We start from the raw sequence: 72,089 nt of genomic DNA, 5'->3' as shown, positions 1-72,089 counted from the left end.
TATGCAAATTATGACATTTTGGGAAGTCTCCCTAAGTGTGATGCGGGAATCCAGACGTGGACCCGTTGCTCAGTGTGCCTTGAGGGATATGGCTGCACCTCACTGACGAGGCCCACAATAGGCCGAAACGTACGTCTGGGGTTTTGCTGTTTCTCTCGTTCAGAGAAGAATTGCCAGGTATTTCGGGGCTGGACTGTACTGTGAAGTCAGGATCAGACTGATATGCTTCAGGAAAGTTTTTCTCTGTGAAAGGCACATGTTGAGCAAAAAGAGGCTGCTTCTTGGGTGGTAACTAGCCATAGAACAAGCTATTATGCTATTGTTCGTTTCCAGGTTGAGCACCTCTCTTTTTATTAATGCAAATTATGACATTTTGGGAAGTCTCCCTAAGTGTGATGCGGGAATCCAGACGTGGACCCGTTGCTCAATGTGCCCAGAGGGATATGGCTGCACCTCACTGACGAGGCCCACAATAGGCCGAAACATACGTCTGGGGTTTTGCTGTTTCTCTCGTTCAGAGAAGAATTGCCAGGTATTTCGGGGCTGGACTGTACTGTGAAGTCAGGATCAGACTGATATGCTTCAGGAAAGTGTTTCTCTGTGAAAGGCACATGTTGAGCAAAAAGAGGCTGCTTCTTGGGTGGTAACTAGCCATAGAACAAGCTATTATGCTATTTTTCGTTTCCAGGTTGAGCACTTCTCTCTTTTTATTTATGCAAATTATGACATTTTGGGAAGTCTCCCTAAGTGTGATGCGGGAATCCAGACGTGGACCCGTTGCTCAGTGTGCCTAGAGGGATATGGCTGCACCTCACTGACGAGGCCCACAATAGGCCGAAATGTACGTCTGGGGTTTTGCTGTTTATCTCGTTCAGAGAAGAATTGCCAGGTATTTCGGGGCTGGACTGTACTGTGAAGTCAGGATCAGACTGATATGCTTCAGGAAAGTTTTTCTCTGTGAAAGGCACATGTTGAGCAAAAAGAGGCTGCTTCTTGGGTGGTAACTAGCCATAGAACAAGCTATTATGCTATTGTTCGTTTCCAGGTTGAGCGCTTCTCTCTTTTTATTTATGCAAATTATGACATTTTGGGAAGTCTCCCTAAGTGTGATGCGGGAATCCAGACGTGGACCCGTTGCTCAGTGTGCCTAGAGGGATATGGCTGCACCTCACTGACGAGGCCCACAATAGGCCGAAACGTACGTCTGGGGTTTTGCTGTTTCTCTCGTTCAGAGAAGAATTGCCAGGTATTTCGGGGCTGGACTGTACTGTGAAGTCAGGATCAGACTGATATGCTTCAGGAAAGTGTTTCTCTGTGAAAGGCACATGTTGAGCAAAAAGAGGCTGCTTCTTGGGTGGTAACTAGCCATAGAACAAGCTATTATGCTATTGTTCGTTTCCAGGTTGAGCACTTCTCTATTTTTATTTATGCAAATTATGACATTTTGGGAAGTCTCCCTAAGTGTGATGCGGGAATCCAGACGTGGACCCGTTGCTCAGTGTGCCTAGAGGGATATGGCTGCACCTCACTGACGAGGCCCACAATAGGCCGAAACGTACGTCTGGGGTTTTGCTGTTTCTCTCGTTCAGAGAAGAATTGCCAGGTATTACGGGGCTGGACTGTACTTTGAAGTCAGGATCAGACTGATATGCTTCAGGAAAGTTTTTCTCTGTGAAAGGCACATGTTGAGCAAAAAGAGGCTGCTTCTTGGGTGGTAACTAGCCATAGAACAAGCTATTATGCTATTGTTCGTTTCCAGGTTGAGCGCTTCTCTCTTTTTATTAATGCAAATTATGACATTTTGGGAAGTCTCCCTAAGTGTGATGCGGGAATCCAGACATGGACCCGTTGCTCAGTGTGCCTAGAGGGATATGGCTGCACCTCACTGACGAGGCCCACAATAGGCCGAAACGTACGTCTGGGGTTTTGCTGTTTCTCTCGTTCAGAGAAGAATTGCCAGGTATTTCGGGGCTGGACTGTACTGTGAAGTCAGGATCAGACTGATATGCTTCAGGAAAGTTTTTCTCTGTGAAAGGCACATGTTGAGCAAAAAGAGGCTGCTTCTTGGGTGGTAACTAGCCATAGAACAAGCTATTATGCTATTGTTCATTTCCAGGTTGGGCGCTTCTCTCTTTTTATTAATGAAAATTATGACATTTTGGGAAGTCTCCCTAAGTGTGATGCGGGAATCCAGACGTGGACCCGTTGCTCAGTGTGCCTAGAGGGATATGGCTGCACCTCACTGACGAGGCCCACAATAGGCCGAAACGTACGTCTGGGGTTTTGCTGTTTCTCTCGTTCAGAGAAGAATTGCCAGGTATTTCGGGGCTGGACTGTACTGTGAAGTCAGGATCAGACTGATATGCTTCAGGAAAGTGTTTCTCTGTGAAAGGCACATGTTGAGCAAAAAGAGGCTACTTCTTGGGTGGTAACTAGCCATAGAACAAGCTATTATGCTATTGTTCGTTTCCAGGTTGAGCACTTCTCTCTTTTTATTTATGCAAATTATGACATTTTGGGAAGTCTCCCTAAGTGTGATGCGGGAATCCAGACGTGGACCCGTTGCTCAGTGTGCCTAGAGGGATATGGCTGCACCTCACTGACGAGGCCCACAATAGGCCGAAACGTACGTCTGGGGTTTTGCTGTTTCTCTCGTTCAGAGAAGAATTGCCAGGTATTACGGGGCTGGACTGTACTGTGAAGTCAGGATCAGACTGATATGCTTCAGGAAAGTTTTTCTCTGTGAAAGGCACATGTTGAGCAAAAGAGGTTGCTTCTTGGGTGGTAACTAGCCATAGAACAAGCTATTATGCTATTGTTCGTTTCCAGGTTGAGCGCTTCTCTCTTTTTATTAATGCAAATTATGACATTTTGGGAAGTCTCCCTAAGTGTGATGCGGGAATCCAGACGTGGACCCGTTGCTCAGTGTGCCTAGAGGGATATGGCTGCACCTCACTGACGAGGCCCACAATAGGCCGAAACGTACGTCTGGGGTTTTGCTGTTTCTCTCGTTCAGAGAAGAATTGCCAGGTATTTCGGGGCTGGACTGTACTGTGAAGTCAGGATCAGACTGATATGCTTCAGGAAAGTTTTTCTCTGTGAAAGGCACATGTTGAGCAAAAAGAGGATGCTTCTTGGGTGGTAACTAGCCATAGAACAAGCTATTATGCTATTGTTCATTTCCAGGTTGGGCGCTTCTCTCTTTTTATTAATGAAAATTATGACATTTTGGGAAGTCTCCCTAAGTGTGATGCGGGAATCCAGACGTGGACCCGTTGCTCAGTGTGCCTAGAGGGATATGGCTGCACCTCACTGACGAGGCCCACAATAAGCCGAAACGTACGTCTGGGGTTTTGCTGTTTCTCTCGTTCAGAGAAGAATTGCCAGGTATTTCGGGGCTGGACTGTACTGTGAAGTCAGGATGAGACTGATATGCTTCAGGAAAGTTTTTCTCTGTGAAAGGCACATGTTGAGCAAAAAGAGGCTGCTTCTTGGGTGGTAACTAGCCATAGAACAAGCTATTATGCTGTTGTTCGTTTCCAGGTTGAGCACTTCTCTCTTTTTATTTATGCAAATTATGACATTTTGGGAAGTCTCCCTAAGTGTGATGCGGGAATCCAGACGTGGACCCGTTGCTCAGTGTGCCTAGAGGGATATGGCTGCACCTCACTGACGAGGCCCACAATAGGCCGAAACGTACGTCTGGGGTTTTGCTGTTTCTCTCGTTCAGAGAAGAATTGCCAGGTATTTCGGGGCTGGACTGTACTGTGAAGTCAGGATGAGACTAATATGCTTCAGGAAAGTTTTTCTCTGTGAAAGGCACATGTTGAGCAAAAAGAGGCTGCTTCTTGAGTGGTAACTAGCCATAGAACAAGCTATTATGCTATTGTTCGTTTCCAGGTTGAGCGCTTCTCTCTTTTTATTTATGCAAATTATGACATTTTGGGAAGTCTCCCTAAGTGTGATGCGGGAATCCAGATGTGGACCCGTTGCTCAGTGTGCCTAGAGGGATATGGCTGCACCTCACTGACGAGGCCCACAATAGGCCGAAACGTACGTCTGGGGTTTTGCTGTTTCTCTCGTTCAGAGAAGAATTACCAGGTATTTCGGGTGTGGACTGTACTGTGAAGTCAGGATCAGACTGATATGCTTCAGGAAAGTTTTTCTCTGTGAAAGGCACATGTTGAGCAAAGAGAAGCTGCTTCTTGGGTGGTAACTAGCCATAGAACAAGCTATTATGCTATTGTTCGTATCCAGGTTGAGCGCTTCTCTCTTTTTATTTATGCAAATTATGACATTTTGGGAAGTCTCCCTAAGTGTGATGCGGGAATCCAGACGTGGACCCGTTGCTCAGTGTGCCTTGAGGGATATGGCTGCACCTCACTGACGAGGCCCACAATAGGCCAAAACGTACGTCTGGGGTTTTGCTGTTTCTCTCGTTCAGAGAAGAATTGCCAGGTATTTCAGGGCTGGACTGTACTGTGAAGTCAGGATCAGACTGATATGCTTCAGGAAAGTTTTTCTCTGTGAAAGGCACATGTTGAGCAAAAAGAGGCTGCTTCTTGGGTGGTAACTAGCCATAGAACAAGCTATTATGCTATTGTTCGTTTCCAGGTTGAGCGCTTCTCTCTTTTTATTAAAGCAAATTATGACATTTTGGGAAGTCTCCCTAAGTGTGATGCGGGAATCCAGACGTGGACCCGTTGCTCAGTGTGCCTTGAGGGATATGGCTGCACCTCACTGACGAGGCCCACAATAGGCCAAAACGTACGTCTGGGGTTTTGCTGTTTCTCTCGTTCAGAGAAGAATTGCCAGGTATTTCAGGGCTGGACTGTACTGTGAAGTCAGGATCAGACTGATATGCTTCAGGAAAGTTTTTCTCTGTGAAATGCACATGTTGAGCAAAAAGAGGCTGCTTCTTGGGTGGTAACTAGCCATAGAACAAGCTATTATGCTATTGTTCGTTTCCAGGTTGAGCGCTTCTCTCTTTTTATTAAAGCAAATTATGACATTTTGGGAAGTCTCCCTAAGTGTGATGCGGGAATCCAGACGTGGACCCGTTGCTCAGTGTGCCTAGAGGGATATGGCTGCACCACACTGACGAGGCCCACAATAGGCCGAAACGTACGTCTGGGGTTTTGCTGTTTCTCTCGTTCAGAGAAGAATTGCCAGGTATTTCGGGGCTGGACTGTACTGTGAAGTCAGGATCAGACTGATATGCTTCAGGAAAGTTTTTCTCTGTGAAAGGCACATGTTGAGCAAAAAGAGGCTGCTTCTTGGGTGGTAACTAGCCATAGAACAAGCTATTATGCTATTGTTCGTTTCCAGGTTGAGCGCTTCTCTCTTTTTATTTATGCAAATTATGACATTTTGGGAAGTCTCCCTAAGTGTGATGCGGGAATCCAGACGTGGACCCGTTGCTCAGTGTGCCTAGAGGGATATGGCTGCACCTCACTGACGAGGCCCACAATAGGCTGAAATGTACGTCTGGGGTTTTGCTGTCTCTCTTGTTCAGAGAATAATTGCCAGGTATTTCGGGGCTGGACTGTACTGTGAAGTCAGGATCAGACTGATATGCTTCAGGAAAGTTTTTCTCTGTGAAAGGCACATGTTGAGCAAAAAGAGGCTGCTTCTTGGGTGATAACTAGCCATAGAACAAGCTATTATGCTATTGTTCGTTTCCAGGTTGAGCGCTTCTCTCTTTTTATTTATGCAAATTATGACATTTTGGGAAGTCTCCCTAAGTGTGATGCGGGAATCCAGACGTGGACCCGTTGCTCAGTGTGCCTAGAGGGATATGGCTGCACCTCACTGACGAGGCCCACAATAGGCCGAAATGATCAGCTGAGGTTGCTTCTCGGGCCTTTGGCTTGGATCAAGTGCAGTTTTCTGTGCTTGGTCTTTGTCTTGGTTTGCTGCCTGGAGACCTGCTCCTTCGGCCTGGGGTCCTTTCCCTTTGGGGTTTGGGCTTCTGCTGCTATTGGGGGGGTGGCTACTCCTTAGGCGTAGAGCAACTGGGTAGTAGGGCCATCCCCTTGGCATTGTGGCATCGTCCCTGGACTTCAGCCACATGCTGCTTTTGGGGGGGCGCTCTGAAATCCAGCCTAAAGAGGCAATAGGGCAAATATGGCTACCAATGTGCCAAATGTTGCTGAGAAGGTGGCTGAGAAGGTGGAGGAAGCCCAATCTCATCTTCAGGAAGTGGATCTTGATACATCTAATGTGATAGCTGCTTCAGATGTTCTTGAAGCCCTGTTGCCCAATTCTGTGGATGATACTGTTGCTGTTCCTGGGACAGAGAATTTTTCCTTCACTGAGTCATCTTGTGATGCTGCTCCTGATACTGTTCTTGGTGAAGGGGAGAACATTGATTGGTCTGCTATTGTGTCCTCTAGTTCTGAGGAGGATATGGACACTGAAGGGAAAAAATCTGCCTCCAAGAGAAAAATAGATGTGGATTCTGATGGATGGGAGAGTCCTGATTTGAATCTTCCAGTGGTTAAGGGTGCAGATCCAGATACTACAAGTGATGCTGACTCTTTAATTTCAGAGTTTTCTTCTGTCTCTACTAAAGACGTTCCTTCTGACTCAAGCCAGTGTATAGGTGACTTTTCTGATGCCTCTTCTGTTGGTTATCTAGATAAAAGAGATGTGAACCAACTTGCTGAAGTTACTGGTTATGAGGCTGGCAAGGGGGAGCCTAGGAGGTCAGAACGTTACAGAGGCAGATTTAAAGGATCTCCTTTGAGTCCTAAGAAAAAGAAAGGAAAGAAGAAGTCCTGATGTTATTTCTTTATTTGTTTTTCTTTAATTTATTTTTGTGATGTTTCTGACCATTTCTTCCCTTAATGTCAGATGTATGACAACTATAGCAAGGAGAGCTGCAATTTTTAAATTATTATCTGTATGTTCTGCTAATATTTTTTGTTTGCAGGAATGTGGTCTCTCTGAACATCCTAAATGTGCTGACTGGGAATATGGTCCTAAAGTATGGTCTTGTTCTTCTGATAGGAATGGGGGGGTGGGAGTTTTGTTTAAGGGGTTTAGTTTTTCTATCCTTAATGTAGTTCATATTGTCCCAGGTCGGGTACTTTTGGTTAGTTTTAGTTTTTGTGGGACTGTTTTTCATTTGTTTAATGTATATGCTTCTCCAAATAGGGTAGAATGTTTGCTTAATTTTGAAACTTTAAAGTTTTTTCTGCCAGGTCGAGAGCCAACTTTTTTGGTTGGGGATTTTAATTGTATTTTTAAGAATGGGGACAGAGAGGGTGGGAGTGATTGTAGGGTGGATAGCTCAGCGAAGTTCTTACTTGATTTGCTTAAATCTTTCGGTTTGAAGGATGCCTTTGGGTCTGTTTCTTTTTCAGGGGAGGGTTTTACTTTCTTTAGTGATAGTGGTGGGATAAAATCTCGAATTGATTTTTGTTTTTTATCTAAATTTTTATGTGTTGATGATTTTTCTTTAAAGCGGATGCCCTTTACGGATCATGCCCTTTTGATGTGTAAGGTGAATTGTGATTTGAAGATCAAGTATGGTAAGGGTGTTTGGAAACTGAATGTGGATTTGTTAGAAGATGAGAAGTTTAAGCGTCAGTTTGTTTGGATGTATGAAAGGTGGCGTGAAAGAAAATGTGATTTTAGTAATGTGCTTATGTGGTGGGAATGGTTGAAGGTGGAAATAAAGAGGTTTTTTTATTAAGAAAGGCTGTGAGAAAGCTAGAATGGAAAGGGAGTTGTATGATAAATGGTATCTGAGGTTGTTGTATTTGTATGAATTGAGAAATTGTGGTATTGATGTGCATGAGGAAATTGCTGAAGCAAGAAAGATAATTAAAAAGTGTATGCATGAAAAAGGAAAGAAAATTGTTTTTATGGTAAGATTGGAGACAATGGAAAAGGATGAGTCTTGTAGTAAATATTTTTTTAAGAAAGCTTTTGAAGGAAAGACTGGTTTTGTTAGTGTTTTTGATAAGGTTGAGTGTGAAGTTAATGGTACGGATGGTGTTTTGCGTGAAGTTCATGAGTTTTACAGTGAGCTGTATAAAGAAAAAACAAGAGATGTTTTATTGGAAAATGAGTTGTTGGAAAACATTGAGGTTAAGTTGGAAAAATATGATAATGATTTGTTAGAAAGGGATCTAAGTTTGGATGAGATTGCAGAGGTTGTTAGGAGTTTTAAGAATGGGAAGGTACATGGTTGTGATGGTTTGCCTGTTGAATTTTATACTTGTTTTTGGAATTTGATTGGGGTGGATATGTTGGATGTTTGTAAGTTTGTTTTTAGAATGAATGTTTTGCCTGTTTCAATGAGGAAAGGTTTGATTGTTTTGTTATTTAAAAAGGGTGATAAGAGAGATTTGAGGAATTGGAGGCCGATTACGTTGTTGAATGTTGACTATAAGGTTATTGCAAAGGTGTTGGCAAATAGAATGCGTGGAGTGATTGGTAAGGTTGTGGGTGAAGAGCAAGTGTGTGCTGTTCCTGGGCGTCAGATTTCTGAAAGTTTGTTGTTACTACGTGATGTACTGTGGTATGTGAGGGAGAGGATGAGGTCTGTTGCTGTTGCTATTGTGGATTTTGAAAAAGCGTATGATAGGGTAGTGCATGATTTTATGTTTCATGTTTTAGAATGTTTAGGTTTTTCTGGTAAGATTATTGGATGGTTTAAATGTTTGTATAGTGATATTGTGAGTCAAGTCCAGGTTAATGGTTTTTTGACTGAGGAATTTTGTGTTAAATCTGGAGTGCGTCAAGGATGTCCTTTGTCTCCTGTGTTATTTGTATGTGTCATTGAGCCATTATTAACTAGTTTGAGGAAGGATAAATTAGTTAGAGGTGTGAGTGTTCCTGGTAGTAATGGAAGGTGTTTAAAAGTGATTGGGTATATGGATGATGTGAGTGTGGTATGTGAGACTCAGGCTGGTTTGAGGAGGGTGAAAACTTTAGTTGAATGTTTTTGTATGGCAAGTGGTTTCAGAGTTAATTGGAATAAGTGTAAAGTTAAAGTTTTTGGTAATGATAGGGAGATTGATTCCTGTGGATGGCCTGTGACTGAAGGTGCAATTGAGGTGTTGGGTGTTAAATTTGATGTGGATTTGAAAGGCTTGGAAAGTTGGGAGAATGTTTTTGATAAAGTGAGTAGAAAACTTCAGTTTTGGTCTTTAAGGACTTTATCTTTGGAAGGAAAAATGTTAGTTATTAAATCGGTTTTGATCCCTATTATGTTATATTTGGCGTTAGTTTTTCCGCCACCTGAGAGGATTTTTCGGAGAATTTTGAGAGTGTTGTTTTCTTTTTTCTGGAGTTCTGGTATGGAGCGTTTGAAAAGAGATGTTGTTGTTAAGAGTAAGAATGTTGGTGGTAAGGGTTTTCCAAATGTGGAGAGATTTTTGGCTGTGAAATATGTTAGTAGGTGTGTGGTTCTGAGTGGTAAGGATAGTATGGCTGGTTGTATGGTAAAGTATGCTTGTGGAAATGTTTAAAGACGATATGGTTTATTTGAGATTGATAGAAAGAAACCGGTATGTTTTGCTGTTCCGTGGTTTTATGTAAGGGTGGAATGTTGGATTAAAAAATATGGTTTGGAGAATGTTAGTAGGGAGATGTGGTGTGCAAACAGAATGGTGTTGAAAATGTTGGAGAAGAAGGAAGGTCTTGAGTTGATTGAGGGTTTGAATGAAAATGAATGTGTGTTGGTATGGAAAAATGTGTGTAATAAGTATTTGATGAATAGGCAGAAAGATATTAGTTGGATGAGTGTGCATAAGTGTTTGCCAACAAGGGATTTTCAGAGAATGCGTCATTTAGTGGCTTCAGAAGTGTGTCCTAGAGATGGTTGTTTTCAAAGCGAGAGTGTTATTCATTTGTTTTGGAATTGTGAGTATGCTAGGGATGTTTGGAGAAGTTTGAAAAGGATGATTAAGGGTTTGACTGGAGTGCAGTTTTTTACTTTTAATATGATGATGTATGGTTTGTGTGGAAGTGGTTTGGAAAAGGAGAAAGCAAGATTGATATGGTTGTTGGCATGTTGTGTGAAGGAGGTGTTGTGGGATGTGCGTAATATTTTGATTTTTAAGAAAGAGGTAGTTACTGTAGGTAATTGTGTGGGTATGATCCGTGGGAAGTTGTTTTTGTATTTTTCTTTTGATAGGAGGCGATATGGGGAATTAGATTCTGAAGGCATCTGGAAGACAAAGAAGTGGAAGAATTGGATTATTTAGGGTTTTTTTTTTTTTTTTTTTTCCTCCAGTTTGTTTTTGTCTGTATTTGAAATATGTTTAATTTTATTTTGTGTGATTATTTAAGTTTAATGTTTGCATTTTGTTTTGTTTTTTCTGATGACAAAAATTTGGGTCAATATTTCAGTTTTGTAACAAGAGATATTTTGTTTGCATTTGTTATTATGATTTTATTTTGTATATATGCATATATGATTATTTTTCTAATAAAAGAATTACGAAACGTACGTCTGGGGTTTTGCTGTTTCTCTCGTTCAGAGAAGAATTGCCAGGTATTTCGGGGCTGGACTGTACTGTGAAGTCAGGATCAGACTGATATGCTTCAGGAAAGTTTTTCTCTGTGAAAGGCACATGTTGAGCAAAAAGAGGCTGCTTCTTGGGTGGTAACTAGCCATAGAACAAGCTATTATGCTATTGTTCGTTTCCAGGTTGAGCGCTTCTCTCTTTTTATTTATGCAAATTATGACATTTTGGGAAGTCTCCCTAAGTGTGATGCGGGAATCCAGACGTGGACCCATTGCTCAGTGTGCCTAGAGGGATATGGCTGCACCTCACTGACGAGGCCCACAATAGGCCGAAACGTACGTCTGGGGTTTTGCTGTTTCTCTCGTTCAGAGAAGAATTGCCAGGTATTTCAGGGCTGGACTGTACTGTGAAGTCAGGATCAGACTGATATGCTTCAGGAAAGTTTTTCTCTGTGAAAGGCACATGTTGAGCAAAAAGAGGCTGCTTCTTGGGTGGTAACTAGCCATAGAACAAGCTATTATGCTATTGTTCGTTTCCAGGTTGAGCGCTTCTCTCTTTTTATTTATGCAAATTATGACATTTTGGGAAGTCTCCCTAAGTGTGATGCGGGAATCCAGACGTGGACCCGTTGCTCAGTGTGCCTAGAGGGATATGGCTGCACCTCACTGACGAGGCCCACAATAGGCCGAAACGTACGTCTGGGGTTTTGCTGTTTCTCTCGTTCAGAGAAGAATTGCCAGGTATTTCGAGGCTGGACTGTACTGTGAAGTCAGGATCAGACTGATATGCTTCAGGAAAGTTTTTCTCTGTGAAAGGCACATGTTGAGCAAAAAGAGGCTGCTTCTTGGGTGGTAACTAGCCATAGAACAAGCTATTATGCTATTGTTCGTTTCCAAGTTGAGCGCTTCTCTCTTTTTATTTATGCAAATTATGACATTTTGGGAAGTCTCCCTACGTGTGATGCAGGAATCCAGACGTGGACCCGTTGCTCAGTGTGCCTAGAGGGATATGGCTGCACCTCACTGACGAGGCCCACAATAGGCCGAAACGTACGTCTGGGGTTTTGCTGTTTCTCTCGTTCAGAGAAGAATTGCCAGGTATTTTGGGGCTGGACTGCACTGTGAAGTCAGGATCAGACTGATATGCTTCAGGAAAGTTTTTCTCTGTGAAAGGCACATGTTGAGCAAAAAGAGGCTGCTTCTTGGGTGGTAACTAGCCATAGAACAAGCTATTATGCTATTGTTCGTTTCCAGGTTGAGCGCTTCTCTCTTTTTATTTATGCAAATTATGACATTTTGGGAAGTCTCCCTAAGTGTGATGCGGGAATCCAGACGTGGACCCATTGCTCAGTGTGCCTAGAGGGATATGGCTGCACCTCACTGACGAGGCCCACAATAGGCCGAAATGTACGTCTGGGGTTTTGCTGTTTCTCTCGTTCAGAGAAGAATTGCCAGGTATTTCGGGGCTGGACTGTACTGTGAAGTCAGGATCAGACTGATATGCTTCAGGAAAGTTTTTCTCTGTGAAAGGCACATGTTGAGCAAAAAGAGGCTGCTTCTTGGGTGGTAACTAGCCATAGAACAAGCTATTATGCTATTGTTCGTATCCAGGTTGAGCGCTTCTCTCTTTTTATTTATGCAAATTATGACATTTTGGGAAGTCTCCCTAAGTGTGATGCGGGAATCCAGACGTGGACCCGTTGCTCAGTGTGCCTAGAGGGATATGGCTGCACCTCACTGACGAGGCCCACAATAGGCTGAAACGTACGTCTGGGGTTTTGCTGTTTCTCTCGTTCAGAGAAGAATTGCCAGGTATTTCGGGGCTGGACTGTACTGTGAAGTCAGGATCAGACTGATATGCTTCAGGAAAGTTTTTCTCTGTGAAAGGCACATGTTGAGCAAAAAGAGGCTGCTTCTTGGGTGGTAACTAGCCATAGAACAAGCTATTATGCTATTGTTCGTTTCCAGGTTGAGCGCTTCTCTCTTTTTATTTAAGGAATACAGGAATGTCTGGGGTACACATACAGTTATACATCAGTAGGTAATATGGGCAGATAACCAGTAGGGAAGGTAAGGAATAGAGGAATGTCTGGGGTACACATACAGTTATACTTCAGTAGGTAATATGGGCAGATAACCAGTAGGGGAGGTAAGGAATACAGGAATGTCTGGGGTACACATACAGTATACATCAGTAGGTAATATGGGCAGATAACCAGTAGGGGAGGTAAGGAATACAGGAATGTTTGGGGTACACATGTAATTATACATCAGTAGGTAATATGGGCAGATAACCAGTAGGGGAGGTAAGGAATACAGGAATGTTTGGGGTACACATGTAATTATAAAACAGTAGGTAATATGGGCAGATAACCAGTAGGGAGGTAAGGAATACAGGAATGTCTGGGGTACACATACAGTATACATCAGTAGGTAATATGCGCAGATAACCAGTAGTTGAGGTAAGGAATACAGGAATGTCTGGGGTACACATACAGTATCCATCAGTAGGTAATATGGGCAGATAACCAGTAGGGGAGGTAAGGAATACAGGAATGTCTGGGGTACACATACAGTTATACATCAGTAGGTAATATGGGCAGATAACCAGTAGGGGAGGTAAGGAATAGAGGAATGTCTGGGGTACACATACAGTTATACATCAGTAGGTAATATAGGCAGATAACCAGTAGGGGAGGTAAGGAATACAGGAATGTCTGGGGTACACATACAGTTATACTTCAGTAGGTAATATGGGCAGATAACCAGTAGGGGAGGTAAGGAATACAGGAATGTCTGGGGTACACATACAGTTATACTTCAGTAGGTAATATGGGCAGATAACCAGTAGGGGAGGTAAGGAATACAGGAATGACTCGGGTACACATACAGTTATACATCAGTAGGTAAAATGGGCAGATAACCAGTAGGGGAAGTAAGGAATACAGGAATGTCTGGGGTACACATACAGTTATACTTCAGTAGGTAACATGGGCAGATAACCAGTAGGGGAGGTAAGGAATAGAGGAATGTCTGGGGTACACATACAGTTATACATCAGTAGGTAATATGGGCAGATAACCAGTAGGGGAGGTAAGGAACAGAGGAATGTCTGGGGTACTATGTTGATTATTTGTACCAGTTAAACTAAACTTACTGCAGATAGTATCTCAATGATATTCTTCTTATCATAGGCCTTGTACCCAGCAGCATTTGCTAAAATCATATAGTACAATATAGATCAGGTTCTGCAGCATCAATGCATGCTGTTTTCATATTATAGGGCCATTATATTGTTAGAGCATGTCATTTTACCTGCAAACGGGTTAAACACAAACTTAAGATGCTGCTAGTTGCACAGCTGGGTTGTGATTGGATCAGCGGAAGTTTGTAAAGCCACTGTATTGTCTATTTGAAAGAAAACTTTTCACTACAAGAGAATGTCAGCAGGATTTTCTCTCCAAGGTTATGTTTATGTTGTGCCAAGTATTTGTGTCCCAAAATAGGACAGGTTTTTGATATAATTTTAAGGGACTTTTTCTAAATAATTCTAAAGATAACCTACAGGCTTAGAATAACAAACAATGTCCATTAATCCATTATGGCAAACTCTCTTGTCATTTCTCATCCTCTCACAGCAAGATATGGCAACAAGTTCAGGCCAGCCGTTGCTCACTGACAGTTATACGCATCGCATATATTTATTTAGGCTTTGTTACAGGGACAACATGTCTGCAGTGCAAGTCACTCACACATCCATACACACTGTACATACCTCAACACCCAGGGTATCCCGGGGCCAGGCCAGTGATCTTAATCTGGATAAGAAGCCTCCCTGACTGGCAGTACCTGCAGGGGCTTCAGCTTGCTTCACAACTTGCCTTGTTTGGGTCAGGCTGCCTCCCGAGTCGGTCCCACACTCGCCCACTGCCTGTCACTTCTCCTCCTGTGACACCGCGCCGCTCCGCCTCCTCATGTCCTGAACTTGCGCCCAAATAATTTAAATAAAAATGGCTGGAAAAAATAATAAAATTTTTTTAAAAAAAGTGTCAGCACAAAACAAATATATATATATATTAAAAAAAATGTTTTGTTTGAACCCGCACTGTGGGGTTCCCCTAACCGTTTGGTTCTAGGTGGCTGCCTCGCTATCACGAGAACACCGCCAAGCAATGCATAACCTCAGCACTGCTGATGCTGATTGGCTATTGTTTTTTTGTGTGTTTATTTTCAAATTGCAGCTGGACAGCAGCTGAAGTATAACTGATCACAAAGCACTTACTCTGGTGAGCTGAAATTGTGAAACATAATATATTTTTACCTAGAGATGTTTGTGGGATATTTTCATATCAGCTTTTTACAGTTATGCTGCATCACTTTCAAGTTATTTAACATATGAGTATTATGTCCCTTTAAGGCCTTTATTAATGTATCACTAATGTTTTTTTGTCGTTTGTTTTTTTCCCTTTGCATATATCACTAATGATTTTTAAGGATGTGTGCCATTTTTTTATTGTTCTTACTAGATGGTAAATTATTATTATGGGAGCAGCGGTCTAAAGGCCGCTGCTCCACAACTTGTCCGACTGCTCTGAGGCCGTGGACAGAAATCAACCCGATCAAATATGATCAGGTCGATTGACACCCCCTGCTAGCCACCGTTTGACTGCGATTCTGCAGGGGGCGGTATTGGACCAGCAGTTCACAAGAACTGCAGGTGCAATGATAAATTCCGACAGCATATGCTGTCGGCATTTATCGATGTGTGGTGGACATGATACGCTACTTTGTATCAAATCCACTCACACATTGATAAATATGCCCCTATGAGTGAAATCTTTATGGGGATTTTATGCTTATTGTTGATACAGAACCCTGGTCTTTGAAGAGATGGTGAACAGTTAATGTGTAGTTTTCGTATGATATGTGCTTATATATATATTTGAGATTGAGTGTAAAACTTTATTTTAATGTATTTATGTTGTGTTTGGTGCAACTTTTAATTTAACCACTGCATTTGTCTCTTTTTGGAGCCTGATTTATTTTTTGTGAAAGTTCAACACAATAAGATTTGTGCAAATCCAGACCTTAGTGTGTTGCACTTTAACAAGAATAAATCCGGCTCCGAAAAGAGGCGAATGCCTTGAGCAGTCACCTTCATCTGCATTCTGAGACAACCGAAGGCTCCAAATGTACACGCCTACCCAATATAGGGCTAGATTACAAGTGGATGGGATGCAATCGTTAGCACAGGGTGCGTTATTCTTATATAAGTAGCATAAAATTATGTAGAATAAAAACAAGGGACATGAAACCCACATTTTTTCCTTTGTGATTCAGACAGGACATACAATTTTAAACAATCGTCTTATTTACTTCTATTATGAAATTTGCTTCATTCTCTTGGTATTCTTTATTGAAGGAGCAGCAATGTAATACTGGGAGCTAGTTGAACACATCTGGTGAGCCAATGACAAGGGGCATTTATTTGAAAATTGCACACTGTATCTGACTCGAGAAAGCTTTATTTCAACTTCCATGTCCATTCAAAAAGCCAAGACAAAATGAGCTGCACAAAACTGTCCAACTGTGTTTTCAAATGGTCAAGCCAGTAGAATTTGGTAAATCTAAAATAAGGTTATATTTCAATCCATCAGAAGAAACAATATTTTTTAATTGAGGCAAACGAACAACAGTGTTCCAAAAAGACATGTTCCATACACATTTTGTTGGATTTTTGGTCCTTTCTAATAGAACAGCCTTGACTGAAGACAAAAACTCACTGCTGGAACTGAGCTTGGATCTAAACCGCATAGGCCTATCTTTATTGTCAAAGAGTAGACCCAGGGCTTTTCAACTGATTCCTTTTGTTCCAGTTTGAGATTACATGGTAAAGGCACTGATCCGTGCAGCTTGGTACTTGCCCACTCATGGACTGAAGGAGAATTTGAAAGCCCACTTAGTGAGTACTCCGATATTCACTCTATAGATGTGCTTTCTACGCTAGTGAGTAAGCTGGCAATTACACTATTTGTTACACGTACCTTGTAAAGTGTGGGCAAATAAAAAAAAATCTCAGCCTGACAATACCAAAGGCATATTTTCCTTTACTGACATCAATGCGGAACTATCTACTGTATATCCATAAGGGAAAAGGGCCTTGCTGGTCGCTACCAGAATAAAGTACCCCACAAATTCAACTTAGAACTTTAAATAACTTAGCCACAATATAAATAATTACACAGACACAAGAGTGGAGGAGAAAAACAAGAACTGGTCAATTAATTAAACATCAAATTTAAAGATGACCAACCGGCTGCAACTTGGATGGGGACAAGCGAATTCTTAAGTGTTCTCAACAAGACAAAAGGTCAATGGCCAAGGGGCAGCAGCGAAGAACATTTCGCTCAAGACAGAGGCTATGAGGTTGTCAGGAGTTGAAAAGGCCCAAAACAAAGGAGAGGCACTTCTGTAACTACCTGAGGCATTCACCCAACCTTTGCCTTCCGGCCCTTATTCCTTCCGCCGTCAGGGTGAGAATAAAACTTCAACCCATAGGGGGCCTCACTTTTACCAGCCTTTAACTGCCAGTTCACAATACGAGGAAAGTTAAAATTAAGCACTACGGTCTTATGAAGAATGGCTCAAATAACCCTAACTTCTCCATGGGGAATAATTGAGGAACCTATAGGAAGCCATAATACTCGCACCACGATCTTGAACATAGGGAGGGAGGGAAAAGACTGTCCAATGTGAGGAAGAGGCCCAAAGCCTGGTGCAGAGCCTTTTTTAGTAGGATGACACTCCCCCAAGACGGCAACATTTCATACACGTCCCTCTAATCATGGATGCCACCATTTTGTTACCTAGGTTACACAGCAGGTATCTGATGTAGAGTTGCTGCACATGTGGCGACACATCAACACTAGAATGCAGTAAAAGTTAGATTTCAACATGGCTGCTCCCATGACTAGAGGGAGACAGTGAAAAACCTCATTACTATGCTTATAAAATGTATTTAGTCTCCATACATTTGTATGCAGCACCCATGTGTAAAGAAGTTAGCCATCACTGATTTAGATAATAAGACTGAACAATAATCTGGAAGATGTGCAATAATATAATGCAAAGTTCAGGGAATTCATAAAAAATAAGAATATTATTTTGGCAATCTCATGTGATGAATAGTGAGTTTTAAGCAATATTAACTTTACATAATGCAGAAATATCCATCTGCATAGGACACACACTTAAAGGGACATTCTAGAGCACAAATTGCATGCTCTAACAAATAAGCGGCTAGATTACGAGTTGTGTGTTAGTCTTAAAAAGCAGCGTTAAGAGGTCCTAACGCTGCTTTTTAACGCCTGCTGGTATTACGAGTCTTGCAGGTACAGGTGTACCGCTCACTTTTTTGGCCAGACTTGGAAATACCGCAAATCCACTTACGTAAATTGCGTATCCTCCTTTTTCAATGGGACTTGCATAGCGCCGGTATTACGAGTCTGCCAAAAAGTGAGCGGTAGACCCTCTCCTGTCAAGACTGGTACCGCATTTTAAAGTCAGTAGTTAAAGGGACACTGTACCCAAATTTTTTTCTTTTGTGGTTCAGATAGAGCATGAAATTTTAAGCAACTTTCTAATTTCCTCCTATTATCACATTTTCTTCATTCTCTTGGTATCTTTATTTGAAATGCAAGAATGTAAGTTTAGATGCCGGCCCATTTTTGGTGAACAACCTGGGTTGTTCTTGCTGATTGGTGGATAAATTCATCTACCAATAAAAAAGTGCTGTCCAGAGTCCTCAACCAAAAAAACAGCCTAGATGCCTTCTTTTCAAATAAAGATATCAAGTGAAAACAAAGAAAAATTGATAATAGGAGTAAATAAGAAAGTTGCTTAAAATTGCATGCTCTATCTGAATCATGAAAGAAAAAATGTGGGTTCAGTGTCCCTTTAAGAGTTTTACACTACAAAGCCGTAGCATAAAACTCTTAACTAAAGTGCTAAAAAGTACATTAACACCCATAAACTACCTAATAACCCCTAAACCGAGGCCCTCCCACATCGCAAATACTAAAAGAAAATTGTTAACCCCCTAATCTGCCAAATTGGACATCGCCGCCACTACAATAAATATATTAACCCCTAAACCGCTGCACTCTCGCCTCGCAAACATTAGTTAAATATTATTAACCCTTAATCTGCCGTCCCTAATATCGCCGCCACCTACCTACATTTATTAACCCCTAATCTGCCGCCCCCAACGTCGCCACCACTATATTAAAGTTATTAACCCCTAAATCTAAGTCTAACTTTAACCCTAACCCCCCCAACTTAAATATAATTAAAATAAATATAAATAAAATTACTATCATTAACTAAATTATTCCTATTTAAAACTAAATACTTACCTGTGAAATAAACCCTAAGATAGCTACTATAACTAATAGTTACATTGTATCTAGCTTAGGTTTTATATTTATTTTACAGGCAAGCTTGTATTTATTTTAACTAGGTAGAATAGTTATTAAATAGATATCAACTATTTAATAACTACCTAGCTAAAATAAATACAAAAGTACCTGTAAAATAAAACCTAACCTGTCTTACACTAACACCTAACACTACACTATAATTAAATTATTTCCCTAAATTAAATACAATTAAATAAAATTATCTAAAGTACAAAAAAACAGACACTAAATTACAGAAAATAATAAACAAATTACAAGATTTTTAAACTAATTACACCTAATCTAATCCCCCCTAACAAAATAAAAAAGCCCCCCCAAAATAAAAAAGCCCTACCCTACATTTAAAGGAACCTTCATTCAGTGTTAGCCGTCGGATGAAGAGGATGCTCCGCATCAGATGTCTTGAAGATGGACCCGCTGAAGATAGAAGATGCTGTCTGGATGAAGACTTGTGCCCGTCTGGAGGACCACTTCGTCCGGCTTGTATGAAGACTTCTCCCGGCTTCGTTGAGGACTTCGGCCCGGTTGGATGAAGACTTCTCCCGGTAAGGTGATCTTCAAGGGGTTAGTGTTAGGTTTTTTTAAGGGGGTATTGGGTGGATTTTAGAGTAGGGTTGGTTATGTGGGTGGTGGGTTTTAATGTTGGAGGGGATTTGTATTTTTTTTTACAGGTTAAAGAGCTGATTACTTTGGGGCAATGCCCCGCAAAAGGCCATTTTAAGGGCTATTTGTAATTTAGTGTAGGGTAGGGCTTTTTTTATTTTGGGGGGGCTTTTTTATTTTGTTAGGGGGATTAGATTAGGTGTAATTAGTTTAAAAATCTTGTAATTTGTTTATTATTTTCTGTAATTTAGTGTTTGTTTGTTTTTGTACTTTAGATAATTTAATTGTATTTAATTTAGGGAAATAATTTAATTATAGTGTAGTGTTAGGTGTTACTGTAATTTAGGATTTATTTTTATTTTACAGGTACCTTTGTCTTTATTTTAGCTAGGTAGTTATTAAATAGTTAATAACTATTTAATAACTATTCTACCTAGTTAAAATAAATACAAACTTGCCTGTAAAATAAAAATAAACCCTACGCTAGATACAATGTAACTATTAGTTATATTGTAGCTATCTTAGGGCTTATTTTATAGGTAAGTATTTAGTTTTAAATAGGAATAATTTAGTTAGTGATAGGAATTTTATTTAGATTTATTTAAATTATATTTAAATTAGGGGAGTTAGGGTTAGGGTTATACTTAGGTTTAGGGGTTAATAAATTTAGAATAGTGGCGGTGACGTTGGGGGCGGCAGATTAGGGGTTAATAAATATAATGTAGGTGTCGGCGATGTTGGGGGCAGCAGATTAGGGGTTAATAGTTATAATGTAGGTGTCGGCGATGTCGGGGGTGGCAGATTAGGGGTTAATAAGTATAATGTAGGTGTTGGTGATGTCGGGGGCGGCAGATTAGGGGTTAATAAGTATAATGTAGGTGTTGGCGATGTCAGGGGAGGCAGATTAGGGGTTAATAAGTGTAAGATTAGGGGTGTTTAAACTCGGGGTTCATGTTAGGGTGTTAGGTGTAGACATAAATTTTATTTCCCCATAGGAATCAATGGGGCTACGTTACTGAGTTTTACACTGCTTTTTCTCAGCCGGCTCTTCCTGTTGATTCCTATGGGGAAATCGTGCACGAGCACGCACAACCAGCTCACCGCTAACGTAAACAGCACTGGTATTGGAGTGAGATGTGGAGCAAAATTTTGCTCAGAGCTCACTTTTTGTCTGTTAACACCGTTTACTGTCTGTAAGTGAGCGGTGACAATAAACTGCTCGTTAGCACCGCATAGCCTCTAACGCAAAACTCATAATCTAGGTGAAGGTGATTTCATTTTTGCACTGGAATATCCCTTTAAGAATTTACTAGTCTTCCAGATAGATGTTTAGTAAACAGTATGCTGATTATTCTTTTGTAGAACAGCCTTAATGCATTGTGATATGCACCTAATAATAATGTCACATGACCTTTATCTTAATGTCACATGACCCTGATGAATACCACATGACCTTTATCATTATACTGTCACATGACCCTGATGATTACAACATGACCCAATCAGGGTGTAGCATGATACTGAGTCAGTTTATGGTGATACAACAACAAACATTAAAGTGCAAAGCACATGACTGATTATTACAATGTAACAAAACACCAGTAGTTATAAGGAAATATTAAAATGTTACAGATTGTTTTAGACATCTGCAGAAATCTTGTATCTGATTTTGTCTGAGTGACATTTTGTTCATCCGTCTATGAGTAGTTGCACAATGGGGACTATTATTGCTTGCCCTGAAGTTGGGTTCTCTGAAGACTTTAACAAGCAGCCTAAAGAGATATAAACCTTAAAATGTTCTTTTGTGATTCAGACAGAGAATGCAATTCTAAAGAGTTTCCAATTTACTTATTTTATTAATTTGCTTTGTTCCAATGGTATTGTTTGTTGAAGAGATGTCTAGTTAGGGGTCTGCAGCACTACATGGCAGGAAATAGTGCTGCCCTCTAGTGTTCTTGTAAATGGATTATATTCTGGCAAAACTGCTGCCATATAGTGTTCCAGACACGTGCACGCTCCTGAGACTTTTTTCAACACAAGGTACCAAGAGCAATAAGAACTTAAATAAGCTTAAAACCTGAGAAACAAATCATAATATTAATAAACACTTATTTACTGATGTATCTGCAACAACTAAGTGCTCCCATCACAGAAATTCTGCCTGATGTCCACTGGGAAAGGGGGTCAATGATTCTTATGGGGATCCCTGTATCCCTGAGAGACAAGAGACCACTCATCGTCTGATTTCCCAGTCCGGCCCTGGAAATTTGTATAGAACGGCCCGGCCCAGCCACGCCCCCTCCGACCCAGCCACTCCCCCTCCAGCCCAGCCACGCCCCCTCCAGCCCAGCAACGCCAAAAAAATACAATATTTTTTCCTGTGCTTAATGTGGGGCAGTGGCCTTAGCCTACCTTTCTACTGGACCTTTCTGCAGCATGGTGGCAAGCTGGCAGCTGCAGGTATCCATCCCTTTCCTCTTCTTCTGTCTCCTCCTCTCCGCTAATCCGCCATGTCTGCCCCAGTCTGTCTAAGGGTGAACTCACTGATGTGGAGGGGGCGGAGTTAGAGAGCGTGCTCAGGCACAGGAAAGGTGCGCAAGCTCAGTACAAGAGAAGGAGGGAGCAGCAAAAGGAGGTAGGAAGCTCGGTAGTTTACTAGGAAAGAGGAGACAGGAACTATATTGTCTCGCCCACCACCAATACAAAATAAATACAAACTTTAAGTGAGGCTAGCCTGCAGGCGTGGAGAGTGGATTGGGCCTGTGCATGATGACATCGACTGCCGACCCACCCCTTCCCTCCCTGCTGATCCACTGCAGCTGAGCAGCCTCTGCCGGCCGGCGGCCCATCGGGAGACAGTGGCTTCATTAGCTAAATGTCTGGTTGTTTTGTGCTTCAGATGATCCCCGCTTGTTTGGAAACCATCTGCGTTCTAAAGAAAAACATGCAACCCCTCATTTCAAATAAGAGGTTGTATGTCTGTGGCTTGTGAACAGCATGCACACGCAACAGGGGATGAGGAAGCGCCTCTGCATATGAGCACGTCCTCATTGCACATGGTTGAGTAAAGTTGCACTGTATTTAAAGGGACAGTCTACTTGAAAAATGTTTATTGTTTAAAAAGATAAATAATCCCTTTATTGCCCATTCCCCAGTTTTGCATAACCAACGCTGTTATATTATACACTTTTTACCTCTGTAATTACCTTGTATCTAAGCCTCTGCAGACTGCCCCCTCATCTCAGTGCTTTTGACAGACTTGCATTTTAGCCAATCAGTGATGACTCATAAGTAACGCCACGGGAGTGAGCATAATGTTATCTATATGGCAAACATTAACTAGAGCAGTCTAGCTGTAAAAAACTAGAAATTAGCATATGAGCCTACCTAGGTTTAACTTTAACAAAGAATACCAAGAGAACAAAGCAAATTTGTTGATAAAAGTAAATTGGAAAGTTGTTTAAAATTGCATGCTCTATGTGATTCATGTTTCATTTATGTGCGTGTGTATATACTGTATACTGCATATATATATGTGTGTGTATGCATTTGTATTTGTGATTATTTGTGTAAATCAGTATATATACATACATATATACACATGTAAAGAAATAAATGAACATTCATACACATATAAATATATAAATATATATATATATTTGCATACAAAGAGAGAAGCACTCTACCAGGAACGGACAACAGCTCATCAGCTAGTTCTATGGCAATTTACCACCCAGGAGTAGCCTCTTTTACACCAGTGTGCTTTTCACAAAGGAAAACTTTCCTGAAGTATATCAGTCTGATCCCACCAAGTAAGGTCAGTACAGTCCCAAAATACCAGGCAATTCTCCTTTGAACAAGGAATATGACAACCCCAGACGATCGTTTCGTCCTCGTCAGTGAGGTGCAGCCACATTCCTCTAAGCACAATGGGCAAGAAGTTCACGTCTGACTTCCCCCATCACCCATAGGGAGACCTCTCTAGGGTCATATTAATTTGCATACACCAGTCCTGCACATAAAAACATGCAATATAATTTTACCCAAGCGCAATACATTTTTTGTTTGAGCGCAGTTAGTATACAATGTGATTTAGCGCACCACTTGTAATCTGGCCCAAATGTTTTATAATTTCCAAATACAGAAAATTGTTTAGCATATTAAACCTACATCCTATATTTATACCAACTTACAGGATTTCCTCTTGTGCCATGGACCATAAATTCAACAAATCTCTGGTCCTGTTTATAGAACAAACTTTGTGAAAATATATTCATGATACTTTCATCAATATTTTTGTTTGCAAAGCAAAATATCTGGGGAATGTGCACTCCTTTTTTTTTATCTAAACCCACCATATGGGAAAAGAAAACTTGTAGCACAGACAGCTTTTGTATTTCACAGCTTGAGTCCCGCTGGGATGTGGGGCTCTCAGGAAATGCTAACGTTGCCTTAAAGAGAAACGCAATACAAGTTGTAATGTTAACACCAACAGAAAATAAGTAGAAATACTTTTTTTTAACAAATATTAAAGAAAAACCACCTTTTCAGTATGCAAAAGAACTTTCTAATATGTGAAGTCATAATTTAAACGATATATATTGAACATACACAGAGACGTTTAAATAAATATATAGATACAGGGCTTGAAATTTATAGTGGCACACGAGTATCGGATGACTTTTACAGCGAAAAACTTTTTCCTATCTTTAACATTGAGGGGACTACTATCTTTTTCTCTTGGGCTAGTAGCTTTTAACCACTTACTATTAAACCATAGTGATATGTGTGTGCATACTATACACACACACATGTACATATATACAGCATATATATATATATATATAATATATATATATATATATTTAATATATATATATATACTGTATATATATATACACACACATATACACACACACACAGTGGATATAAAAAGTTTACACACCCCTGTTAAAATGTCAGGTTTCTGTGATGTAACAAAATGAGACAAAGATAAATCATTTCAGAACTTTTTTCACCTTTAATGTGACTTATAAACTGTACAACTTGATTGAAAAACAAACTGAAACTTCTATGTGGAGGGAAGTAAAAATAAAAAAATAAAATAATATGGTTGCATAAGTGTGAACACCCTTTTATATTTGGGGATGTTGCTGTGTTTAGAATTAAGCAATCACATTCAAAACCATTTTAAATAGGATTCAGTACACACCTGTCATCATTTAAAGTGCCTCTGATTAACCCCAAATAAAGTTCAGCTGTTCTAGTAGGTCTTTCCTGACATTTTCTTAGTGTACATATAATATATATACAGTCATTGCCAAAAATATTGGCACCCCTGCATTTCTGTCAGATAATGCACCACTTCACCCAGAAAAGTGTTGCAATTACAAATGTTTAGGCATTCTCATGTTTATTTCTTTTGTTTGTATTGGTGTGACACAAAAAAGTGGAGGAAAAAAAGCCAAATCTGACACATTCCACGCAAAACTCCAAAAATGACCTAAACAAAATGATTGGCACCTTCTCAAAATTGTAAGAAATAATTGTATTCCAAGTTTGTGATGCTCTTGTAATTTGTAATTAAACTCACCTGTATCAATTAACAGGTGCTGACAATATAGAAATCACACCGGCAACCAGTTAAAATGGTGAAAAATGTATCAACAAAAATTGATCAAAGATTGCAACAAAGGATTGTTCCAATGGTGGATAAAGAACCTCAATCAACTTCCAGACAAATTCAAGCTTAAGGCACAGGGTACAAATGTGTCAGCTCGCACTATACGTCTGAATGAAAAGGGACGCTATGGTAGGAGACCCAGGAGGACCGCACTGCTGACACAGAAACATAAAAAAGCCAGATTGGAGTTTGTCAAAACCTACCTGAGGAAGCCAAAATCCTTTTGGGAGAATGTGCTGTGGACAAACAAAACAAAATTACAGCTTTTTGGTAAAGCCCATCAGTCTACTGTTTGCAGAAAAAGAATTGAGGCTTTTAAAGAAAAGAATACAGTCCCTACAGTCAAACATGGTGGAGGTTCACTGATGTTTTGAGGTTGCTTTGCTGCTCCATGCACTGGATGTCTTGACTGTGTGCATGGCATTATGAAATCTGAAGACTACATAAAGAACTCTGTGATGCAATGTAGGGCCCAGTGTCAGAAAGTAGGGTCTCCGTCAGAGGTCATGGGTCTTACAGCAGGACAATGACCCAAAGCACACATCAGAAAGCACCCAGAAATGGCTTAAGACAAAGCGCTGGAGAGTAGTGAACTGACCAGCAATGAGTCCAGATCTCAATCCCATAGAGCACCTGTGGAGAGATCTCAAAACAGCAGTTGGGTAAAGGAACCCTTTCAATCTGAGAGATCTGGAGCAGTTGGCAAAAGAAGAGTTGTCCAAAATTCCAGTAGAGAGGTGTAGGAAACTCATTGATGGTTACAGGAAGCAAATGATTTCAGTTATTTTTTTCAAAGGGTTGTGCTAGCAAATATTAAATTGAGGGTGCCAATAATTTTGTCCAGTCCATTTTTGGAGTTTTGCGTGGAATGTGTCAGATTTGGCCTTTTTTTTTCTCCACTTTTTTTGTGTCATACCAATACAAATACCTAGATTACGAGTTTTGCGTTCATATTTTAATGCTTAAAAAAGGGCCATTTCAGCATTAAAACAGCACTGCAGCCATTACAAGTCTTGTCGGTATAGCTGTACTGCAAGCCTTTTAAACTGTAACGCAACGTCAGCCCCGCACATGTAAAAATTACGTTTTTTCATGGGACTTCTATAGTGCTGCCATTACGAGTTTTGCGGTGAGGCTAAAAAGCTTGTGTTACACCCTATAACGACAAGATCAGTAACGCCATCTGAAAGCAGTAGTTATGAGTTTTACGCAACAAAACTATTACATAAAACTCATAACTAAACTGTTACAAAGTACACTAACACCCATAAACTACCTAATAACCCCTAAACTGAGGCCCTCCCACATTGCAAATACTATATTAAACTTATTAACTCCTAATCTGCCGCTCCTGACATCGCCGCCACTAATAAAATGTATTAACTCCTATTCTGCCGCTCCACAACATCGTCGCCACTATACTAAAGTTATTAACCCCGAATCTGCCACTCCCGACATCGCCGCCACTAATAAAAATTATAAACCTCTATTCCGCTGCTCCCCGCCATCGTCACCACTATAATAAAGTTATTAACCCCTAAACCGCCGCCCTCCCGTATCGCACACTTTAAATATTATTAACCCCTAATCTGCCGTCCGCCCACATTGCCCCCACTGTACTAAAGTTATTAAGCCCTACACCGCAGCCAATATAATAAACCTATTAACCCCTAAACCGCAAGCCCCCCACAACGAAATATAGACTTTTTTCTGACCCGCTCTCCCCATTAATGTCTATGGGGAAAGCGTGCACAAGCACGTCAAAACAGCTTTTGTATTTTCTGCGGTATGGAGCTTAAAACCACCATATCGCACGCACAACCTGGCTGTTTGAAAACTTGTAATGGCTGCGCTATAGGGGGTTAAATAACGCAACTTTTGTTGTGTTCGTTAATTTCCCTATAGTGCGAATAACCTAATCTAGTTGAAAATAAATAAACATGTGAATGCCTAAACATTTGTAATTGCAACGATTTTCTGGGCAAAGTGGTGCATTATCTGACAGAAATGCAAGGGTGCCAATATTTTGGGCCATGACTGTATATATAACAGAACCACCTGATATAATATAATACTGGTAGGAAAACCTAAGACCACTAGTTTCTGAGTCTAAGGGTGCAAGGAGGAATCAAAAAATGGAAATAAATCCTAAAAAAGAAAGAAAATATAAGAAAAAAGAGAAAATAGAAATAGTATACAAGAATTCCTTAGCCAGCACTTCCTATTCAATAACCATCTATAAATTAGATATTAGACCACCATGGGGTGAAAACATCAAGGACACAGCAAAAATTCATGAGCACACACCCGTAAATTCAAAAAATGTTACTTTATTAACCACCATAATCTAGGGCAACAGAACTTATTATGCATACCCTAACTCAGTAAAAATGGTTACTTTATTAACCACCATAATCTAGGGCAACAAAACTTATTATGCATACCCTAACTCAGTAAAAATTGTTACTTTATTAACCGCCATAATCTAGGGCAACAGAACTTATTATGCATACCCTAACTCAGTAAAAATGGTTACTTTATTAACCACCATAATCTAGGGCAACAAAACTTATTATGCATACCCTAACTCAGTAAAAATGGTTACTTTATTAACCACCATAATCTAGGGCAACAGAACTTATTATGCATACCCTAACTCAGTAAAAATTGTTACTTTATTAACCACCATAATCTAGGGCAACAAAACTTATTATGCATACCCTAACTCAGTAAAAATTGTTACTTTATTAACCACCATAATCTAGGGCAACAGAACTTATTATGCATACCCTAACTCAGTAAAAATTGTTACTTTATTAACCACCATAATCTAGGGCAACAGAACTTATTATGCATACCCTAACTCAGTAAAAATTGTTACTTTATTAACCACCATAATCTAGGGCAACAGAACTTATTGTGCATACCCTAACTCAGTAAAAATTGTTACTTTATTAACCACCATAATCTAGGGCAACAGAACTTATTGTGCATACCCTAACTCAGTAAAAATTGTTACTTTATTAACCACCATAATCTAGGGCAACAGAACTTATTATGCATACCCTAACTCAGTAAAAATTGTTACTTTATTAACCACCATAATCTAGGGCAACAGAATTTATTATGCATACCCTAACTCAGTAAAAATTGTTACTTTATTAACCACCATAATCTAGGGCAACAGAACTTATTATGCATACCCTAACTCAGTAAAAATTGTTACTTTATTAACCACCATAATCTAGAGCAACAAAACTTATTGTGCATACCCTAACTCAGTAAAAATTGTTACTTTATTAACCACCATAATCTAGGGCAACAGAACTTATTATGCATACCCTAACTCAGTAAAAATTGTTACTTTATTAACCACCATAATCTAGGGCAACAGAACTTATTATGCATACCCTAACTCAGTAAAAATGGTTACTTTATTAACCACCATAATCTAGGGCAACAAAACTTATTATGCATACCCTAACTCAGTAAAAATGGTTACTTTATTAACCACCATAATCTAGGGCAACAAAACTTATTATGCATACCCTAACTCAGTAAAAATTGTTAAAACAAACCTATGGCCATAGGAAAAAAGAACCAAAACAAAAATGACATCAATCCTTCATAAACATGTATCGATTCCCTGGGTTAAATACCTTAGTAAGGAGATATATAAAGAAATTCAATACTAAATGAATACATAATAAACAGTATGTTATCGTTTAAGGAATTGATGGCATAATGAAAGAAAGTCCAGCAAAGTCCATGCAGTAACTATTGTTAGTTGTAGAAATCCAATATAGTTTATAAGCAACAGATGGTTGTTAATGCAGTTTATGCAAACATAGCCGTTAGTAAATTTGAGCAGTTCATGCAACAAACAGTGTGTCAAGCTGATTTCCACATATACCAATGCTGTTAACACAATAAGCTGCAGGTTAGTAATGCAATTTGTAAGAGAACAGTTCAAGCGGATTGTATCACTTCATGCATTTAAGGCAATTTACAAACAGGCTCACAGTTCAATATATGGTGTATTGTAACTGTCGGGATAGTCCTACTGAGAGCTATACTCTCATCTAAGGGTCCCATGGATCTCACCACCTCCTTAACTGTGCTGTCATCCTTCCATGTGCTAAAAGGGATATCCGTCACTTAGGAGCCGTTTCTCTGTTGCTGTTCTCTTGCGGCTTTTTGCTGTGTCCTTGATGTTTTCACCCCATGGTGGTCTAATATCTAATTTATAGATGGTTATTGAATAGGAAGTGCTGGCTAAGGAATTCTTGTATACTATTTCTACTTTCTCTTTTTCTTATATTTTCTTTCTTTTTTAGGATGTATATATATACACACACATGCACAAAACATCCTCCATAGAAGAACACCGCACTCACTGGATTTTTCAATAACGTTTAATGTTCCAATTTTAAAATCGAAGCCATGATGTTTCAGAGTCTACCTGACCCCTTTAATTGTTGGCTGCACTTTTCAGTATTTGTTTTGTGTAAAACTAAACAAATACAGGTATACCCCGCTCATACAGCGGGTTAGGGACCGGAGCCCCGCTGTAAAGTGAAAACCGCCTTAAAGTGAAACAAGGCAGTTTTAGCTTTCTTTTCAGTGTTTAAAATCCTGAAAACATGTTTGAACTAACTTATATTAGGGGTGCAATAGTACTAGGTTTAGTTTAACACTCGCACAGCACAGTATTCAATTAGTATTCAATAAATACTGTACCTGTAAAATTGTGACAATTTCTGTAGTAAAATTTGCCAGACTATAGCACTGAGACACAGATTGCACTGTAATGCTGTGAACAGAGTGAACATGCACATAGCAAAATGGTAACAGTCACTTTTCTTGCAATCTCACAAAGATTACAGCCCTGTTTGAAAATCCTTGGAGGTTGAACTTCAGCTCCACAAAGCGCTGTATTAGCGAATCGCTGTAAAGTGAAGCGCTGTAAAGTGAGGTATACCTGTACTGAATTTGAGTTAAACATTTACATTTGTTTTCGTTAAAGCTAATGTAAAAGTTCACCTGTAGTTAGAATCATTAAAGGGATATGAAACCCTCATTTTTTCTATCATGATTCAGATTTAACTTTGAAGCTAGAACGATAGAACTTTCCGTGTTTGAATTCCCCTTAACTCAAGCTGTAATTTTAATAGATATCTGCTTCCTCCTAGGATGCTCTAGGCCAAAATAAATTCTGAACCAGTTTGTGTTTGCGCTAGAATAATATGGGGAGGACACGTCAGTTCTCTGCTCTGTATTTTTCCAAATCTGATATCTGTGAAACAATCAACTGGATCCTAAATCACAAGTTTTCAAGTGTTCATGTTTTTTTTTATATATGTGTTCTTTAGGATCCTTTTCTGTCTTGTGTTTAAAAGGGACAATCTACTCTGAAAACAGCTGAGAATAGTTAATTGTATTCAAAGCAGAAAATGCATCTATTTGAAATAATAAAAAAAGGTATATGAGCTATTTTAAACAATTTAATAAACTCAGCAGCTAACATGGATGATTTGGAGCACAGTAAAGGAGAGAGAATTGTACACTAGAATGTCCCTTTAAAACATAATGCTCTCTCATTTTTTCTAAATGGACAAAAAAGTTTTTTTGCATCTAAAGAAACAATTTCAAGTATAACAGTATTTTTGTTTGTTTTTATACCTGAGGGGCATGTCAGTGTCCACAAATAAAGCAGTGGGAATTCTGCAAACTGTCTTGTAATTACAAGGTGTTTACTGTTCCTTTAATGCCATTTTATAAAACTGTTAAGCCGCTTTACTTAGATATATAATAAATTAAGAACATTTCCCGTACTTTGATTGGATAAGCACACAAAAACCGATAAAAAATATTTCAGGTTTCTGTTTGAGTTTAATGTTTTTTTTTGGGGGGGGGGTTCTTTTGAGAAGTACATAAAAGCAATATATACACAAATAATGTGAACGTAAAGCGACAACTAACTGAATCAATATCAACAATCACTTATTTGGACGAATAAAGTTGTTTTTTTTCTTCCTAACTAACATTCGGCTAGATTACAAGTTTTGTGGTATGGCTTTTGACGCAGACAAATGGCTATTCCAGCGTAATGGCCAGGAACGCATATTATGAGTCTCGGTGGTATAGCTATACCGCAAGCATTTAAGCCTGTAACGCAACGTCCATTCCGCATTTAAAAAAATTATGTTTTTTGTGTGGGAATTTCATAGTGCCGGTATTACAGGTTGTGTGTTCAGGCTAAAAAGTTTGCTTTATGATCTATACCGACACGATCCATACCGCCATCTGAGAGCAGTAGTTATGGATTTTGCGAAGTACACTAACACCCATAAACTACCTATTAACCCCTAAACTGCCACCCTCCTGCATCACAAACACTATTTAAAAAGGTTTATTTTTATTTCACAGATAAGTTTTTATTTATTTAAATATAGTTATATTAGTCCTAAAGCCCGTGTACACGGTCCATTTTTTGCAGTACAGCGGTCCCACCCATTGCTCTCTCTCTCTCTCTCTTTTGTTCTCTCTCTCTCTCCCCCCCCCCCTCTCTTTCACTCTCCCCCCCTCTTTTGCTCTCTCCCCCTCTCTTGCTTTCTCTCCCCCTCTCTTTTGCTCTCTCTCTCCCCCTCTCTTTTGCACTCTCTCCCCCTCTCTTTTGTGCTCTGTATCTCCCCCTCTTTTGCTCTCTCTCCCCCTCTCTTTTGCTCTCTCTCTCCCCTCTCTTGCTCTCTCTCCCCCTCTTTTGCGCTCTCTCCCTCTCTTGCTTTCTCTCCCCCTCTCTTTTGCTCTCTCTCTCCCCCTCTCTTTTGCTCTCTCTCCCCCTCTCTTTTGCTCTCTCTCTCCCCTCTCTTGCTCTCTCTCCCCCTCTTTTGTGCTCTCTCCCCCCTTCTTTTGCTCTCTCTCCCCCTCTCTTTTGCGCTCTCTCTCCCCCCTCTCTTGCTCTCTCTCCCCCTCTCTTTTGCTCTCTCTCCCCTCTCTCTTTTGCACTCTCTCTCCCCCCTCTCTTTTGTGCTCTCTCTCTCTCTCCCCCTCTCTTTTGCTCTCTCTCCCCTCTCTCTTTTGCACTCTCTCCCCCCTCTCTTTTGAACTCTCTCCCCCCTCTCTTTTGCGCTCTCTCTCTTCCCCTCTCTTTTGCGCTCTTTCTCCCTTTCTTTTACTCTTTCTCCCCCTCTCTTTTCCTCTCTCTCTCTCCCTTTCTCCCCCCTCTCTTGCTTTCTCCCCCCTCTCTTCTATTGCTCTCTCTCTCCCCCTCTCTTTTGCACTCTCTCCCCTCTCTTTTGCACTCTCTCTCTCCCCCCTCTTTTGCTCTCTCTCCCCTCTCTTTTGCTCTCTCCCTCTCTCTTTTGCTCTCTGTCCCCCTCTCTTTTGCTCTCTCTCCCCCCCCTCTCTTCTATTGCTCTCTCTCTCCCCCCCTCTCTTGCTCTCTCCCCCTCTCTTTTGCGCTTTCTCCCCCTCTCTTTTGCGCTCTCTCCCCCCTCTCTTTTGCTCTCTCCCTCCCTCTTTTGTTCTCTGTCCCCCTCTCTTTTGCTCTCTCTCCCCCCCTCTCTTGCTCTCCCTCTCTCTTTTGCTCTTTCTCTCTCCCCCTCTCTATTTTGCACTCTCTCTCTCCCCTCTCTCTTGCACTCTCTCTCTCCCCTCTCTCTTTTGCGCTCTCTCTCCCTCTCTTTTGCGCTCCCTCTCTCCCCTTCTCTTTTGCGCTCTCTCTCTCCCTTTCTTTTGCTCTCTCTCCCCCCTCTCTTTTGCTCTCTTTCTCCCCCCTTTTTTGCTCTCTCTCTCCCCCCTCTCTTTTGTGCTCTCCCCTCCTCTCTTTTGCGCTCTTTCTCCCCCTCTCTTTTGCTCTCTCTCTCTCTTCCTTCTCTCTTTTGCACTCTCTCCCCCCTCTCTTTTGCACTCTCTCTCCCTCTCTTTTGCTCTCTCTCTCTCCCCCTCTCTTTTGCGCTCTCTCTCTCCCTTTCTTTTGCTCTCTCTCCCCCCTCTCTTTTGCTCTCTTTGTCCCCCCTCTTTTGCTTTCTCTCTCCCCCCTCTCTTTTGTGCTCTCCCCTCCTCTCTTTTGTGCTCTTTCTCCCCCTCTCTTTTGCTCTCTCTCTCTTCCCTCTCTCTTTTGCACTCTCTCCCCCCTCTCTTTTGCACTCTCTCTCTCCCCCTCTCTTTTGCGCTATTGCTCTCCCCCTCTCTTTTGCATGCTCTCTCTCTCCCCCTCTCTTTTGTGCTCTCTCTCCCCCTTTCTTTTGCTCTCTCTCACCCCTCTCTTTTGCTCTCTTTCTCCCCCCTCTTTTGCTCTCTCTCCCCCTTTTTTGCTCTCTCTCCCCTTCTCTTTTGCCCTCTCTCTCCCCCTCTCTTTTACTCTCTCTCCCTCCTCTCTTTGTCTCTCTCCCCATTTCTTTTGCTCTCTCTCCTCCCTCTCTTTTGCGCTCTCTCTCTCCCCCCTTTCTTTTGCTCTCTCTCCCCCTCTCTTTTGCTCTCTCTCCCCCTCTCTTTGGCTCTTTTTCTCCCCCCTTTCTTTTGATCTCACTCTCCCCCTCTCTTTTGCTCTCTCTCTTTTGCTCTCTCTCTCCCCTTCTCTTTTTCTCTCCTCCCTCTTTTGCTCTCTCTCCCTCTCCCCCTCTCTTTTGCTCTCTCTCCCCCTTCTTTTGCTCTCTCTACCTCCTCTTTTGCTCTCTCCCCCCTCTCTTTTGCTCTCACTCCCCTCTCTTTTGCTCTCTCTTCCCTCTTTTGCTCTCTCTCCCCCCCTCTCTTTTGCTCTCTTCCCTCTCTTTTGCTCTCTCTCTCCCCTCTCTTTTGCTCTCTCCCCCCTCTCTTTTGCTCTCTCTTCCTCTCTTTTGCTCTCTCTCTCCTCTCTTTTGCTCTCTCTCCCCCCTCTTTTGCTCTCCTTCCCCTCTCTTTTGCTCTCTCTTCCTTCTCTTTTGCTCTCTCTCCCTTCTCTTCTGCTCTCTCTCTCCTCTCTTTTTCTCTCTCTCCCTCCTCTTTTTTGCTCTCTCACCACTCTTTTTCTCTCCCCCCCCCCTCTCTGTTGCTCTCTCTCTCTCTCTCAAGGCCATGGCCACTCCCGCACAGCCCCGTCCCCGTCATGCCCGCCCGGTCCTGCCCCTGTCACGTCCGACCCCGCCCCAGTCACGCCAGGCCGGCCCTGTCCCTCGTCATGCCCGCCCGGCCCCGCCCCCATCATGCCTACAGTTCTCGCAGCGGACATGTCAGTTTGTTGAAGGCCAGGTGTGTTTGTTGTTGTGCAGTCTCTACTGCGCATGACAGCTTCGGACAAACACACTAAGCTTTTATATTATAGGATTGTAATTTTAAGTTAGGGGGGTGTTAGGTTTAAGGGTTAATAGTTTAATTTAGTGTTTTGCGATGTGGGGCTGGCGGTTTAGGGGTTAATAGGTTTACTTAGTGGCGGCGATGTGGGAGGCCAAGGGTTTAGAGGTTAATAGGTTTATTTAGTGGCGGCGATGTGGGAGGCCAAGGGTTTAGAGGTTAATAGGTTTATTTAGTGACGACGATGTGGGAGGCTGGAGGTTTAGGGGTTAATAACGTTATTATAGTGGCGGCGATGTGGGAGGCCGAAGGTTTAGGGGTTAATAACTTTATTATAGTGTCGGCAATTTCAGGGAGCGGCGGAATAGGGGTTAATAACTTTATTATAGTGTTGGCGATGTCAGGGAGCAACGGAATAGGGGTTATTAACTTTTATTTGTGTCAGCGATGTTGGAAGCCGCAGATTAGGGGTTAATAACTTTATTTAGGAGTCGGTGATGGCGGATTAGAGGTGTTTAGACTTGATATTTATGTTAGGTTGTTAAACGTAACTTTTTTTTCCCCCATAGACATCAATGGGGTTGCGTTACAGAGATTTTTCATTCCGCACTTCAGGTGTTAGTTTTTTTTCTAACACTCTCTCCCCATTGATGTCTATGGGGGAAAGTGTGCACGAGCACGGCAAATTAGCCCTTGGATTGTATGCGGTATGGAGCTTAACGCCACCACATCGCACACACAGAAAGGCTTTTCAGTAACTCGTAATGGCATCTCTATGGAGAGTGAAATACATCTTTTTTGGCGTTAGTTTCACACCCTGTTTAGTGCAAAACTCGTAATCTAGGTGATAGATTACTGATGTGTAAAACTAGCACTTTTGTATCATTTTGCTTTAATTTATTATTAATTATTTAATATGTTAGAGCATGTAATTATTGTGCTATTGATTGTATATAACTGTGTATTTATGCCTTTTGGTTAAAGTCATAGATAAAGTCAGGTTAAGAGATGCAATTCACTACTGGGAGCTAGCTGAGACAATGACAAGAAGCCACCAATTAGCAGCTAGCTCCCAGTAGTGCATTGCAGCTCCTGAGCCTACCTAAGTATGCTTTATAACAAAGCAAATTGAAAAGTCTCTTAAAAGTGAATGCTCAGTCTGGTACATGAAAGTTTAATTTTACCTTGCATGTCCCTCTAATTGCTTTGTTCTGTACTTATGGAGTCATAAAACCGTCCTGCTTCCACATCCTCCATGATGCTCGTTATACCTGCCCAATCACAGAGAGCATACACGAATAGACATACTGGGTGCATGTTCACAGATCATAGCAGATGAAGTCACCGCCAATATATGACCTTCTCAACTATATATTAAAAAGCAAATATATGACTCTAGCACTGCTCCGTGCGACACGCATCATTGTTCTAACCAGAAAGCATTGGTGAGCACAGCTGTGACTTCATAATATCCAAAGTAAACTTTATAACTTCGGTCATCTAAAACTAAAAAAATAATAATTGATAATTGTGGCAAAATGTTGTGTATTAATAATGGAGATTTTTATTAGTTCTTTTGTTTTGTGAAACAAATTAATTTCCCTTAATTGCAATCATGAATGAAAATTACAATGTTCATATTATATTTCTTTTCATGTTTAAAGAGTGTGTTTTAAAGGGACAGTCAAGTCCAAAATAAACTTTCATGATTCAGATAGGGCATGTAATTTTAAACAACTTTCCAATTTTTCACCAATTTTGCTCTGTTCTCTTGGTATTCTTAGTTGAAAGTTAAACCTAGGTAGGCTCACATGCTAATTTCTTTGACCTTGAAGGCCGCCTCTTATCTGAATGCATTTTGACAGTTTTTCACTACTAGAGAGCATTAGTTCATGTGTGTCATATAGATGGGAGGCAATCAAAATCCCTAAACTTAAAATCCCTAATTCCATGAAACAGAATCTTGAAATCCCGAAAGATCATAATCCCTAATGTCTAAAATCCCGAAAATCCAAATGCAGAAAAAAACAAAATCCCTAAATTATTAAATCCTGAAAACCCAAAATCCCTAAACTTTAAAAAAAACCTTCAGACATGATGTTCTGTGATGTCCCCATCTTCACTATAATTTTGCCTTCACCTGGGGGGTTCAAGGGGGACGAAACCCCCCTTGTAAACCTTATTCCCCAAGGTTCACTTGGGGTGGATGCCAAAGGATTGGTGGGGCGCCCCCTTGAAGATTCATTAACAAGGTAATCTTGTGGGAGTGTTTCGGGATTCTGGTTTTTGGTATTTTACAAGTGATGGATTTTATTTTTGGGGGATTTTAATATTCGGGATTATGTTGTGTCAGCAATTTTAAGTTTCGTTATTTAGAACTTCGGGATTGTGGCATTCTGTCTTGTGTACTTCGGTCTTTTGATATAGACTTCATATAGATAACATTGAGCTCACGCATGTGAAGTTACCTAGGAGTCAGCACTGATTGGATAAAATGAATGTCTGTCAAAAGAACAGAGATAAGGGGCAGTGTGCAGAGGCTTAGATACAAGATAATCACAGAGGTAAAACGTGTATTATTATAACTGTGCTGGTTATGCAAAACTGTGGAATGGGTAATAAAGGGATTGTCTATCAACACAACACTACTCAGCGCTAGGTACAGATGTTAAGCCTCAAATATTAAAAGACAAATAAATACTAAATCAGGTTATGTATAATATAACTATTATATAGATGAGCAAACAGCTTTCATCAATTCTGCAAAAATAGTCCTCCTTGAAAAAAGTTTATAATCAGAGTTCCATTAGCCAGACAGTACCTTTAGCTCATAAAATTGAGTGATTTGGTATTGCTTCTTTTAGTGAAATCGTTTTCAATTTTATTGTCAGCTTCCAAGCAGATCCTTGATCTTTTCTTTTCTTTTCCCCCCTCTCTGCCGCTTCTTTTAAATCCCTTCTTTCTCAAGGGATTGTGGGATCCAGGATCCAGAATAGATAGACAGGAAAAACAAAAGCGCAAAAAAGAGAGGATTCAAGTGCAGTTATAACACAAAGTAACGCAATAAGTGATAAATCTACTCACCAGATGTATATTAAAAAATTGCCTTTATTTATTTGCAAAGATAAAACACTTTGTTTCCGTGCACAGCACCCACAGACCACAGATGACTGGTAACTGGAAGTTCTTAGAATAGCAAGTCCAAGCTTGCGGCAGGGTTTTCCGGACAGCCCGCCCTCAGTATAACAGTTCTGTTTTCTGGTGCTCCTGACGGATATGAACCCCAACGCGTTTCCCCCGGTGTTCGCCGGGCTTTATCAAGGGGATATTCTCCAAAAAGTTAGTATCGGGTTGTAGCAAACATTGGCTCCTTAAGTACCCGTATGTGATAGAATACTCCTCCCTAGAGAGGGGCCTGTCTTCCATCTAGTTCGTGATTGGCTTGTATAAACCAATAGAAAAGCAATGCATATACTTAAAATTCATTCATTAAAAATTGTTATACACGGCATTAAGCAAGATAAGAAAATTATATACAAATAGTTCATATACTTTATCTGCACACACACATATTTCGTGCCTAATTTATTTTATCTGACAGTTCATGGTCATGCATATTGTTTGAAATTATAATCCGTAGCAACGCTATTTTATGTGGGTTTGTAATATACCCCTCCCCCTGCAGAGGCTCAACATTTATTTCTCTCTAAGGATTGATGGTTTGTGTGACCTCTGTGATGCAGTCATTTGAATGGGGAGTTCCCCCATAATATGATACGATCATTGTATACACATAATATTTGATTATGCGCATTGAAACCTCATAACATAAGAGTTTGAGCGCTAAAATGTAATGTTATAGTGTTGCAATGTCGTTTTAAGTGAATAGTCTAAAACTTGCGCTATATATGTTACGAAAAGAAACCTCTTAGAGATACTATAAGAAACAATAACAATTACATAGTTAATTGAAATGATAGTTCAAAACGACTGGATAAGTTATATGTTGGTAAAGAGAAAAAAATAATAATACATGTTAAACTAATTAGATATCTACAAATAAATAATTAAAATTGAATTTGATTTAAAACTTACTGAACACTGATGTTAAAATTTAATATAAAAAGCGAATGAAGTCATAAATATGCAGAACTCCTTAAAGCTTATTCTGATTCACATATAGGCGGCCACATCAATGTCAATGTTGAGACCTTGAGGATGTAATGTCATTAATTTATATATCCAGTATGTCTCTAATTTCCTCAATTCTAGTAATCTATTGTGCTTAGTTGGCGGAATCCACCCAATTACCTGTATTTTTAAAGAGACAGGATCGCTATTGTGATACTCAAAAAAATGTTTTGCAACATTATGTTTGATCAATCTTTCTTTTATGTTATAAACATGTTCACAGACTCTACGTCTTATTTGGCGTTTTGTGCGACCTACATACATTAGGCCACACCCACAATTTAACAAGTAGACTACATATGTAGATTCACAATTGCTTTTAAAGTCAATTTCATAGTGATTAGTTTTACTAGAGTTACTAAAGAATTTTGATCTCTCTACATGAGGACACATCGTTCATCTAGACTTCGAGCATCGTAGTGTCCCCTTCCAGGTGCTCAGCCAAGTTTCCTGTAGTTTATTCTTGTTGTCAGTCTTACCACGTATCTTACTTGGTGCTAAATAATTTTTAAGACTCATGCCCTTTCTATATGATATGTTGGCTTTCTCTTGGAGGTGTGGTCCTAAAAGGGGATCTGCTTTTGTTTGTTTATAATGCTCTTAATTGCCCCTGCACCTTCACTGAATGTGGTTGTGAATCTTATACATTCGTTATTATTGATCTTATTTGGTGCATCTCTATGTTTTAAAGAAATTAAATCTTGTCTGTCTTTCATACCGGCCTTTTGTCTAGCTAATTTAATATTATTTGCATCATATCCTTTGGCTAAAAACTTACTCTCTAAAATGTCAGCTTCTTCTTCAGAATTTTTATAAGGTGTACAATTCCTTCTTATCCTTAAAAACTGGCTATAAGGTACGTTATTTATCCAGCATTTTTTATGTGCGCTGGTCGCTTCAATATAACCATTCCTTTCTGTGGGTTTTCTATAGTTCTTAACACAGATACTTTTCTCATTTTCTGAATTATCACTACTAAAAAGTACTAAATCTAAAAATTCTATCGATGTTTGTGAAGTTTGGTGAATTTTAAATTATATGAATTTTCGTTCATATGGGAGACAAATTTGTCTAGTTTTGAAATATCACCCTGCCATAGAATAATAATGTCATCTATGTACCGGCCATATTTTAAAATATTCTCTATAAAGGGATTGTTATTCCATATGTACTCGTGCTCATATGCATTAACATGCAGATTGGCATAGGATGGGGCAAACGTGGTCCCCATCGCTGTGCCGTGAATCTGCAGATAATGTTTGCTTTCAAATAAAAAATAATTATGGCTCAGGACAAAATTAATACTATCCAACAGAAACTTGACATGGCTATCTGGTATATTCCAATTCTCAAATTCTTTTTTGATGGCTTGTACACCTTTTAGGTGGGGGATTGATGTATATAATGCGGACACATCGCATGTTATCCAACTCATATTGTTCTCCCATTTTGTACCTTCAAACATACGTATAACTGCCTGAGTGTCTTTTATATAAGCTCTTGTGTTCTTAACCATCGGTTGAAGATAATAGTCAATGTATTTTGAGAGGTTATCACACAAAGACCCGATACCTGACACAATAGGCCTGCCAGGAGGACATATCGATATATCGATAAAGACACTCAGGCAGTTATACGTATGTTTGAAGGTACATTTAATTTATATTTATATTTATAATTGAATGAATTTTAAGTATATGCATTGCTTTTCTATTGGTTTATACAAGCCAATCACGAACTAGATGGAAGACAGGCCCCTCTCTAGGGAGGAGTATTCTATCACATACGGGTACTTAAGGAGCCAATATTTGCTACAACCCGATACTAACTTTTTGGAGAATATCCCCTTGATAAAGCCCGGCGAACACCGGGGGAAACGCGTTGGGGTTCATATCCGTCAGGAGCACCAGAAAACAGAACTGTTATACTGAGGGCGGGCTGTCCGGAAAACCCTGCCGCAAGCTTGGACTTGCTATTCTAAGAACTTCCAGTTACCAGTCATCTGTGGTCTGTGGGTGCTGTGCACGGAAACAAAGTGTTTTATCTTTGCAAATAAATAAAGGGATTGTCTATCTTTTAAACAACAAAAATTCTGGTGTTGACTGTCCCTTTAAGTCTTATTTTTAAATGTTTATTAAAGGGGCATATTTATCAATGTGCGAGCGGACATGATACGAAGTAGCGTATCATGTCCGCCGCACATCAATAAATTTATCATTGCACCAGCAGTTCTTGTGAACTGTTGGTGCAATGCCGCCCCCTGCAGATTCGGCGGCCAATCGACCTCTAGCAGGGGGTGTCAATCAACCCGATCGTATTTTAGACCGCTGCTTTATAACTTCTGTTGCCAGGGAGCCTTCAGGCATACGGCGCTTGATAAATATGCCCCTCAACTGTATTTATCGAAATTTGAATGGAAAATGCACAAATATTTAATTTGTGGTGCAACAAAACAAGATATGCAGACCAAAGTGGAGTTTTCAGAAGGCAAAGCTATTTATTTAGCTAAATGCAAATAAACTGTTTTCTAGCGAACCAGCACAAAGGAAAGAGAAATCATTAGAATATTGGGTTTAAGGATTGCTTTAAAATTTGAAAACCTCATAAAAATGTCCGCAAAGGTGTCTTGTAAAGAATTTACAACATGCTGCAGAGCCTTCCTGGCACGGATAGAGTTAATAATGGAACAGATAAAGATGCCTTCCCCTCATCATTGCCCAGTGTGTAGTAATTTGCAAAATAACAATGCGTCTCTTTGTAGTGGTCAGCTCATAATAAGCGAATTGCAGAACTGCTTACATAATTTCCCAGGCTTGGTTAGAACTTTGTTGTATGAGGATCAGTCTGGGCTATGCGGTATGATCGTCTGGAAGTGATTAAATGTCATTGGATTCTAAGCACTTACAGACATTAGCTGTAACCACCGTGCAGCTGTACATTCTACAAGAGAAAAAGTCAGCTGCTCTCAGTGCTGTTCATATCCCTGTTCTGTCAACAGCACAATTTTTCAAATTGAAATGATCTATTTAAATGGACAGTTGTGTGTAATTTTGAGGACCCCCAATAATCCCTTTAAATTGATGTGAAGTTTCTAGAGCTTGTGAACTTTAATTTAAATTGTAAAGAGAGAAGGGCCTAGATTTTTATACACATGAAAATTTGCCAAAGAGCCACATTGGAAAGCAACAATAGTGTTCGAAATTCATCTACTGTTTTTGTTGTGTTCCTGCCATTAGCAACAGCGGGGAAAACTAACTGCATTCACACCACTTAGGAAACACGCTTGTAAAATAGTTTATGTAAACGCCTGTAATTGCAATTTGCACGTCTGTTTTTGTTACGATAAAGTAGTCTCGCTGAATAGTATAAAAGGTTACAGGGGCTGGGTCTGAGTGTTCCAGAGCGTACTAGAGATGCGGCCGGGATTTATCACCTATACTTAGGCCCAGTGTATAGAATTCATAAAGCCTGTATTGCTCCTGTGACATAATTATTATTATTATTATTATAATCAGTTATTAGTAGAGCGCCAACAGATTCCCCAGTGCTAGAAACATAGTTATGATATGCAAAGTAGCATTTATAGGGAACAAATGGGTAGAGGGTCCTGCCAGGAGTTGCACTGTTATTAATCAGCTCTCATGAAGGTGATCTACAAAACAGCTGGGCTCGTAGGCTGACATGCTAAGGGGGTTCATGGGGGGGGGGGAGAGGGGTGAAGGACTGAGGTAAGAAAATATTAGTGTAGCTTTATACATGCCAGAACAGTAGCATTTTTAGGGAGCGCTTGAAGCTTTCAAAACTATGGAAGAGTCTTGTGGAGCATGCAGTTCCACAAAATAGCAGCCAATCTGGGGAAGTCTTGTAGACGGGAATGTGAGGAGATAACAAGAGAGGAGATAAGGAGGTGATGAGCAGAGTGAAGGGGACAAGAGGGAAAGTATCTGGAGACGAGATCAGAGATATGGGGGGGAGCATGTAACTAAGAGCCTTTAATGTCAGAGTCAGGATTTTGTGTTTTATTCTGAAGGTTAGAGGAAGCCAGTGAAGGGATTGGCAGAGAGGTGCAGCAGATGAAGAGCGACGAGTAAGGAAGATCAGCCTGGCAGAGGCATTTATTATGGATTGTGAAGGAGAGAGATGGCAACTAGGGAGACCATAGACAATGGACTTGCAGTCAAGGTGGGAAATGATGAGAGAGTGAATTAAAATCTTAGCTGTGTCTTGTGTGAGGAAATGGCAAATTTTGGAGATGTTATTAATATGGAAACAGCAGGAATTGGCCAAAGACTGGATGCAAGAAATAGAAGAAAGATCTGAGTGAAGTGTATCCCCAAGATATCAGGCTCGTGGGTTGGGGTAATGATATTATTATTATTATTATTATTATTATTAACAGTTATAGAAAGATGGGGGTAGAGATTTTAGAAAAAAGGGGGAAATAAAGAGCTCAGTTTTGGACATCCAAGATTAAATATTAGAAAGACAGTTAGTGGCATGAGTTATCAATAAATGGGAATAGGTGTGGTGCAGAGAGGTAGATTTGGGTGTCATCAGTATACAAATCATATTGAAACCTGTGGGACTTTATTAAGGAACCTAATGATGACAGAAGGGGACCAAGGACACCCCAACAGAAAGTGGTAATGAGGCAGAGGATGCACCAGAGAAGGCTACAGTGAAGATCTGGTTAGACAGGTAGGAAGAGAACCAATAGAGGGATGTGTCACAAATGCCGAATGATCGGAGCAAGAGAGGGTGGTAAACAGAGAGAAGTGGCCTTTCGATTTTGCTGTAAGTAGGTCATTAGCCACCTTAAAGGACCACTCACTGCAGTAGATATGCATAATTAACAAGTGCATAATAAAAAGACAATTCAATAACACCTACTCTAAATTTCAAATAAGCTGTATAATTTTTGCTGACAAATTTATTTTTTCTCCCATTTCCCTGCTCCTGTATAATGTGACAAACATCAGCCAATCACAGACTAGTACTGTATATGTATACCCTGTGAGCTTGTGCACATGCTCAGTAGAATCAAAGACTGTGCAAAATGTAATCATGGAAGTAAATTGGAAACTGTCTAAAAACTGTGTGCTCCTTCTGAATCATAAAAGTGTATTTTGACTTGGGTATCCCTTTAACGGTTGAGGTCTCTGTGGAGTGTTTAGGGCAAAATCCAGATTGTAAAAGGTCAATGTGATAAACTTGTATATAAAAGCCTTTCCATAAGTTTTGAGGCAAGGGGGAGAAAAGAAATAAAGTGGTAAGTAGGGTCGAGAGATGGTGTGACTAATGCATGCATAACAGATGAGGGATATATACCATTGCTGAGGAACAGATTGACAATATGTGTGAGGATCAGATGAGGGATATATACCATTGCTGAGGAACAGATTGACAATATGTGTGAGGATCAGATGAGGGATATAGACCATTGCTGAGGAACAGATTGACAATATGTGTGAGGATCAGATGAGGGATATAGACCATTGCTGAGGAACAGATTGACAATATGTGTGAGGATCAGATGAGGGATATAGACCATTGCTGAGGAACAGATTGACAATATGTGTGAGGATCAGATGAGGGATATAGACCATTGCTGAGGAACAGATTGACAATATGTGTGAGGATCAGATGAGGGATATATACCATTGCTGAGGAACAGATTGACAATATGTGTGAGGATCAGATGAGGGATATATACCATTGCTGAGGAACAGATTGACAATATGTGTGAGGATCGGAATAAGAGTATGAGAGAGAGAGGGCAATAGTTATGAGGGGATAGGATTGAGGGGAAAGATAGTGAGGTGAGAAGACGATGTAAGGGCAGAAACTTCTTAGTAACACAAGAGATGAATTTGTTTTTTGGGGGTTTAGATGATTGCAAGCTCTTGAGGGGGTTAGAGCCTGGTTGAGAGATGATTTTGTTTCAAATGGAATCATGTTGTTGAAGTGGCTGACAAAATCATCTTGAGCTGAGAGAGAAGTTGTGTTAGGAGATGGGGGTGGGCAGAGAAGGGTATTGAAAATGGAGAACAGACATTTTGGGTTTAAAGATACAGGGGCCTATTTATGAAACGCCTGTTGGACATGATCCAACATTGCGGATCATGTCCGACAGACCTCGCTGAATGCGAAGAGCAATACGCTCTCCGCATTCAACATTGCACCAGCAGCTCTTGTGAACTGCTGGTGCAACGCCGCCCCCTGCAGACTCGCGGCCAATCGGCCGCTAGCAATGGGGTGTCAATCAACCCGATTGTACTCGATCGGGTTGAATTGCGGCGATGTCTGTCCGCCTCCTCAGAGCAGCCGGACAGGTTATGGAGCAGCGATCTTTAGACCGCTGCTTCATAACTGGTGTTTCTGGCAAGTCTGAAGGCTCGCTAGAAACACAGGGCTTCAAGCTCCATACGGAGCTTGATAGATAGGCCCCAGCGTAGAGAAGTATCTTGTCTCGTGGTTGTGTCTCGACATTTCAAAGCTGACACAGTTGTCTCATTTTTATTTTATTTCCCTTTAAATATTTTCAGATATTTTTGTATATATGTTAGGGTGCATTGTTTTATAGAGGGTTAGATATTTATATTTAAAAAATATATATATTTTAATACTGGCAGACTTTCTGCCAGTACTTAAGATGGGGGTGACAATTGTGGGGTGGGGGAGGGAGAGAGAGCTGTTTGAGAGGGGTCAGGGAGGGATCTGGAGGTGGTATGTGTCAGGTGGGAGGCTGATCTCTACACTAAAGCTAAAATTAACCCTACATGCTACCTAATTAACCCCTTCATTGTTGGGCATAATACAACTGTGGTGCGCAGCGGCATTTAGCAGCCTTCTAATTACCAAAAAGCAATACCAAAGCCATATGTGTCTGCTATTTCTGAAGAAAGGGGATCCCAGAGAAGCATTTACAACCATTTGTGCCATGATTGCACAAGCTGTTTGTAAATCATTTCAGTGAGAAACCTATAGTTAGTGAAAAAGTTAACAATTTTTTTTTTATTTGATCGCATTTGGCGGTGAAATGGTGGCATGAAATATACCAAAATGGGCCTAGATCAATACTTTGGGTTGTCTACTAAAAAAAAATATATAGTTTTTTTTTAAAATAAATCACATAGATTACGAGTTTTGCGTTCGTGTTTTAACGCTGACAAAAATGGTAATTTCAGAGTTAAAACAGCAACGCAGTCATTACAAGTCTTGTCGGTATAACTGTACCGCAAACCTTTAAACCTGTAATGCAACGTCAGTCCTGCACTCGTAAATATTATGTTTTTTCATGGGACTTCCATAGCGCTGCCATTACAAGTTTTGCGTTGAGGCTAAAAAGCTTGCGTTACACCCTATAACGACAAGATCCGTACCGCCATCTGAGAACAGTAGTTTTGAGTTTTACGCAACAAGACTGTTACATAAAACTCATAACTGAAGTGTTACAGAGTACACTAACACCCATAAACTACCTATTAACCCCTAAACCGAGGTCCTCCCGCATCACAAACAATATATTAAACTTATTAACCCCCAATCTGCTGCTCCCAACATCGTTGCCACTAATAAAATGTATTAACCCCTATTCCGCCGCTCCCCGACATCGTCACCACTCTACTAAAGTTATTAACCCCTAAACCACCGCCCTCCCGCATCGCAAACACTATTTAAATATTGTTAACCCCTAATCTGCCCTCCGCTAACATCGCCCCCACTATACTAAAGTTATTAACCCCTATTCTGCCGCTCCCCGACACCGTTGCCACTATAATAAACCTATTAACCTGTAACCGCCCAAAACAAAATATACTAAATTAAACTATTAACCCCTGAAATGAAAGCCCACCACATCACAATAAACTTATTTAAACTAGTAACCCCTAAACGCCCCCCTAACTTTATATTAAAATTACAATTTCCCTAACTTAAATTACATTAAAACTTACCTGTCAAATTTTAAAAAACTATGTTTAAACTAAAATTAAACTAACTACTAATTAAAGAAAACTAAAATACACATTAAAAAAAATCCTAACACTACTATAAAAATTACAAAGTATCTAATTACAAAAAATAAAAAAACTAAATTACGAAAAATAACAAACGAAATTATCAAAAATAAAAAGAACTACACCTAATCTAATAGCCCTATCAATATAAAAAAGTCCACCCAAAATAAAAAGTTAAACAGCTCTTTTACCTGTAAAAAAAACCCAGTAAAACCCCCCAACCAACCAACCAACCCCCCTAAATAAAAAACCCTAACTCTAACAAAAACCTAAGCTACCCATTGCCCTGAAAAGGTCATTTGTATGGGCATTGCCCTTAAAAGGGCATTTAGCTCTTTTGTATTGCCCTAAAAAGGGCATTAAGCTCTTTTGTATTGCCCTAAAAAGGGCATTTAGCTCTTTTCAGAGAAGCCTAAACCCTAAACTAAAAAAAAAAAACACCCAAAAAAGTTTAAAAAATCCTAACACTTACCCCAAAGATCCACTTACAGGGGAGGCGAGGTCTTGATCCATCCAGACGGCGTCTTCTATCTTCATCCCGGCGGCATCTTCTGTCTTCATCCTGGCGGTGTCTTCTATCTTCATCCAGACGGCATCTTCTGTCTTCATCCTGGCGGTGTCTTCTATCTTCATCCAGGCGGCATCTTCTGTCTTCATCCTGGCGGTGTCTTCTATCTTCATCCAGACGGCATCTTCTGTCTTCATCCTGGCGGTGTCTTCTATCTTCATCCAGACGGCATCTTCTGTCTTCATCCTGGCGGTGTCTTCTATCTTCATCCAGGCGGCATCTTCTGTCTTCATCCTGGCGGTGTCTTCTATCTTCATCCAGACGGCATCTTCTGTCTTCATCCTGGCGGTGTCTTCTATCTTCATCCAGACGGCATCTTCTGTCTTCATCCTGGCGGTGTCTTCTATCTTCATCCTGGCGGTGTCTTCTATCTTCATCCTGGCGGTGTCTTCTATCTTCATCCAGACGGCATCTTCTGTCTTCATCCTGGCGGTGTCTTCTATCTTCATCCAGACGGCATCTTCTGTCTTCATCCTGGCGGTGTCTTCTATCTTCATCCAGGCGGCATCTTCTGTCTTCATCCTGGCGGTGTCTTCTATCTTCATCCAGACGGCATCTTCTGTCTTCATCCTGGCGGCGTCTTCTATCTTCATCCCGGCCGCGCGGAGCGGGTCCATCCTGAAGACATCCGGCGCGGAGAATCCTTTTCATACGGTCGCTGCCGTATACTGAATCTTCAATGCAAGGGAGCCTTTTCAAAATGGCGTCCCTTGCATTCCTATTGGATGATTTGATTTTGGAAATTCAAATCAGCCAATAGGATGAGAGCTACTGAAGTCCTAATGGCTGTTCGAATAAAAATCGTTTTGCGGTGTGTTTTTCTTTTTAGAATAGCCATTTTTTTATTTTTAATGGGCAGCAAAAGAGCTGAATGCCGTTTTAAGGGTAATGCCCATACAAATGCCTTTTTCAGGGCAATGGGTAGATTAGGTTTAACTTTATTTTTATTTTGTGGGTTTGGGGGGTGGGGGTTTGTAAACTGTTAGGGAGTGTTTGTTTTTCTTTTGTAGAAAAAGAGATGATTTCTTTAGGGTAATGCCCTACAAAAGGACCTTTTAAGGGCTCTTGGTAGTTTATTAAAGATAAGGGTTATTTTATTTTGGGATTTTTTTTTTTTTTTTAAGGGTATTAGAATAGGAATCATTTTTATTATTTTGGATAATTTCGTTTGGTATTTTTTGTAATGGTAGTTTTTTTTTTATTTTTTGTAATGTTAGTGTTTTTTATTTTTTGTAATGTTAGGTTTTAGTGTAAGGCAGGTTAGGTTTTATTTCACAGGTAAGTTTGTATTTATTGTAACTAGGTAGTTAGTAAATAGTTAATAACTATTTAATAACTATTGTACCTAGTTAAACTAAATACAAACTTACCTGTGAAATAAAAATAAAACCTAATCTAGCTACAATGTAACTATTAGTTATATTGTAGCTACCTTAGGCTTTATTTCACAGGTAAGTATGTATTTAGTTTTAAATAGCTATTATTTAGTTAATAATTGTAACTTTAGGTGTTAGGGTTAGGGTTAGGTATAGGGGTTAATATAGTTTAATTTAGGTTGTTGCAATGTGGGGGGCTGGCGGTTTAGGGGTTAATAGGTTTATTTAGTGGTAGAGATGTGGGGCCAGAGGTTTAGGGGTTAATAACTTTATTTAGTGGCGGCAATGTCGGGGAGCGGCGGAATAGTGGTTAATAGATTTATTATAGTGTGGGCGATGTTGGGATGCAGGGGAATAGGGGTAAATAACTTTAGTATAGTGGCTGCAATATCGGGAGCGGCAGATTAGTTTTTTTATAACCCGCTCTCCCCATTAATGTCTATGGGGAAAATGTGCGCATCAAAGCAGCACTTGAATTTTGTGCGGTATGGAGCTCAACGCAACCATAACGTACGCACAAGCCGGCTGTCTGAAAACTTGTAATGGAAGTGCAATGGAGGGTAAAATATCACAACTGTTGTTGCATTCCTTATGCACCCCGTTGTGCCCATAACTTGTAATCTATCTGAATGGCTCTATTTCTGTTTGAATGTAGTGGTGGCAAAAATGCTAACAATGCTCTGGTCTTTTGGGGAAGTTTTTATCTGAAATGCCCGGTCCTTAAGGGGTTACAGGTGTTTTTTTCCCAGCAGATCTCATTCTATGGGCTAATGCTAATGAGATAGATGCGGGCCCATGTGTTATAATGCAGTGTCACTTTCCCTGTGTGGAGATCTCATTCTATGGGCTAATGCTAACGAGATAGATGCAGGTCCATGTGTTATAATGCAGTCACTTTCCCCGTCTGGAGATCTCATTCTATGGGCTAATGCTAATGAGATAGATGCGGGTCCATGTGTTATAATGCAGTCACTTTCCCCGTCTGGAGATCTCATTCTATGGGCTAATGTTAATGAGATAGATGTGGGTCCATGTGTTATAATGCAGTGTCACTTTCCCCGTCTGGAGATCTCATTCTATGGGCTAATGCTAATGAGATAGATGCAGGTCCATGTGTTATAATGCAGTCACTTTCCCCGTCTGGAGATCTCATTCTATGACCTAATGTTAATGAGATAGATGCGGTCCATGTGTTATAATGCAGTGTCACTTTCCCCTTGTGCAGATCTCATTCTATGGGCTAATGTTAATGAGATAGATGCGGGTCCATGTGTTATAATGCAGTCACTTTCCCCGTCTGGAGATCTCATTCTATGGGCTAATGCTAATGAGATAGATGCGGGTCCATGTGTTATAATGCAGTGTCACTTTCCCCTTGTGCAGATCTCATTCTATGGGCTAATGCTAATGAGATAGATGCGGGTCCATGTGTTATAATGCAGTGTCCCTTTCCCCTTGTGCAGATCTCATTCTATGGGCTAATGTTAGTGAGATAGATGCAGGTCCATGTGTTATAATGCAGTCACTTTCCCCTTGTGCAGATCTCATTCTATGGGCTAATGTTAATGAGATAGATGCGCGTACATGTGTTATAATGCAGTGTCACTATCCCCTTGTGGAGATCTCATTCTATGGGCTAATGCTAATGAGATAGATGCGGGTCCATGTGTTATAATGCAGTGTCCCTTTCCCCTTGTGCAGATCTCATTCTATGGGCTAATGTTAGTGAGATAGATGCAGGTCCATGTGTTATAATGCAGTCACTTTCCCCTTGTGCAGATCTCATTCTATGGGCTAATGTTAATGAGATAGATGCGCGTACATGTGTTATAATGCAGTGTCACTATCCCCTTGTGGAGATCTCATTCTATGGGCTAATGTTAATGAGATAGATGCGGGTCCATGTGTTATAATGCAGTGTCACTATCCCCTTGTGGAGATCTCATTCTATGGGCTAATGCTAATGAGATAGATGCGGGTCCATGTGTTATAATGCAGTCACTTTCCCCTTGTGGAGATCTCATTCTATGGGCTAATGTTAATGAGATAGATGCAGGTCCATGTGTTATAATGCAGTGTCACTTTCCCCTTGTGCAGATCTCATTCTATGGGCTAATGTTAATGAGATAGATGCGGGTCCATGTGTTATAATGCAGTGTCACTTTCCCCTTGTGGAGATCTCATTCTATGGGCTAATGTTAATGAGATAGATGCAGGTCCATGTGTTATAATGCAGTGTCACTTTCCCCTTGTGCAGATCTCATTCTATGGGCTAATGTTAATGAGATAGATGCGGGTCCATGTGTTATAATGCAGTGTCACTTTCCCCTTGTGGAGATCTCATTCTATGGGCTAATGTTAATGAGATAAATGCAGGTCCATGTGTTATAATGCAGTGTCCCTTTCCCCTTGTGCAGATCTCATTCTATGGGCTAATGTTAAAGAGATAGATGCAGGTCCATGTGTTATAATGCAGTGTCACTTTCCCCTTGTGCAGATCTCATTCTATGGGCTAATGTTAATGAGATAGATGTGGGTCCATGTGTTATAATGCAGTGTCACTTTCCCCTTGTGCAGATCTCATTCTATGGGCTAATGCTAATGAGATAGATGCAGGTCCATGTGTTATAATGCAGTCACTTTCCCCTTGTGCAGATCTCATTCTATGGGCTAATGCTAATGAGATAGATGCGGGTCCATGTGTTATAATGCAGTGTCCCTTTCCCCTTGTGCAGATCTCATTCTATGGGCTAATGTTAGTGAGATAGATGCAGGTCCATGTGTTATAATGCAGTGTCACTTTCCCCTTGTGCAGATCTCATTCTATGGGCTAATGCTAATGAGATAGATGCAGGTCCATGTGTTATAATGCAGTGTCACTTTCCCCTTGTGCAGATCTCATTCTATGGGCTAATGCTAATGAGATAGATGCGGGTCCATGTGTTATAATGCAGTGTCACTTTCCCCTTGTGCAGATCTCATTCTATGGGCTAATGCTAATGAGATAGATGCAGGTCCATGTGTTATAATGCAGTGTCACTTTCCCCTTGTGCAGATCTCATTCTATGGGCTAATGTTAGTGAGATAGATGCAGGTCCATGTGTTATAATGCAGTCACTTTCCCCTTGTGCAGATCTCATTCTATGGGCTAATGCTAATGAGATAGATGCAGGTCCATGTGTTATAATGCAGTGTCACTTTCCCCTTGTGCAGATCTCATTCTATGGGCTAATGCTAATGAGATAGATGCGGGCCCATGTGTTATAATGCAGTGTCACTTTCCCCGTCTGGAGATCTCATTCTATGGGCTAATGCTAATGAGATAGATGCAGGTCCATGTGTTATAATGCAGTCACTTTCCCCTTGTGCAGATCTCATTCTATGGGCTAATGCTAATGAGATAGATGCGGGTCCATGTGTTATAATGCAGTGTCCCTTTCCCCTTGTGCAGATCTCATTCTATGGGCTAATGTTAGTGAGATAGATGCAGGTCCATGTGTTATAATGCAGTGTCACTTTCCCCTTGTGCAGATCTCATTCTATGGGCTAATGCTAATGAGATAGATGCAGGTCCATGTGTTATAATGCAGTGTCACTTTCCCCTTGTGCAGATCTCATTCTATGGGCTAATGTTAATGAGATAGATGCAGGTCCATGTGTTATAATGCAGTGTCACTTTCCCCTTGTGCAGATCTCATTCTATGGGCTAATGCTAATGAGATAGATGCAGGTCCATGTGTTATAATGCAGTCACTTTCCCCGTGTGGAGATCTCATTCTATGGGCTAATGCTAATGAGATAGATGCGGGTCCATGTGTTATAATGCAGTGTCACTTTCCCCTTGTGCAGATCTCATTCTATGGGCTAATGTTAATGAGATAGATGCGGGTCCATGTGTTATAATGCAGTCACTTTCCCCTTGTGCAGATCTCATTCTATGGGCTAATGCTAATGAGATAGATGCGGGTCCATGTGTTATAATGCAGTGTCACTTTCCCCTTGTGCAGATCTCATTCTATGGGCTAATGCTAATGAGATAGATGCGGGTCCATGTGTTATAATGCAGTGTCACTTTCCCTGTGTGGAGATCTCATTCTATGGGCTAATGCTAATGAGATAGATGCGGGTCCATGTGTTATAATGCAGTCACTTTCCCCTTGTGGAGATCTCATTCTATGGGCTAATGTTAGTGAGATAGATGCAGGTCCATGTGTTATAATGCAGTGTCACTGTCCCCTTGTGCAGATCTCATTCTATGGGCTAATGTTAATGAGATAGATGCAGGTCCATGTGTTATAATGCAGTCACTTTCCCCTTGTGCAGATCTCATTCTATGGGCTAATGTTAATGAGATAGATGCGGGTCCATGTGTTATAATGCAGTGTCACTTTCCCCTTGTGGAGATCTCATTCTATGGGCTAATGTTAGTGAGATAGATGCAGGTCCATGTGTTATAATGCAGTCACTTTCCCCTTGTGCAGATCTCATTCTATGGGCTAATGCTAATGAGATAGATGCACGTCCATGTGTTATAATGCAGTCACTTTCCCCTTGTGGAGATCTCATTCTATGACCTAATGTTAATGAGATAGATGCGGTCCATGTGTTATAATGCAGTGTCACTTTCCCCTTGTGCAGATCTCATTCTATGGGCTAATGTTAATGAGATAGATGCAGGTCCATGTGTTATAATGCAGTCACTTTCCCCTTGTGCAGATCTCATTCTATGGGCTAATGTTAATGAGATAGATGCAGGTCCATGTGTTATAATGCAGTCACTTTCCCCTTGTGCAGATCTCATTCTATGGGCTAATGTTAATGAGATAGATGCGGGTCCATGTGTTATAATGCAGTGTCACTATCCCCTTGTGGAGATCTCATTCTATGGGCTAATGTTAGTGAGATAGATGCAGGTCCATGTGTTATAATGCAGTCACTTTCCCCTTTTGCAGATCTCATTCTATGGGCTAATGCTAATGAGATAGATGCAGGTCCATGTGTTATAATGCAGTCACTTTCCCCTTGTGCAGATCTCATTCTATGGGCTAATGTTAGTGAGATAGATGCAGGTCCATGTGTTATAATGCAGTGTCACTTTCCCCTTGTGAAGATCTCATTCTATGGGCTAATGCTAATGAGATAGATGCAGGTCCATGTGTTATAATGCAGTGTCACTTTCCCCTTGTGCAGATCTCATTCTATGGGCTAATGTTAATGAGATAGATGCAGGTCCATGTGTTATAATGCAGTCACTTTCCCCTTGTGCAGATCTCATTCTATGGGCTAATGTTAATGAGATAGATGTGGGTCCATGTGTTATAATGCAGTGTCCCTATCCCCTTGTGGAGATCTCATTCTATGGGCTAATGTTAATGAGATAGATGCAGGTCCATGTGTTATAATGCAGTGTCACTTTCCCCTTGTGGAGATCTCATTCTATGGGCTAATGTTAATGAGATAGATGTGGGTCCATGTGTTATAATGCAGTGTCACTTTCCCCTTGTGGATATCTCATTCTATGGGCTAATGCTAATGAGATAGATGCGGGTCCATGTGTTATAATGCAGTGTCACTTTCCCCTTGTGGAGATCTCATTCTATGGCCTAATGTTAATGAGATAGATGCAGGTCCATGTGTTATAATGCAGTGTCACTTTCCCCGTGTGGAGATCTCATTCTATGGGCTAATGTTAATGAGATAGATGCGCGTACATGTGTTATAATGCAGTGTCACTTTCCCTGTGTGGAGATCTCATTCTATGGGCTAATGCTAATGAGATAGATGCGGGTCCATGTGTTATAATGCAGTGTCACTTTCCCCTTGTGGAGATCTCATTCTATGGGCTAATGAGATAGATGCGGGTCCATGTGTTATAATGCAGTGTCACTTTCCCCTTGTGGAGATCTCATTCTATGGGCTAATGAGATAGATGCGCGTACATGTGTTATAATGCAGTGTCACTTTCCCCGTGTGCAGATCTCATTCTATGGGCTAATGTTAATGAGATAGATGCGGGTCCATGTGTTATAATGCAGTGTCACTTTCCCCTTGTGGAGATCTCATTCTATGGGCTAATGCTAATGAGATAGATGCGGGTCTATGTGTTATAATGCAGTGTCACTTTCCCCTTGTGGAGATCTCATTCTATGGGCTAATGTTAGTGAGATAGATGCGGGTCCATGTGTTATAGTGCAGTGTCACTTTCCCCTTGTGGAGATCTCATTCTATGGGCTAATGTTAATGAGATAGATGCAGGTCCATGTGTTATAATGCAGTCACTTTCCCCTTGTGAAGATCTCATTCTATGGGCTAATGTTAATGAGATAGATGCAGGTCCATGTGTTATAATGCAGTATCACTTTCCCCTTGTGGAGATCTCATTCTATGGGCTAATGTTAATGAGATAGATGCGGGTCCATGTGTTATAATGCAGTGTCACTTTCCCCTTGTGGAGAGCTTATTCTATGGGCTAATGTTAATGAGATAGATGCGGGTCCATGTGTTATAATGCAGTCACTTTCCCCTTGTGCAGATCTCATTCTATGGGCTAATGCTAATGAGATAGATGCGGGTCCATGTGTTATAATGCAGTCACTTTCCCCATGTGGAGATCTCATTCTATGGGCTAATGTTAATGAGATAGATGCAGGTCCATGTGTTATAATGCAGTCACTTTCCCCGTGTGGAGATCTCATTCTATGGGCTAATGTTAATGAGATAGATGCAGGTCCATGTGTTATATACAATGCAGTCACTTTCCCCTTGTGGAGATCTCATTCTATGGCCTAATGTTAATGAGATAGATGCAGGTCCATGTGTTATAATGCAGTCACTTTCCCCATGTGGAGATCTCATTCTATGGCCTAATGTTAATGAGATAGATGCAGGTCCATGTGTTATAATGCAGTGTCACTTTCCCTGTGTGGAGATCTCATTCTATGGGCTAATGCTTATGAGATAGATGCGGGTCCATGTGTTATAATGCAGTGTCCCTTTCCCCTTGTGGAGATCTCATTCTATGGGCTAATGTTAATGAGATAGATGCAGGTCCATGTGTTATAATGCAGTCACTTTCCCCTTGTGGAGAGCGCGTGTTCACATCTTTACCATGTTGAGGAAAGTTTTTTCAACAATGTATTATCTTTGCAAGCAATTTTCATTGAATCTAGGTAATATTAGTGATACTTAGGGGCCAATTTATCAAGGGTCGAATGGCCACTGTTTCTTTGCGAGCCTTCAGGCTCACCGTAATCAGCAGTTATGAAGCAGCGGTCTTAAGACTGCTGCTCCATAACTGGTCTGCGGCCTTTGAGGCTGCGGTCTGCAATCTGCCCGAACCTTGGGTTGATTGACAGCCCCTGCTAGTGGCCGCAAATCTGCAGGGGGCAGCATTGCACAAGCAGTTCACAAGAACTGCTTGTACAATGTCAAATGCCGACAGCGTATGCTGTCGGCATTCAGCGATGTCTGTCGGACATGATAAACCTAATACACCTTAAACCTAATACACCTTATTGCGATTTCTTACTACTGTTTGTTTTATACCATATATTAAATAATGTTACATACAGTAATAAATTAACAAAAATAAGTGCATAGCAGTTATCAACATCAACTAGGGTTCTGGGGAAGACAACAGCTGGACAGAAAAATGTTGTTGATCTGAGAGAGAGCAGACAGTGTTGACATTAATGTGAGGTCATAGCAGACCTGGAATTTGTTTTTATAATTATCTCTCATCTATCTTTCTCCACTGCCTCCTCTCTCTCCAATCTCTCTTTTTCTCCCTCTCTTCTCTCTCAGGCCATATCTCTTCTTTTCACTATTTCTCTCTCCTCTCTTATATCTTTTACTCTTTTGGGGTCCATTTATCAAGCTCCGTAAGGAGCTTGTGGCCCGTGTTTCTGGCGAGTCTTCAGATTTGCCAGAAACACAAGTTATGGAGCAGAGGTCTAAAGACCGCAGCTCCATAACCCTGTCCGCCTGCTCTGAAGAGGCGGACAGGAATCGCCGGAAATCAACCCGATCGAGTACGATCGGGTTGATTGACACTCCCCTGCTTGCGGCCGATTGGCTGTGAATCTGCAGGGGGCGGCGTTGCACCAGCAGCTCTTGTGAGCTGCTGGTGCAATGCTGAATACGGAGAGCGTATTGCTCTCCGCATTCAGCGATGTCTGTCGGACCTGATCCGCACTGTCAGATCAGGTCCGACAGACATATGATAAATAGGCCCCTTTCTCTCTCATACCTTTTCACTCTTTCTTTTGTTTCTCCTCTCTTTCTTAATGCTATCTTTTTCTCCACTCTTCCTCTCTAATTTCTCTCTGTCCCTGTTTACCCTCTCAGTAACAGTCTAAACACTAATGGGGTCCCTATAGCCCTAGAGGAATAACATATCCTTGCCCTTTAATGGATATATATTATCCCTTTAGATAATATTTGTAGCAGGTATCCCACCATTCACTCATAAACTTTCACTCGCCACTAAAAAACTTTTACTCGCCAATGGCGAGCCCTGTATTAACCCTTTATCTGCCATTCACCCACATCGCAATAAACCTAATAAATGTATTAAACCCTAATCCGCTATTCACCCACATCGCAATAAACCTAATAAATGTATTAACTCCTAATCCGCTATTCACCCACATCGCAATAAACCTAATAAATGTATTAAGTCCCCCCTCTAACAGTAAAACCTCCCACCCATCAAACCACCCAAAATAAAAAAAAATACACTAAAAAAATCCTAAACAACCCATTGCCCCTAAAGGGGCATTTGTATGGGCATTTCCCTAAAAGGGCATTCAGCTCTTTTACTGCCCTTAAAATGGCGCTCAGTTCTTTTTCAGTGCTCTAAAAAAAACAAACCCCCAAAAAATAAAACAAAAATCTTAACTCTAACCTCCAAATAGGTACTCACCGTCCCTGAAGTCTGGCGGAGAAAGACTTCTTCCAAGCGGTGAAGTCTTCTACCAAGCGGCAATATCTTCTTCCATCGCAACAACATCTTCTGTCTTCATCCAGGAACAAGCCGACGTGGAGCGGTGATTAGATGAGCGCGGAACAAAAGACCAGCAACCGCTGAGCCATCGAGTGTGGAGATCCTCTTCGCATGATTACCACCGCACACTAAGGATTGAATTCAAGTTACGCGTTTAAGTATGGGGTACCTTGCATTCTTATTGGCTGATTTGATTTTTAAAATTTAAATCAGCCAATAGGATGAGAGCTACAGAAATCCTATTGGCTGATTTAAACAGAATTGAAGAATTAAATCAGCCAATAGGAATAGCTCATCTAATCACCGCTCCGCATCAGCTTGGTCCTAGATGAAGATAGAAGATGTTGCCGCAATGGAAGAAGATATCGCTGCTTGGAAAAAGACTTCACCGCTTGGAAGAAGACTTTCTCCGCCTGACTTCAGGAACGGTGAGTACCTATTTGGGGGTTAGAGGAAGGATTTTTTTTTGTTTGTTTTGTTTTTTTAGAATAGGGATTTTGGGCACTGAAAAAGAGCTGAATGCCCTTTTAAAAGCAGTAAAAGAGCTGAATAATCTTTTAAGGGCAATGCTCATACAAATGCCCCTTTAGGGGCAATGGGTAGCTTAGTTTTTTTTCAAAAGTTAGGTTGTTTTTTGGGGGTTGTTGGTTAGGTGGTGGGTTTTACTCTTGGGGGGACTTCATATTTTTTTACAGGTAAAAGAGCTGTTTAACTTAGGGCAATGCCCTACAAAAGGCCCTTTTAAGGACTATTGGTAGTTTATTGTAGGCTAGGGGGTGTTTTTATTTTGGGGGGGATTTTTTATTTTTATAGGGATCAGGTTTAATTTTTTTATTTTTGATAATTTGTTTTATTATTTTCTGTAACGTTAGACTTTTTTTATTGTTTGTCAATTTAGTTTATTTTAATTTAATCTTAGTACTGTGTAATGGGGTACTAGCTTTATGCTGATGCTAGCCTTAGTTGTGACTTGATAATCTATATAATTTTGTGTTACAGGTGATATATGACAGTCTGCTAAGGAGTAGACCAACTCATAACCACTTGAGTTAATCTTGCCTTTTAGAATAACACCTGAAATATATGGTATATTACAAGGTAATGGCTTAGGCAAACGATGATCAGTACATGAGAACTAGAACAGTGAATCAGAGTATGTTATGTGATCAGGATCACAACAGGTTAAATGAATAGCAAGAATAGGAAGGTCAAGTCTTTGCTATACTTAAGTTACTGCTTAATTATAACTGGCATATGACGTTAATCCAATCACATTACAGTGCAAGTTCACATATTCTGAATACATTCAATTAGGAAATTGCCTCTTCATTAACTAAGCAGTTTATGGCAGATTATACAGGTTGGTACAAAATATCTGAAGAGCAGTGCATACAGAACCTGTTTGAAGGAGTCTTTGGGAGCAGCGGCGATGAGGTGACAGCAGAAGCTGCGAGTAGGCTGTGCGCAGATTGTGAGAGCCGCTTCAGTTGTTTGCTTGTGCTGCTGCGGCGAGAGACTCAGGGCGTGCAGCGGAGGAGCGTATGAGCGTGATGAGCTCAGGAGCAGGGTTGCTAGGAGACATAAACTTGTTGTTATGCGGTTAACCGCTGTGAATACAGAAGGTGAGAGAGCCTGTAGCTGAGGTAACCTCCGGTAACTGGAGGCGTTGTGTTACTTCTGTAGGACTGCAGAGATTCTGTAGGAATACAAGGAAATGGTTAGGGCTGTGTTACTTCAGAAATTAACTTCAATAAACCAGCAATGTATGCTGGGAACGCTTAGAGTTTATAGGAAGTGGATAGTTTAATTGAAAGAAAAGGTGGTATGGATGTGGTAGACAGGCTGCTAAAGGTGGAATGGAGATATACATGACATATCCCCCCCCCAAGGGGACCGCAAGGGGTCATCGAGGCGCAGGCCGATCCGGATGCCTTCTATGAAAAAGGGACACCAAACGAGGTGCGGAGAGGTTGGAGGCAGGTTCCCAGGAATCCTCAGAGGAGTCAAAGCCTGCCCAATGGATAAGGTATTGGAGTTGTCCACGGCACCACCTAGAGTCAATGACTGAATGGACCTCGTATTCAGGATCCGGAGTCGGGGTAGCTGAAGGAGTAGGAGGCAAAGGCCGAGAAGCATCACAGGGTTTAATGAGAGAGACATGGAATGTCGGGTGGATCCGATAGTTCGAAGGTAATTGTAAAGTAACAGTGAGAGGATTGCGTATGGCAATGATAGGGAATGGTCCTACATAAAGTTTATTAAATTTCCTACAGGGGGTAGGTATTCTCAAGTTTCTGGCAGCTAACCAAACCAAGTCTCCAACCTTATAGTCAGGGTGAGGTCTATGACGTAGGTCATAGTAACGTTTCTGGGTGGCTTGGGCTTGTTGAATGTTATCCCTGATGACTGAAAAGGTCTGTTTGATTGAGTTGACAAGGTCGTTGACCTGTGGACAAGGGGTATCCGTAAGAGGCAGAGGATGGAAACGAGGATGGAGTCCAGAGGTGATAAAGAAGGGAGAATATCCAGTAGATGAGTTGGTAGTGTTATTGTAGGCGAATTCTGCTTGTGGGAGAAAGGAAAACCAGGAGTCATGTTTGTTGGAGCAGAAGCAGCGTAAGTACTGCTCCAACCATTGATTGGTTCTCTCACAGAGACCGTTTGTCTGTGGATGATATGAGGTGGTCAGATGTTGTTGTATATTAAGAGAGCAGCATAGGTTTTTCCAGAATTTGGAAGTGAATTGGGACCCCCTATCACTAAGAACTGATGATGGGAGACCATGCAAGCGAACTACCTCCCTGATGAATAAATCTGCAGTCTTTTGGGCTCTGTGGGGATGAAGTGGGCCATTCTAGAAAATAGATCCACTACCACGAAGATGGCAGTCATCCCTCCAGATTTCGGAAGGTCAACTATGAAGTCCATAGATATACTGGTCCAAGGGAGCTCAGGTACTGGTAAGTTTTGAAGCAAGCCTACTGGCAATTGATGTGCGGGTTTACATGTCTGACATGTAGGACAAGACTTTACGTATTTGATTACCGATAGTCTCATAGTAGGCCACCAAAAATATCTCTGTAGGAGGTCAAGAGTTTTATGAATGCCTAAATGTCCAGCCAAAGATGAATCATGAGATAATGATAAGACCTTGTCACGAATAGTTGGTGGTACATACATCTTGGATCGGTTGCAGAGGATTCCATTCTCATCTGGTATAAGGGGGTAAGAGGTTTTTGTAGTATCCGATTGTTGTTGAGACTTGAGTTCTGCTAGGTCTTTAGAGAGCAGGCCTACTATGCAAGACTTGGGGACAATTGTTGAGAAAGAAGAATCTACTTGGGGTCTGACATCTTTACGAGAGAGGGCATCCGCCTTCCCATTCCTGGAACCTGGGCGGTAAGTGATCGTATACCTGAAACGAGAAAAATAGAGGCTCCAGCGCAGCTGTCTGGCTGAGAGGGTGCGGTTAGTCTGAAGATACTGGAGGTTTTTATGATCTGTATAGATCTCTATTGGTTGTTCAGCTCCCTCCAGTAAATGTCTCCACTGGTCAAATGAAGATTTGATGGCCAGCAGCTCTTTTTCTCCTACTGGGTAGTTTAATTCTGCAGGAGTTAATAATCTGGAGTAATAACAGACTGGATGCAATGTGTCCTTGGGAGAGGTTCTCTGTGAAAGAACCGAGCCAATGGCGTATTCTGAAGCGTCTACTTCAAGAACGAATTGGGCTTTACAGTTGGGTAATTGCAAAACTGGTGATGAGACAAATGAGTGTTTTAGCAAGTCAAAGGCTTTTTGTGCTTGTGGAGTCCATACAAAGGATGTTGTGGACTTAGTCAGGTTTGTGAGTGGTTTGGAGAGTGCTGCAAAATTCTGGATGAAACGTCTGTAGAAATTTGCGAAGCCTAAAAACCGTTGGATATCTTTTACCGTAGATGGCGTTGGCCAGGATGTGATGGCTGAGATTTTACTGTCTTCCATCATTATCTTGCTCTTGCTAATGCGATATCCTAGAAATGACACCTCACTGACATGGAAGAGACACTTTTCAAGTTTAACATAGAGTTTGTGTGTCTGTAACCTGGATAAGACAAGCCTAACGTGTGTGACATGTTCTGAGAATGTAGAAGAGTAAATCAGGATGTCGTCAAGATAGACCACCAGGAAAGTGTCAAGGATGTCCCTAAAGATGTCGTTAATGAAGTTCTGAAATGTTGCCGGAGCGTTGCATAGACCGAATGGCATAACAGTATACTCGAAAAGACCATACCTGGTCCTAAATGCAGTCAGCCACTCGTCTCCGGCCCTTATTCTAACAAGGTTATAGGCGCCTCTAAGATCCAATTTTGTGAATATAGTTGCGCCTGTTAGCCTCTCAATCAGTTCTGGAATGAGAGGCAGGGGGTACCTGTTCTTTATGGTACGCTTATTCAACTCACGATAATCTATTATCGGGCGAAGGGTCCCATCCTTGTTTTTAACAAAAAAAATGCCGGCGCCTGCTGGTGAAGTGGAGGGCCGGATAAAGCCTTTTCTCAGATTATCAGTTATGTAGGTCTTAAGGTGAAGTAGTTCGGGTCTAGATAGGGGTAAATATGGCCATAAGGGATGGTAGCACCGGGAAGCAGGTCTATGGGGCAATCGTAGGCCCTATGAGGAGGTAAAGACTCGGCCTCAGTCTTATTGAAGACCTCAGAAAAATCAAGGTATTGAGTGGGAATTGTAGGAGTAGATGTGGTTAGCAAATGAGAGTTAGGAAAACAGGTGGTAGAACAGTAGGGGGAAGAGAATTCAAGTGTGAGGGTATCCCAATGAACCTGAGGTTGGTGTTGTTTAAGCCAAGATATACCCAAGACAACAGGATAAATGGGGGAAGAGATGATATCAAACGTGATGGTTTCAGAATGACCAGAGGAGGAGGTAACAAGTAGAGGAATGGTTTGTTGAGAGACAGGACCTGAAGGTAAGTGTGTTCCATCAATAACTTTCAAATGCAGAGGTGTGCTTTTAAACAAAAAAGGTATTTTATTAACTTCAACTAAAGATATATCAAGAAAGTTGGCGCAAGCACCTGTGTCGATCATGGCATTACAATTTATCCGATGTCGATCCCACTGCAAAAGTAAGGGGATAGTAAGATATGCAGTGGTTGTATATTTAGTATGCAGACAGTGATGTGGTGTGTGTACATTACCTAATTTCTGTCTCAGAAGTAGGGGGCATTCTTTAACAGCATGGTCAGTGCCTGCACAGTACATACAGAGATTTAATGCACAGCGTCTAGCCTTTTCTTGTGCAGAGAGGGGTCCTCTAAGGAAACTGATATCCATTGGTTGTTCAGCCGGTGGAGTGGTGCTGGGAGGAGTTGGTAACATTTTGCGCACTGGAGTGGTGGAAGGATTTCTCTCTTGTCTCCTCTCCCTGAGTCTACGGTCTATGGTTATCGTTAGTGTATACAACTCTTCTAAGCGATCTGGTATGCCAATCCTGGTGAGTTCATCTTTGATCTATTCGGCGAGACCTAGGCGATATTGGTTCTTCAAGGACACGTCATTCCAGAGGGAATCTCTTGCCCAGATTTTGAAGAGGGTGATATAGTCTTCAACTGGTGTTTTATGTTGTCTCAGGTTTCTAAGTTTACCTTCTGCCGTGACCTGACGGTGGGGGTCATCATATAGTGTTGAAAGGGCCTTGAGGAAGGCATCTAAGGAATTGAGTATAGGGTCCTGAGTCTCGTAGAAAGAGTCAGCCCAGGCCCTGGGTTCACCCCTTAAATAGGACACTATGGTGAGCACCTTGGTGCGGTCAGTCGCATAGGTCCTGGGGCGCAGGTCGAACAACAGAAGACAAGCGTTCCTGAACTGTCTGAAGGTGGAACGGTCACCAGAAAATTTCTCTGGGTAAGAGACCTGGGGTTCAGAATGCTGGTCGTTGCCCGTGTTTCTGTTGGAGAGAACTTCTCTTAAACAGGCTTTGAGGCTTTGGTTTTCAACCTGTAGCTCTCTGAATGCTTGAGTGAGATTGTCAAGCCGTTGATTAAGGCTGTGTAGTTGGGGGGTCACATCAGTCTGTTCCATCTCCCTTATTTATTATTATGTATATATATATATATATATATATATATATATATATATAGGGCTGGTTTATTATGTATGGGGTACCAGCTTTATGCTGATGCTAGCCTTAGTTGTGACTTGATAATCTATATAAGTTTGTGTTACAGGTGATATATGACAGTCTGCTAAGGAGTAGACCAACTCATAACCACTTGAGTTAATCTTGCCTTTTAGAATAACACCTGAAATATATGGTATATTACAGGGTAATGGCTTAGGCAAACGATGATCAGTACATGAGAACTAGAACAGTGAATCAGAGTATGTTATGTGATCAGGATCACAACAGGTTAAATGAATAGCAAGAATAGGAAGGTCAAGTCTTTGCTATACTTAAGTTACTGCTTAATTATAACTGGCATATGACGTTAATCCAATCACATTACAGTGCAAGTTCACATATTCTGAATACATTCAATTAGGAAATTGCCTCTTCATTAACTAAGCAGTTTATGGCAGATTATACAGGTTGGTACAAAATATCTGAAGAGCAGTGCATACGGAACCTGTTTGAAGGAGTCTTTGGGAGCAGCGGCGATGAGGTGACAGCAGAAGCTGCGAGTAGGCTGTGCGCAGATTGTGAGAGCCGCTTCAGTTGTTTGCTTGTGCTGCTGCGGCGAGAGACTCAGGGCGTGCAGCGGAGGAGCGTATGAGCGTATGAGCGTGATGAGCTCAGGAGCAGGGTTGCTAGGAGACACAATCTTGTTGTTATGCGGTTAACCGCTGTGAATACAGAAGGTGAGAGAGCCTGTAGCTGAGGTAACCACCGGTAACTGGAGGCGTTGTGTTACTTCTGTAGGACTGCAGAGATTCTGTAGGAATACAAGGAAATGGTTAGGGCTGTGTTACTTCAGAAATTAACTTCAATAAACCAGCAATGTATGCTGGGAACGCTTAGAGTTTATAGGAAGTGGATAGTTTAATTGAAAGAAAAGGTGGTATGGATGTGGTAGACAGGCTGCTAAAGGTGGAATGGAGATATACATGACATACTGTTAGGATTTTTTATTTTAATTGTAATTTAGTATTTTATTATTTTATGTAATTTGGGGGTAATTCAGGGGACGTTAGGTTAGGGGGCTTAGTAATTAAATTAGGTTTATTGCGATGTGGGTGTTTGGCGGTTTAGGGGTTATTACTTTTATTATTAGTTCCGATATGGGGGTGATAGCGGATATAGGGGTTTTGATGTGTCGGGTTTATTTTTGGGAGGCAGGTTAGTCTTTTACAGGAGATTTTATTTTATTTATTTTTTTCTTAGGCGTAGGCAGTTTCTAAAGTGCCTCTAAGTCACTGGCGACTCCAGAAATTTGTATTTACGCACATTTCTGGACATCACTAGTTTATCCGACTTACGGCACTTTATGAACTGCCGGAGGGGTTTATTGGATTCCCCAATGTGCAAGGTGAAATTACGGGCGGCGCGGGTTTCAGCAGTTGCGCTTAAGCCTGTGCCTCACTTGTAATCTTGCCACACATGCTCTATCTGAATCATGAATGAAATAAAATTGGGTTTCATGTCCCTTTAAAACCTATATAAGGTAAATATCAGGGGGTGCACAAGCAAGATAAAATAAAATGTTACAAATGCATTACTATTAGATAACAAGTAAACTAGGCACAAATTTGCTTTAGTACTTTTCAGAAGGAACAAGTCAGTAACGGTAGGAGATGATCTTCTGTTATAAGAAGAGTCCTAGGGCTGCACTCTTCAACGTTCCTGGCGACTTTGTGTAGTTATAAGATAAGGAGAACAAGAGATAGGGTAGCATCATCTGGACAGGTAAATATATATAATAGTACACAAAACCACTCACATTATAGCTCTACCAGTCAAACAGGCTGGAGTCTTTAGAGTCTTCCAGCTAGACTCATCCCTGTACATCCAGGAATCAAAGGATGACTTTACCCTATGAGCCACCTCTTGTTTTCTTTATCTTATTGCACTAAGACAGTAGCCCAAATCAGAAAACCTCTGGTAAACTCAAGCTCTTCCAGATTTATTAAGAAGGATAAAAATAATTTAAACTACCTAAACGTCACTCAGGGTGCCACTTACAATAACCAATGTCTTTCATTTTGGAGTAAGTCCTACTATCCAAACTCCAGTTTAAGAGTCACTTTGTGAGCAGGGCTCAGTGGATCTAGTATATTTAACCCTTCCCTGTGACCAGCAGCAGGTTTTATTCAGTGTCCACAAATATTCCAATCTTTCCATGTTGGTCTTTGGAAATTAACTCTTCAGACCTTACTTCTAATGTCCTGCATGACTTGTACCGTTCTGAGATATCTCCTTATTATAGAATAACTCATTGAGGCAAGTATCTGTTATACTTTTTATTTTATATATGATAATGTCTAGGTGTTTTATGTATGTTTGAATTACTATTTGTGCATGTTTTGGATACTAGTTCCTTTATCAGAATGGCTTGGTATACTTATTACTTGGCCTTCATTTCATTTTAATAAAGGTCTCTTAAATACACGCTTTTTGAATGAGTTTGAAAAGCGTTAGGTTCCCAGTTTATTAGGTTATGACATCTTTATGACTGAGTGACACTGAAGATTCCTCCTGGGAACCAAATATAGTTACAACTTGGGAGCTTCTCACAACCCTTTAGTAAAACTTACTAGACATATTATCTATAAAAAACCTATAGACTTAAATGGTGGTTTTCTGTTGAGAATCATTAGGTAAGTTTTTCTACAGTATTGTAATTGACCCCTTTGTGAGTTAATTGTTATTGGGACATTTAGAGTAACACTAATGGAATGGCTGTGACATATATATGTAATGCAGTGGTTATATATTCTATAGGGCCTATTTATCAAGCTCTGTATGGAGCTTGAGGGCCCGTGTTTCCGGCGAGCCTTCAGACTAACCAGAAACACCAGTTATAAAGCAGCGGTCTAAAGACTGCTGCTCCATAACCTGTCCGCCTGCTCTGAGGAGGCGGACAGACATTGCCGGAAATCAACCCAACCCAATCCAATACGATCGGGTTGATTGACACCCCCTGCTAGCAGACGATTGGCCGCAAATCTGCAGGGGGCGGCATTGCACCAGCAGTTTACAAGAACTGCTGGTGCAATGATAAATGCCGAGAGCGTATAGATGTGCAGAGGACATGATCCGTATTATTGGATCATGTCCGCTAGCACATTAGTACATAGGTCCCGATATCTCATTATAATTCATGTTTTACAAGCTAGAATATCTTCTAGTTCTTTTGATACTTGTCAATATTTATTGCAGTTAAAGTTATTGTAAACTTAAAGTACTCACTGTCTAGTATATAAAAGTATTATTAAAAACAGGGGCACTTTCGCTGGATCCGGAAGGGGAGGAGCTACATGCCGGTCATGTTTGACGTTGCTCTAACAAAGGGATCAAGCAAACTATCCACCTTACCTCCACGTATTTGGCATTTCCTTAGCACAGATAGTGCTGGAATATCTGCTACAGCCCATGAAGGAGTGTGACTGCTGAGGCAGCAGCGTATACTCAGGATCCGTTACAGGACGTTTTTAACAGCCCATAGTTCAGGCTGCTTACTGACAGCAACACAGGTATTACGCTGTAAGGATGCAACCTATCCTGCACAAATAGTGGGTACAGGCCTGGCTCCTGTATTAACTGAATCTACACAACACTGCTAGGGGGATTGAGCTGTTTGCTAAGGCAGCAGCATATATCCCGGATCTGGCACAGGTCGTTTTATGCAGCCCACAGTTCAGGCTAACTGCAGACAAAATTATAGGCATCAGGCTGTATAGATGTTTATGTGTAGTGTGATAGGAGCGCCTAAAGGTGGATTCCTGCTGCTAAAAAAGTTCTTCCCTCAAAGAGAACTAAATGGTGGATAAGAAGAGAAAATGGGGTTTATTTAGCAGTGCTAAAAAAAGCTAGGAAATGATGATACCAATCTAATTTATATTTTATACAATCTTGTTTATTTAAAAATTCTTACAACACATAAAAACAACAGCCAATGCTATTCCTAATTAATAAAGGGACGTCTCCCTTATACAACACTTATAAAAACAGACTAGAACCATATATTGATAAACCCTAGAATTCCAGGTATAGAGGAATTGTTTCTATAGAAAACATATGGCAAGCAACAAATTTCTAAGATAAATGGTGAATTGAATATTTTAAAAGGCACAAATGTATCAATCCTAATATATTAAAAGCAAATAGTTTCAGCGCTAATGTTCAAATTGATTCAACTGTAATTAGAAGGTGAGCGTAACAGCTTTGGTTGTGATTAGAAGTTGAGCGAAACAGCTTTACAGTACTTCAGTAACAAATACCGCTATAAAGTTACACAGTTACTTTCCTTGGACATATAATTGGCTCAGGTGTGCTAGATAGTTAAAAAGGCAAAAAACAGCCGTTATTCTGATTTAGGTGCCAAAACTATTGTGGTTAATGGAAATGGTTAATTTAGCATATGAATACCTTGATGTCTTTAAAGTTCAGTTGGCGTGTTTTAAAAAACCGTAGTGCAAATTAGTGTAGTGGTACCTTAATCTGTCCTGGTTGCAACCGCTGATATTCTTCACTGGCTGTATAGAGACAACCTATACCGCTTTAACAGTGGGATACAGGCCTGGCTCCTGCATGAACAGCATTATAAGTGGGAGTCAAACCCGACCCCTGTACCGACATACCTTATAATCATACCTCCAGCGGGATACAAGCCCTGTCCTTGGAAAGTCGACTGGTTCAACCAGAGTATCCTTAACGGAAGGAGGAGAAAGCTGCAACTCAACTGATTCCTGGTGAGAAATTCAACGTCCCAAAGGCTGAGACGGATGGGGAATTGCACAGTCTGAGAAGTGTTGGCAAAGTGTCGGTGGTATACGCTGAAAGGAGCAGAGAGCACACCATCAAACCCCCCAGAAGTGAACCACAAGTGAACTGTGCATTTTGTTCAAACTCTTCTAAAGGTAGGCTGGTACTCATAGGAGATGAGACTGCAGCCTCGGGAATGCCAAGCTAAATTATTGCATGATATAATTCTATGCTATTGAAAAGGCTTATTATAACCTGTGAGGGGCTCACAAGGACTGTAGTATTGCATGTATAAGCTGGACATTCCACCAAATGACTTTGTGCTGCAAGAGCAATTATCTCTACCTAGTTTATGGTTCCTAACTGTGATATATATTCATCTACCTAGTTTATGGTTCCTAACTGTGATATATATTCATCTACCTAGTTTATGGTTCCTAACTGTGATATATATTCATCTACCTAGTTTATGGTTCCTAACTGTGATATATATTCATCTACCTAGTTTATGGTTCCTAACTGTGATATATATTCATCTACCTAGCATTGAGTCGTAATTTTCATTGTTAGTCTATGGATATTGGACTAGCTTATCTTCTTCTTTTTTCCTTTTGTGTTTTTCCTTCAGTTTTATACTTTTTTGCTAGTTTATATTTCTTTGCTAGTTAATTATGTGTATGCATAACTACACTGTCCTAGAAGAATATAAAATGATTCAATATGTTTGATTAATAGCAGTACTCTGCTTAGGACTTGAGAGATTTTACAGAAATATACAACTGATAAGTAACCATTATAGTAAGTCTAGTGGTAAAATAGGTAACACCTATCTGGATCATAGCTTAAAGTGGCTACTAACTCTACACTATACCCCCTCCAAAAGGGAACACACTTAATTAATTTCTTAACTTAAAAAAAATATATATATAATTTTTTTTTTCCTCTTTTCTCATATGTTTATTAACAATGAATACACATAGATTGCAGTGCACGTAATTTGTTTTGGAAATAGAATAGGCACACCAGACTAGGATTGTTCACAAAGATAAGGAGATTTTCTATCTCACTTCTTACTACTTTTTTTTTCTTTTCAGTTTCAATTGCGCTCTACACTTTTCATGGAGAAACATTTCTCCTCTAATAAACCTAGATCACCAGGTATGCCGCACAAATCTAAAGAAAGGAAATCCCGGATAGGAAATGACAACCCAAACGAAAATTTAGAGGAACAAACCAATATGGCCCAAATTAATATGACCCAATCCCAAATAGTACCACAGGAATTGCTTAAACAAATTTCTGATCTTCTTCTGCCTCAGTTTGAACAATTGCGAAAGGAGTTGTCAATTCTCTCCCATGACATAAAACAATTTGCAAGTAGACTGACTGAGGCAGAGGACAGAATATCCAATCTAGAAGACACGAGTTTTATGCAGGAACAAATGATCACAGAACAAAGTAAACAAATAAAAACAATACAGGGCAGAGTAGAAGAGTTAGAAGACCGCTCACGCCATAACAATATTAGGATCATTGGAGTACCCGAGTCACCTGAATTTCAAGACCTTATAAAATGTACCTCTCTAACCTTACCCTCAAGCTTAGGCATTGAGAACCAACAACAACCTTTTTTAATTGAAAGGGCGCACAGGGTAGGCTTCAGGAAAAAACAACTAGACGGTACACCGAAACAGACCAATTATAGTTAAATATTTACATTTTCAGGACAAGGTAAACTTAATGAACCCCTACAGACAAAAGATACCTTTCTCCATAGGAGACAATAATATCCTGCTGTTCCAAGACGATTCAGCAGAAACAGCACAAAAAAAGAAAAGAAATGGCACCACTATGTACAAAATTAATAAAAGCAGGAATTCCTGCCACAGTAATTTACCCGGCTAAAATTAAGATTCTAACAGGAGGTAATAATAAGCTTTTGAATAATGTAGAAGAGGCAAACGATTTCCTGAAGCATTCAAATAGTTAAAAATGATAAGAAATAAGATTATAACTTGGTTTAATACGGATTTAGATAAACAGGGGAATATGGAGAACTGCTGCTGTCTCCCCTGCATTTTTTTATTTTATTTTTTTCTTCTGTTGTATCAAAAATAATAATATGATTTTATGATGTGCTGTCTGCAAGTGATATTTTCCCCTCTTTTTTCTTTTACCCTCCCCCCCCCCCTTTTTCTTTTTTTTTCTTGCTATTGCTCGGCCCACTAGGCACCATTTTAATAAATATTCGTTTTCGTTTTTAAATAAATAGCATGAAGGCTATGATAAATATTTTATCTTGGAATACTGGAGGCATTACTTCCCCCCAAAGAGGAAAAATATCTTAAAATACCTTAAAAATACAATCCTGATATTGTTTTTTTTACAAGAAACACACCTAAAGGAACAGGAATGAATCAAACTTAAAACTGGTTGGGTGCGAGAAGTGCTGGCAACACCATGCACTAAAAGAAAAAAGGGGGTTGCAATCTTATTTCATAAAAATGTAAACTTTAAGGTGTTATCGTTAGATATGGACAAAGAACAAAGATAAATTATAATGCAAATAGAGACGGGAAATGTACAATTAGTTCTTTGCAATATACATGGACCTAACAGAATTGACGGGGGATTCTGGGAAGGGATACAAAAAAAATTGTTACAATACAGTTCCAAGAATATAGTGTTAGCAGAAGATTTGAACCTTGTGATGCATCCAACGTTAGACAGACTGAAGCCATCCTTAAATATGTTAAACATTTGTTAAACATTTTTCATGTGATTTCCGCACATATAAAACTATGACGCATATTTATCAAGCTCCGGCGAGCAAACAGAAGTTATGAAGCAGCGGTCTAAAGACCGCTGCTCCATAACCTGTCCGCCTACTCTGAGGCGGGGGACAGCAATCGCCATAAATCAACCCAATCGAATACGATTGGGTTGATTGACACCCCCTGCTAGTGGCCATTGGCCGTGAATCTGCAGGGGGCAGTATTGCACCAGCCGTTCACAAGAACAGCTGATGCAATGATAAATGCTGAGAGCGTATGCTGTCGGCATTTATCGATGTGCAGCGGACATAATCCACTGTATCGGATCATGTCCGCTTGCACCATCTTAAATAGGCCCCAATGTCTAGAATTTATGCATTTTTTATTTCAGATAAAAAATGTAGGCTTAGAGGTGTGAAAACAGACATAAAAGAAATTGTGATCTCAGATCATGCAGTTATCTCTCTTAACCTTAAATCCTATAAACAGGAGAATAATAACAACGCACGGTTTTATTTCCTTAACCTTTTAGTGACAGATATACATTTTAAAAATTGGTTGAAACAAAGGGGGAGAGATTTTTGTTACTTTAATAATTCGTATAAAGATTTGTAAAAGAGGGTAAATAAAAGTCTACCTAGTCAATAGGAAACGGAAAATGCAAGCTAGGGATGTGCAATTAGCCAATACCCTCCGTAATTACTACAGTGCCTATGTAA

This window comes from Bombina bombina, chromosome 12 (genome assembly GCF_027579735.1).
Source record: "Bombina bombina isolate aBomBom1 chromosome 12, aBomBom1.pri, whole genome shotgun sequence".
Lineage (NCBI taxonomy): Eukaryota > Metazoa > Chordata > Amphibia > Anura > Bombinatoridae > Bombina > Bombina bombina.
This window is presented reverse-complemented; position numbering follows the sequence as displayed.